General features: G+C 44.7%; 5 protein-coding genes across 5 annotated transcripts; 2 read left to right on the plus strand and 3 right to left on the minus strand.

The window, feature by feature from the left end:
- Positions 1-10,484: 10,484 nt before the first annotated feature.
- Positions 10,485-11,483, plus strand: LOC141997158 (olfactory receptor 52E4-like). The gene has a single exon (XM_074969452.1). The coding sequence runs from the start codon at positions 10,485-10,487 to the stop codon at positions 11,481-11,483; it is 999 nt and encodes a 332-aa protein (XP_074825553.1).
- A 13,169-nt stretch (positions 11,484-24,652) lies between these two features.
- Positions 24,653-25,585, minus strand: LOC141997243 (olfactory receptor 52R1-like). The gene has a single exon (XM_074969559.1). It carries the CDS (start codon positions 25,583-25,585, stop codon positions 24,653-24,655), a length of 933 nt encoding a protein of 310 aa, XP_074825660.1.
- Positions 25,586-41,391: 15,806 nt separating this feature from the next.
- LOC141980742 (olfactory receptor 52M1-like) lies at positions 41,392-42,213 on the plus strand. The gene has a single exon (XM_074942297.1). The coding sequence runs from the start codon at positions 41,392-41,394 to the stop codon at positions 42,211-42,213; it is 822 nt and encodes a 273-aa protein (XP_074798398.1).
- Positions 42,214-47,984: 5,771 nt separating this feature from the next.
- LOC141980770 (olfactory receptor 52R1-like) lies at positions 47,985-49,064 on the minus strand. The gene has a single exon (XM_074942356.1). It carries the CDS (start codon positions 49,062-49,064, stop codon positions 47,985-47,987), a length of 1,080 nt encoding a protein of 359 aa, XP_074798457.1.
- Positions 49,065-64,434: 15,370 nt separating this feature from the next.
- LOC141988151 (olfactory receptor 52M1-like) lies at positions 64,435-65,433 on the minus strand. Its single transcript, XM_074953987.1, has one exon. The coding sequence runs from the start codon at positions 65,431-65,433 to the stop codon at positions 64,435-64,437; it is 999 nt and encodes a 332-aa protein (XP_074810088.1).
- Positions 65,434-72,089: the final 6,656 nt, after the last annotated feature.

Genomic DNA, 72,089 nt, shown 5'->3' on the forward strand with positions numbered 1-72,089 from the left:
GCCACCATTCTTCCACAAGTATCAGGGCTGAGCCATCCAAAATCCGTTATCCATATGAATGGTCCTCCTCACATCACATTCCCGCCCTCCCCCTAGGGTACAGTGCACAGTGAGTAAGAACGGTTCCACGTAGGTCTCTCTTTCAGCTGGCTGCAATGCGCCAGATCTCAGGCTGCATTAAATGGGTGCAACTCGAATAGCTCCCTGCCCATTTATACCAGTTCAGGGCTGGGTCTGACAGCTAACAAAGCAGGAGAGTCTATTTTCAGGCAGGTATTTTGTGGACTGTTCTTACTACATCTAATGAGAAGAGTGCAGAGAAAAAGGAACAAAAAGTGCTTTGAGCCCTCATTCACCGCTAAAAGCCTCTGTAATGAGTGTTAATTGGCTGCAGTGCAGGAGCCAAGAATAGGACATTTGTGACTCACTCTTCGTGTGGCATTAGCACAGGACATGTGAAGAACTAATGCTGAGAAAATGCCACCTTGTCATGGCATTTTATTGCTGCGTCGTTTATTGTAACCCACCTCTCATTTTAACCACTCTGCCAATCTTTGGGTCGTCTGCAAACTTTATCTGCAGTGATTTTCTATTTGCTTCCAAATCACTGATGAAAATATTGAATAGCACGCCAAGAACTGATCCTTGCAGAACCCCACTAGAAATTCCCCCATTCACTGGCAATGGCCCATTGACAACAGCTTTCTGAGATCTGTCAGTTAGCCAGTTTTTAGTCCATTTTACATGTACTCTACTGATATCAGGAGTACTTGTGGCACATTAGAAACAAACAAATTTATTAGAGCATAAGCTCTCATGAGCTACAGTCCACTTCATTGGATGCATAGAATGGAACATACAGTAAGAAGATATACATATACATACAGAGAAGGTGGAAGTTGCCATACAAACTCTGAGAGGCTAATTAATTAAGATGAGCTATTATCAGCAGGAAAAAAAAGGTGTGAGGATACTTAACATGTGGAAATAGATTCAATATGTGTAATGACCCATCCACTCTCAGTCTCTATTCAAACCCAAGTTACTGGTATCTAGTTTGCATATTAATTCAAGCTCAGCAGTTTCTCGCTGGAGTCTGGTTTTGAAGCTTTTCTGTTGCAGAATTGCCACCCTCACATCTTTTACTGAGAGAACACTTCAACCTCTCTGGCCACTCAGTAACAGACTTAAGGATGGCAATTCTGCAACAGAAAAGCTTCAAAAACAGACTCCAACGAGAAACTGCTGAGCTTGAATTCTTCTCTTCTGCAGACTAAACAATCCCAGTTCCCTCAGCCTCTCCTCATAAGTCATGTGTTCCAGTCCCCTAATCATTTTTGTTGCCCTCCACTGGACTCTTTCCAATTTGTCCACATCCTTCCTGTAGTGTGGGGCCTAGGACAGAATGGCTGATTAAGCATCTGTGCACCCAGGCACCCTTCCTGTGGCTCAGGCTATGAGACGGAACAGGGAAGCAGTCACGCAGCTGACCTCTCGGGATAGACAGAGGGGTGAAGGAGTGTAACCCGATCCAGGTCCCGATTTTTCAGGACTTTGTCCCTCACGTGCTTGTGAAAACTAACTCTTTCTCTTTAAGACAGGATGTGGATGTCTGTTAAAATGCTAATGATCCACCTGAAAGAAGGGAGGAGGAGCAGCTATGAAAGAACTACTGGGAGAAAACACACTTCTCAGCTCAGATCACAACTCTCTAGGTCCCAGTGCTGGGAGTGGGGATCACAAGGAAAGCATGAGATGGGGATGGGTGGATTTTTTGCATGGGCATAACCCTGGGGCTGGGAAGCTGCTCCACGGTGGGCTAGCCAACATGCAAAGTCCCCTTAGATCCTTACCTCACCAGACACTGGAATACCAAGACATCAAAAATGACCTTAGACTGAGATCCCACACTGAAGAGAACACTGAGGGAAAAGGAAAATCAGTAATTAAACACATGTTAATGTTCAGGGAGGACTGAAAGACACAAAGGGTTTTGAACAAAGGAAACAGTCCAAGCAAACAGTGTCTCATAATAAAAATACTTGGAAATGCCTACCTGTGATAAAAGATTTGGTGTTATTGTTAAATCTCATGATGCAAAGTTTGTTGCTAATGCTAAACATTATAACAGAGAATTTGGTACTGATTGTAAATCATACAAAAAGGTGTAACATGCATGCTTTTTGGGAAAAGGTCTTGGACATGCTTGGAGTAGTAAACAAGAAGCCCTATGGGAGGTGGGATAGCTCAGTGGTTTGAGCAGTGGCCTGCTAAAGCTAGGGTTGTGAGTTCAATCCTTGAGGGGGCCATTTAGGGATCTGGGGCAAAAATTGGGGATTGGTCTTGCTTTGAGCAGGGGGTTGGACTAGATGACCTCCTGAGGTCCCTTCCAACCCTGATATTCTATGATTCTATGGGGACACTGCTTTTCAGCTAATACCTGTAAAGGGGCTCAAAGCTTCTCACAGCAGGGAAAACAAAATAAACCTAGTCTGCTCTGTGGAAGGGGAGACAGGGGCACACCAGCTGATTCCATTGGTGGATATCTTTATTGCATTATCACCAGTTGGAAAAGCACAATGTTTTGCAATGCTGCACAGATTCAAAGCGATGTTTTCTAAAGACCTACAGATGACATACTTTCTGACTTTTGACATCACTAGGCTGATCTACAAAGTGTTCAAGGGTATATAAAATTTGCAAGTACACCTGTGGGTACAACAATGTTTTGCATCTCTTCCTAGCTGTCTGTTAAAAACATAAAGAGTGCCTTACTCCATGTTAGTCAATGACCAACACTCCTGAAGTAAACTAAGGGTGAAAGTATGACATTCTGCATCCCAAAGCAACATCATGGTACCCCATACTTAACAGATCTATCATAGAATCACAGGACTGGAAGGGATCTCAAGAGGTTATCTAGGCCAGCCCCCTGCACTCATGGCAGGACTAAGTATTACCAACCCTGACAGGTGTTTGGAGATTTTTAAGAGCAGGTTAGCCAATAATGGAGATTCCACAACCTCCCTAGGGAATGTAGTCCAGTGCTTAACAACCTTGACAGTTAGGAAATTTTTCCTAATGTCGAACCTAAATAACCCTTGCTGCAATTTAAGCCCTTTGCTTCTTGTCCTATCCTCATAGGTTAAGAACTATTCTTCTCCCTGCTCCTTGTAACAACCTTTTATGTACTTGAAAACTGTTGTCACGTCCCCTCTCAGTCTCCTATTTTCCAGACAAAACAAAACCATTTTTTTTAATCTTCCTTCATAGGTCATGTTTTTTAGACCTTTAAACATTTTTTGTTGCTCTTCTCTGGACTTTCACCAATTTATCCACATCTTTTCTAAAATGTTGTGTCCAGAACTGGAGACAATATTTCAGTTGAGGCCTAATCAACATGAAGAAGAGTGGAATAATTACTTCTCATGTCTTGCTTACAACAGTCCTGCTAATACATCCCAGAATGATGTTCGCCTTTTTTTAAATTTGTTTTGTTTTGTTTTGCAACAGTATTACACCGTTGACTCATATTTAGCTTGTGGTCCACCATGACCTCCAGATCCCTTTCCACAGTACTCCTTCCTGGGCAATGATCTTCCATTTTGTATGTGTGCAACTGATTGTTCCTTTCTAAGTGGAGTACTTTACATTTGTCCTGGTTGAATTTCATCCCATTTACTTCAGAACATGTCTCCAGTTTGTCCAAATAATTTTGAATTATAATCCTATCCTCCAAAGCACTTGCAACCCCTCCCAGTGTGGTGTCATCCACAAACTTTATAAACTCTCTGTGCCATTATCTAAATTATTGATGAAGATATTGAACAGAACCAGACCCAGAACTGATTCCTGTGGGACCCCACTCATTATAACCTTCCAGCATAACTACTCTCTGGGAACAGTTTTCCAACCAGTTATGCAGCCATCTTATATTAGTTCCATCTAGGTTGCATTTCCCTAGTTTGTTTACGAGAAGGTCATGCAAGACTGCATCAAAAGCTTTATGAAAGTCAAGATATACGTCTACCGCTTCCTCCCATCCACAAGACTTGATACCCTGTCAAAGAAAGCTATCATGTTGGTTTGACATGATTTGTTCTTGACAAATCCATGCTGACTATCACTTATTACCTTATTATCTTCCAGGTGTTTGCAAACTGATTGCTTAATTATTTGCTCTGTTATCTTTCCAGGTACATAAGTTAAGATGACTGGTCTATAATTCCCCATATAATTCCCTATAATTCCCCAGGTTGTTAATTCCCCAGGTTGTTATTTCCCCAGGTTACTTATTTCCCTTTTTATAGATTGGCATTATAATTGCCCTTTTCTAGTCTTCTGGAATCTCTCCTGTCTTCCATAACTTTTCAATGATAGTAGCTAATTGGCTCAGATATCTCCCCAGTCAGCTCCTTGAGTACTCTAGGATCCATTTCATGGCACAATTATACTGTGTTTTAATAAAATATATAATGTAAGGTATAAATGTGTATTGTATGCATGTTTTTCCACCTAAAGTTATGACAATTGACTATGTACCAGGATATCAAATGTGTTTCCTCTTGGGTAACGCCCACAAGGTCACTTACATCCAGCTGGATGAACCATTCAAGGTAGTGGACCATGAAAAAAACATAATAGCCCTTAGAAGAAGCTTAACCCCACTGCACTGACTTCCCTGTGAATGTTCTAGCCAGGATAAGGGTAATGGCACCTACTATGACTCATAGAAGCATGCAAGGTCATGTGACCAGCTCATCTGACAGTGGACTTCATTTTGTGCCTGTTCATTCCCACTAACTATGCTGGGAGCTTTTACTTGGAAAAATGAAGTTCCCTGCACATGGCAGAAGCTATAACAGGGGGAAGTGGCAACATCACTTCACACACCCCACAACTCGACACCTGGAAACACCTTAGGTACAAGGAATTAACTGGGTCTGTAGTGCCAGCTTGAAGAGATTTCTATTATGTGTATGGAATATTGGCGGACTGTCTGTATCATCAGGGTGTGACTCTGCTTTTGATTCAAATACTGTTTAGTGTATAGAACTTACATTGCAGTTTTGTTTGTTTGTTCTTCTACCAACTGTGATCTATATACTATTACTTATAGTCACTTAAAATCTATTTTTATGTACTTAATAAATCTGTTTTATATATATATTTTTTAACCTAAAAGAGTATGTTGTTTGAAATCCAAAAGGGAATCCTGATCTGGAACAGGGGCTGGTGCATTGTCCTTTCCACATTGAAGGTGGGCCAGACTGGGTAATAATCTTACACTAGTCAGGCTATTGACCAAGACAAGATGGTAAATCTCTGGGGTCTTAACTTGGGGGGCTGGGTGGAACTGGCTGGAGCCTCTGTATTATTGGTTCATGAGTGGCTACTGAAAGCATTCATTAAACTGGGTGTGTACCTGCCTGTGCATGGCTGTGTGAGTGCAAGACCTGAGAGGGTTGCAGATTGTCACAGCCTTGCAGCGTAAGAGGGGGCCCAGATGGGTATGTCATGAGGCTCAGTGGTACCTGACTTCCAGGTTGCAAACTGAGAAAGTCCATCACACCCATCCAATGAACAGGCCCTGTTAGACCATGAACCCATTTCCCTCTTGTCATTCACTCAGTTACTGAGGGAGAGACTGTGGTTACAGCAGGGAATTCAGAGTGATTAATTCTGTCCGTCATTTTCTGTGTGACTTTGGCTAAATCACATCTCCCTGTTCCTCCGTTTACCTATCTGTATAATGGGGTTATGTTCATAGTGACTTTCCTTTGCTTGGTGTTTTGAAGATCCTTCAATTAAAGGTACTGCACAGTATGATGATAGTTACTGATGAGAATTACTGATCTCTGATCCCTTAATGACAGCACGGGTGCCTCCAGAAAGTGTTCGTGTTTCCTCTCAGTCGTCTCCCTCCAGATCTGTCTATCTACTATCTACCCAGTCATCCTGGGCATTTACAGGGTGTTAGATCAAATGGAGATCTAGACGTTATCCCTAGTTTTCTTGCTAATCAACTGTAATTTTTAAATATGCACAAATACACACAACAGCCAATTCCTTGCTATCTCAGCACAGAGCCCAAGAGTTCTCACCTCCCTTTGGAAAGGTATCTTAGTTACTGTTTACTCCTAATGCTGGATAATTAGCACAGAAGCAGAGACAGGCTTGTCTCCAGCCTGTTTTCATTCAGATGCTGCTTCTCCCCTAGAGGCTGAGAAAATCCCACTGGGACTGCACAGAGCTCTATTATATACAGTGAACATCCCTGTGTGGGATCTCCGTGTGGGATGTTTCTACAGATGCTGCAGTGAGAGAGGTGTGAGACACGGCTACCTGAGACCGATTCCCAGGGAAGACGCTTCCGTCTCCGAATTCACAGGTACACATCTTTTGCTGAGAAGCTCACCTGTACGACAAACCCAGGACAACATGGGAACGATGGGCTAGAGAGCAAGTCTGGGGTCCTTTCCAATCTGCACAGCAGTTGAACATCCAAGGGTCCTGCCACAAATGATGAATTTGCTCCAGTATCACTGGCCAAAATATCACTTTTCTCTATGCACCCCTGCCCATCCCTGCTCATGGCCTGCAGCTCCTAAGTGGTTGCATTTCAGTGGCAGAGGGGATCCTTCAGGATGAAAGCTTTTAAGAGATATACAATACAAGGCCAAATTCTGAGGCTGGGACACATACTTTGCTCAGACCCCACTAAGGCAAAACTCCCCGTGGAATATGAACTCAGTAAAGAGTTCAGGAGCCATCTGTGTGTTAATGCACAGACACTGTCAACACCTCTTCCACTTAAGGGTCTGACTGTGAATTGGGGGCTGTTACCTGAATTTTATCAGCTGGAATGCATGGAGATGCTAGGGCTCCTCACTGAACAATTATACAGAATTTTTCAACATGGGTAAGACATATTTTCTCCAAGCTTCATTGAAGAAATTGGCTGAACTGTTATGCCAAAAACTTTCAAAAGACAATTCAGCCGGAAGCAGACCCCCAGCATGGGAAATTTCAGTCCAAACACCTACAATTTGGCAAACTTCCAAGCAACTGAAAATGAGGTCTTCCTATTAAAGTGTGTTTGAGTCATTGAAGACTAAGGGATATCCACAGTTCCACAGTCCTCCTCTTCTTACCGTTGGGAAGTTTTTCCTGATATTTAATTTAATTCTGTTATGCTGGAAGTTTGAACCCACTGCCTCTTTTCCTGTCCTCTCTGGTAAGACAGAACAGCTTTCCTCCACCTCTTAATGGCAGCCTTTCAAGTATTTGAAGAACGCTATCATGTCCCCCCTTAATATCCTCTTTTCCAAACTGAACATACCCCGTTCCTTCAGCCTTTGGTCGCATGGCTTGTGTTCTATCCCTTTAGTCATCTTTGTCACTCACCTCTGGATCCTTTCCATCCATTGGTGACCATAATTGGAGACAGTACTCCAGCTAAGGCCAGACCAGTGCTTTGTAGAGGAATACTATCACATACCGTGACTTGAATGCTATGCCTCTGCTAATACAACCTGATGTTGCATTTGCCTATTTTGAAACAAACAAACAAAAAATAGACTAGCAGGGTTGGAAGGGACCTCTGGAGGTCATCTAGTCCAACCTGCTGCTCAAAGCAGGACCAATCCCCAATTTTTTCCCCAGATCCCTAAATGGCCCCCTCAAGGATTGAACTCACAACCCTGGGTTTAGCAGGCCAAGACTCAAACTACTGAGCTATCCCTCCTCTCAAAAAGTCAAACACCTGAGAGAAACATCAATCTAACCCCGGTGTAGACATGAAAAGGTAGACTTAAGAATTCTTCCGTCCACCTAGCTAGCACTTCTTGGGGAGGTGGATTACCTTTGCTGCTGGAAGGAGTCCTGCCTTTAGTGTAAGTAGTGTCTACACAGAAACACTAAGTCAGCTCTGCTATAGCGTTTTAATTGTAGAAAAGCCTGCAGGCAGATTTTGCAAAAACTTCAGTCTGGATCTGCAGACATGGAGAGTTGGAGAATCTACCACTTCCCTTCGCAGTTTGTTCCAGCAGTTAACCACCCTCAGTGCTGAACATTTGGCCATTATTTCCAGCTGGAATTTGTCTGCATTCTGCTTCTACCCCTTGGGCCTTGCTTTGCCTTTCTCCTCTAGATTACAGAGTGCATCAGTATCCACAGTTATCTCCCCATGAAAGTGTCTGCTTGATCAGTTTTTTTGATAAGTTAAATAGATGAAACCCTTCAAGTTTCTCATGGTCCAGCTTTTTCTTCAGCCTCCAATCATTTTTGTGGCTCTTTTCGGCACCCTGTCCAATTTTTCAACATCCTTTTAAAATGTGGACCTCAGAAATTGATGCATGTGATTTCACCAATGCCATGTACAGAGGTAAAATCCTTCCCCTGCTCCAACTCACCCTCCCCTGTTTATGCATCCAAGGATCGTATCAGCCCTTTTGGCCACAGCATCACACTGGGAGCTCACAATGAGCTGGTTTTACACAATGACGTCTAAATCCTGTTCAGGATCCTGGCATTGCATAATACAGTGTCCAAGACTGTGGGTCAGGCCTGCATTTCCTGTTACGAGAGGATACGTTTGCATCTGACTGTATTAAAACATTTCGTTTGCATGGGACACTCTTACCAATGCTCCAGATCAGTCGGTATGCCTGCCCTGTCCTCCTCATTTTCACCACTCTGCCAATCTTTGGGTCGTCTGAATATTTTATCTGCAGTGATTTTCTGTGTCCTCTCAGATCATTGATGAAAATCTGACTAGCTTTGGTAGTCAGAACTGATCCCTTCAGAACGCCACTAGAAACAGCCCCGTTCACTGACAATGGCCGATTAACAATTGATTTCTGAGATCTGTCAGTTCACCAGTTTTAGTCTATTTTATTTGTGTACGACTGATATTGTAGGGTGTTAATTATTTTATCTCAGAGTTTTCCCTGATATATCAAATGCCTCAGGAAAATCAAAGCTGATTACATCTGCATGGTTCCCTTGCTCAGCCAAATGTGTACTCTATTAAAGGGATGAAATCAGGTTTATTTGACGAGACTGGGTCTGCATAAACCATGTTGTTGAATGGCATTACTTATATTATCAAATTTTTTTCTTGAACTAATTCCATACCAGCTTTTCTATTGCTTCCTAACCTTCGCAAATCTTTTTTTTTAAATAGTACCTTATTTTTTTTTAATACTTTACATGTAACAGAGGAATTTCCCTAAAACTTTTCTAGGATTCCTTTTGTTCTTAATATACTTAATAAACTCCTTTTTGTAATCCTCAGCCTGCCAACTTTGGATTTTCCCCTGATGTCTTCAGTGTCCCTTATCAGTTTTCATAATTTCTGTTATGTGTTGCTGGCTATTTTCCCTTTTTCCCATTGATATACATATATCTTCCCCACCCTAATTACTGCCTTCACTTTGCAACTGGACTGGCTTTTTAGCCAAAGGTTTTCAGCATCTTGATGGAGCAATCATGCCCTTCTTTCTATCTCATGATCTCTTTTTAAAAAACACTCTCAATTTGCATTCCCATTTTTTGTCTAATTATTTCCTTCCAATCAGTTTTGATGAGAGTTTTCCTCAGCTTTGGGGAATTAGCACTTTAAAAGCACTAAGTGTCTATAGAAAGTACTGGTTTGGTGTTCTTCTCTGTTTCTCCATTTGAATGTAATCAGTTCCGTTCTTTATTTTGCTGTCCTCTATTATATGTCCCCCTTGTTTGTCTCTTCTCTAAACAGCCTCAGACTTTTCACTCTGTCCACATATGCCAGCCTCCCCATTTTCAGAGCCTGTCTTGGAAATCCCCTTTTTATTTGCTAGATCATTTATAGAGACCAGGTAACCAAAACTGAGCACATATTCAGAGCAGGTTATAGTTTCCATTCCATTCCGAAGGCATCCAGATATTGTTTTTATTTTGGCCACTGCTGTGAATGAGCAGGTGTTTCTCCGGAGCTGTTATCAGTGATGCCCAGGCCCTTTCTCTGAGGTGTTTTCTAGTTGGGATGTTTCCCCTGGCATGTCTTGGCAAAGGTTTGGGGTTTTCTCTACTCTCATATTTTAAGCAACCAGATGAAAAATGGGAACTCCCTACATGGATTCTCTAGCCTGGCTTTCATTGTGTTAAGGAACAATGATTGATAGCCAGTATTCACACTCGTGTTTCCTGTTGGTGCCTCTTAAGGTTTCCCCCACTAAGACATGTAAGAATTATTGATGAATGGAGCATCATAATATATTGAATTGGCATAAGAAGGGCCAGTTGTTCAAAATTCATTTATTTAAATAATAAGAATGTCATTTCTCAGTGTATGAAGAGCAACCAATCTACTTCACTCACAAGAACAGTCTCCACTAGTGTATGTAGTGTCTCATATTAACTTTGTCTCTCCATCTAGGCATTTGTAAAGCGACCATCACCTTGCACCCTGGGGACATACAAGAATTTACAGGAAACTACAGTGTATGCAGGAGACACTATTCTGCCTCAGAGTTGGATACCTTCTCCCCTACTCCATGTCAGATTCCAACACCACTGACTTCACCAACCCCTCCACCTTCATCCTGATGGGCATTCCTGGCCTGGAGGCTGCTCATGTCTGGATCTCCATCCCCTTCTGCACCGTATACACCATAGCCATCTTGGGAAACGTCAGCATCTTGTTCATCGTGAAGATGGAGCCGAGCCTCCATGGGCCCATGTACTATTTCCTCTGCATGCTGTCTGTCACCGACCTGGTCCTGTCTACGTCCACCATGCCCAAAGTGTTGAACATCTTCTGGTTCAATTTCACTGAGATAGATTTCAGTGCCTGCCTCACCCAGATGTATTTCATTCACTGTTTCTCGGCAATGGAGTCTGGGATCTTAGTGGCCTTGGCTTTGGATCGCTATGTGGCCATTTGCCATCCCCTGAGACATTCCACCATCCTCACAAATTCTGTTGTGGCCAAGATTGGCCTGGCCGCAGTGCTGCGCAGTAGCATACTTGCATTCCCCTATCCCTTCCTGGCGAGGCGGTGGCCATACTGTAGAACCAACATCATCCCCCACTCGTACTGTGAGCACATAGCCGTGGTGAATTTGGCCTGCGCCGACACCCGCCTCAGTAGTTATTATGGCCTCTTTATTCTATTCTCTGTGATCGGTCTGGATGTTTTTTTTATCACCGTGTCATATATCCAGATCCTCAGGGCCATCTTCAGCCTCCCCACAAAGGATGCCCGACTCAAGACTTTTGGGACCTGCGGCTCCCACCTTTGTGCCATCTTGGTTTTTTACATTCCAGATTTTTTCTCTTCCATCACACATCGGTTTGGCCACAATGTGCCCCTGCATTTCCTCATTCTCATGGCCAATGTGTACCTTTTGATGCCCCCCTTGTTACACCCTATCATCTATGGTGTGAGGACCAAACAGATCCAGGAAAGGCTGCTCCAGCTCTTTCCTCATAAAGGGATCTAAAAGTTTTCTCCTGGTGATCGGGGTCTCAGGCTGAGCTCTGTGTAGAGCTGGCTGGTGATATGGTGCTGGGCCCCCTTCCCTGAATCACTTGTGGGAATCACTTGTGGGCCCCCTTCCCTGAATCACTTGTGGGAATCACTTGTGGGCCCCTTCCCTGAATCACTTGTGGGAATCAGTTGTGGGAATCACTTGTGGCAGTGGGAGAATTCTAGTTTCGATATTAGGAAGAAAGTTCAAACATTCCTTCAAAGCTTGTAACATCTTTGCCCCTTGCCCACTTTCCCATTAAATCTTTCTCTTTTTTTACCATATTCCACAGTATTCATATCAGCACCCCTCTTAAGATACCCAAATTTCACTCCTTATGTTTCAGGGGTAATCTGAAATTGTTCCAAAACCATTTCTTTCAATTTACAATAATCTAAAGCATTCTCAATTGGCATTTTATTGAATGTACACAGAACTTTACCAGTTAACTTTGCAACTAAAGTGTTCATCTTCTGGTCATCAAGAATCACACATAGCCTCTCAAAGATAGTGAATTATTCAGCAATATCAATGGCCTCATTGTATGCAGGACACAACTGTTCCAATTTGTGGATTTTTGGAGAGGTGGGAATTTGTGGAGGGTTCTGGTTCTGCTTGTCCAGGAAGTCCAAGTGGTGTTTCTGCTCTCCCTCTTTCTCCTCAATTTCTTGTTATTTTGGTTCCCTAGACCTACTCTTTTCAGCCTCCTCTCTGGCAGTCTGTCTTCTTTAGCTTAAAAATTCACCTATGTGCTTTTTTCTTTTTCTGCTGCCTGCAATTTGAATAGCTCCAGTTTTGAAATTGTTTGCTGCTTTCTCTCATCGTGTTGCTTTTTCTGTCCCTACTTTCCTTTCTGAAATAAGGAAACAGAAAATAAAAACAATGGTGACCTATTTGATCTCCAGCCACCATGCTTAAAAACTCTGCACAAGTGTATGAAGTTCAAATTTCACTCAGAACAACAAGGTGTGCATTTCACACTGCTTGTAAATGCCACTGTGATGGACTTCCTCAGGATGCAGTCTGGAACTGGGGCACTGCTGATCCCTCTAGCATATCAGTGGGGCCGGACGAGTTACATCCGAGAGTGCTGAAGGAATTGGCGGCTGTGATTGCAGAGCCCTTGGCCATTATCTTTGAAAACTCGTGGCGAACGGGGGAAGTCCCGGATGACTGGAAAAAGGCTAATGTAGTGCCAATCTTTAAAAAAGGGAAGAAGGAGGATCCTGGGAACTACAGGCCGGTCAGCCTCACCTCAGTCCCTGGAAAAATCATGGAGCAGGTCCTCAAAGAATCAATCCTGAAGCACTTACATGAGAGGAAAGTGATCAGGAACAGTCAGCATGGATTCACCAAGGGAAGGTCATGCCTGACTAATCTAATCGCCTTTTATGATGAGATTACTGGTTCTGTGGATGAAGGGAAAGCAGTGGATGTATTGTTTCTTGACTTTAGCAAAGCTTTTGACACGGTCTCCCACAGTATTCTTGTCAGCAAGTTAAAGAAGTATGGGCTGGATGAATGCACTATAAGGTGGGTAGAAAGCTGGCTAGATTGTCGGGCTCAACGGGTAGTGATAAATGGCTCCATGTCTAGTTGGCAGCCGGTGTCAAGTGGAGTGCCCCAGGGGTCGGTCCTGGGGCCGGTTTTGTTCAATATCTTCATAAATGATCTGGAGGATGGTGTGGATTGCACTCTCAGCAAATTTGCAGATGATACTAAACTGGGAGGAGTGGTAGATACGCTGGAGGGGAGGGATAGGATACAGAAGGACCTAGACAAATTGGAGGATTGGGCCAAAAGAAATCTGATGAGGTTCAATAAGGATAAGTGCAGGGTCCTGCACTTAGGATGGAAGAATCCAATGCACCGCTACAGACTAGGGACCGAATGGCTAGGCAGCAGTTCTGCGGAAAAGGACCTAGGGGTGACAGTGGACGAGAAGCTGGATATGAGTCAACAGTGTGCCCTTGTTGCCAAGAAGGCCAATGGCATTTTGGGATGTATAAGTAGGGGCATAGCGAGCAGATCGAGGGACGTGATCGTTCCCCTCTATTCGACACTGGTGAGGCCTCATCTGGAGTACTGTGTCCAGTTTTGGGCCCCACACTACAAGAAGGATGTGGATAAATTGGAGAGAGTCCAGCGAAGGGCAACAAAAATGATTAGGGGTCTAGAGCACATGACTTATGAGGAGAGGCTGAGGGAGCTGGGATTGTTTAGTCTGCAGAAGAGAAGAATGAGGGGGGATTTGATAGCTGCTTTCAACTACCTGAAAGGGGGTTCCAAAGAGGATGGCTCTAGACTGTTCTCAATGGTAGCAGATGACAGAACGAGGAGTAATGGTCTCAAGTTGCAATGGGGGAGGTTTAGATTGGATATTAGGAAAAACTTTTTCACTAAGAGGGTGGTGAAACACTGGAATGCGTTACCTAGGGAGGTGGTAGAATCTCCTTCCTTAGAGGTTTTTAAGGTCAGGCTTGACAAAGCCCTGGCTGGGATGATTTAACTGGGAATTGGTCCTGCTTCGAGCAGGGGGTTGGACTAGATGACCTTCTGGGGTCCCTTCCAACCCTGATATTCTATGATTCTATGATCAGTCCGGGCCCCCTCCCCTCTCAGGCTATGAGAAGCTTCAGTCACCTACAGGTCCTGCACTTACAGAAATGTTCACAGGCAGGGACACACCCAGTTGAGTTACATGAATGCTTTCACCAGCAACCCGTGAACCCTGTAGCAAAGCTCCAGCCAAGTACCCCCAGTTCACCAGCCTAGGACACAGAGCTGACTGTCTTGTCCTGCTCATAAGCCTGAACGGTAAGTTTATTACTCATCTGCCCCTTCCTCAATGTGGAGAGGACAATGCACCAGCCCCTGATCCTGGGCAGATTTCCCTTTACACTTCAAACAACACACTGGTTTAGGTTAAAAAAATAAAACAGATTTATTAACTACAAGTCATAAGTGTTCAGATCAAAGAAGATTACCTAAGAAATAAAGCAAAATTGCAAACTGAGTTCTATAAACTAGACAGGATTTGAATCAATGAGTGTCTCACCCTGATGGTAGAAACAGTTCCCCAATCCTCCATACATGGGCCGGGATTTCTTCTTTCCAGCCTGGGACCACCTGCCCGGTCACAGTCTTTTCCCTCTAGCCATGCTTTCAGGTGTTCAGTTGTGGGGGGCAGGGAGTGAGACCAAGTGGTGATGTCACTTTCCCTTTTATAGCTTCTGCCAGGTGGATGGAACCTCATTTTTCAAAATAAAGCCCACAGCAGTTAATGGAAACGTACAGGCACAAGATTGAGTCCAGAATCATCTGAGTTGGTTACATGCCCTTGCATGCTTCAGTGAGTCATAGCAGGGGTTATTATCCATATTCTGGTCCATGGCCCATTGTGCTCATTAATGGGGCATGGATTTGAATAATCCATTCACAATGTGCTGGCTAGACTGAATGTAAACTACATTTTGGGAATGACCACAGGAACAAACACATTTGAAATGTAGGTACATAGGTCATTTCAAATACAAAAATGAGACATGCATACAAATATGATGGTCATATTCAGAAAACCATAACTTTTCCATCGACACCTCATAGGACATATTTAGTACATGAATTGTTGCAATTACGTAACAGTGGTTAATATGGAGGTGCCAGTATGTTGCTTTGGGGTACATAGTGTCACAGCAATATATCTATCAAATGGTATCATCTTGTCCAACTAGTGCTCGAAGCAGGACCAACTCTACCTAAATCATCCCAGCCAGGACTTTCTCAAGCTGTGCCTTATAAATCTCTAATGATAGAGATTCCACCACTACCCTAGGTAACCCATCCCAGTACTTGAACACCCTCCCAGTGAAATAGTTTTTTCCTAATATCCAACGTAGACCTCCCCCACAGCAACTTGACATCATTGCTTCTTCTGTCATCTGCCACCATTGAGAACAGCCGAGCTCCATCCTGTTTGGAACCCCCCCTTCAGGTAGTTGAAGGCTGCTATCAAATCCCCCTCACTCTTCTCTTCTGCAGACCAAATAACCCCAGTTCCCTCAGCTTCTCCTTGTAAATCATGTGCCCCAACCCTCTAATCATTTTTGTTGCCTTCCGATGGACTGTCTCCAATTTGTTCACATCCCTTTTGTAGTGCAGGGACCAAAACTGGATGCAGTACTCCAGATGTGGCCTCACCAGGGCTGAATAGAGGGGAATAATCACTTGCTTCGATCTACTGGCAATGCTTCTACTAATGCAGCTCAATATGCCTTTAGCCTTCTTGGCAACAAGGGCACACTGCTGACTTATGTCCAGCTTCTCATTTACTGTACTCCCCAGATTGGTTTCTGCAGAAGTGCCGCTTACCCAGCTGGTCCACAGCCTGTAGCAATGCATACAGGACTCTGCATTGTCCTTGTTGAACATCATCAGATTTCTTTTGTCCCAATCCTCCAATGTATCTAGGTCACTCTGGACCTATCCCTACCCCCATCCCTACCTCTCCCCACAGATTAGTGTTGTCCACAAACGTGCTGATGGTGAAATCAATCCCATTATCCAGATCATTGGTGAATATGAACAAAACAAGCCCCAGCACTGACCCTGGGACACTCTGCTTGATATAATCATCATCATACTTGACTTTTCTATTTTGGTGGAAACCGAAGGCTGGGTTGTTGCAAGCGAACTGTATTTTGTCTTCTGTGTAATCAGTAAAGCATTGTGAAAGCTGTTTGGTTGCTGGCTCAGTGAAACCAACTGTTAGAATAACCACCCATTTGAGTCAGCTCCATTCTTTGGTGTTTTCCCTAATGTACCGATCTCACTGTGGGCCCACCTGGAACCCCAGTCACAGGCTGCTAAAAAAATTCTTCTATTTTACGGAGAACAAGAGACACCCACATCTAGGTGAGCACAATACAACACCTGCACACTATGTCCTACCTCAGTGACCATGAGAATGATCATACTGGATCATACCAAACATCTATTTACCCCAGTATCCTGTCTTCTGACAGTGGCCAATTCCGGGTGCCATGGAGGGAAGGAACAGAACAGGTAAGATCAAGTGATCCATCTGCCAGCACCCAATCCCACTTTTTGCAAACAGAGGCTAGGGAAAACACCTCTGCCCATCCTGGCTAATAGCCATTAATGGACCATTAATATGTCGAGTTCTTTTTGGAACCTTGTTATAGTCTTGGCCTTCACAACATCCTGTGGCAAAGAGTTCCAGAGATTGACTGTGAGTTGTGTGAAAAAATACTTCCTTTCATTTCTTTTAAACCAGCTACGTATTAATTTCATTGGGTGACACCTAGTTCTTGTATTATGAGGAGGAGTAAATAACACTTCCTTATTCATTTTGTTTAAACCTTTCATGATTTTATAGACCTCTCTCATACCTCCCCTTACTCATCTGTTTTCCAAGCTGACAACTCCCAGTCTTTTTCATCTCTACTCATACAGAAATTGTTTGATAGCCCTAATCATTTCTGCTGTCCTTTTTTGTATCTTTTGAAATTCTAATATATCTTTTTTGAGATGAGGCAACCAGATCTGCAGGCAGTATTCAATATATGGGCATGCCCTGGGTATAGCTAGAGGCAATATATTTTCCCTCTTATTATCGCTCCCTTTCCTAATGATTCCCAGCATTCTGTTCACTTTCATGACGGCCGCTGCACATTGAGTGGATGTTTTTGGCGAACTAGCCACAGTGACTTCAAGATCTTTCTTGAAAGGTAACAGCTAATTTAGACCCCATGATTCTCTATGTATAGTTGGGTGTATGTTTTCCAATATGCATTACTTCGCATTTGTCAACACTGAATTTTACCTGTCATTTTGTTGCCCAGTCACCCAGTTTTGAGAGATCCTTTGGTAGCTCTTCTCAGTCTGCCTGGGACTTAACTGTCTTGAATAGTTTTGTATCATCTGCAGATTTTGCCAGCTCACTGTTTACTAGGGCTGTCAAGCAATTATTTTTTTTTCAACATTGCCCTGCAGCCTACACTGGGATTTGGTCAGAGCCCTTAGTCTAGGGTGTTCAAGGTCCAACTCCTGCACCCCCGACTTCTCCTCCAGGTAGAGTCTGTCTCTCTGCTGCAGCCATTGCCCTGCTACCAGACTCCCCTCTCCTGCCCTTGTGCTTCTGTCCTATCCCAGCTTCCTCTGGCTCATCCAGTCTCAGTGGTTTTAAAGGGCTGGACCAAAACCTGCTCTCTTTGTTCCTTTTCTGGTGAGGTTCCATTCCTTCCGCACCCACCCCTCTGCGGAGAAGCTGCAGAAAACTGTTTTTTATCTAGAATGCAGTTACTCCCTTCTTCTGTCCGGGCGAGATCTCATTAGGGCTGATAGCCTTCAATGACCAATTTATACATAGATAGGTGCCACCTGCCCCTTAGTACAAAGAGGGTGAGCGAAGAGTAGAGGAAAATCCCAACGAAATAAGGATACAGATGGTTGATACAATCAAATGTCAATTAATAGGGTTAAAATATCTGCTCAATGTGCCGTGGCATTCAAAAAAGTGAACACAATGCTGGTAAAGGATAGATAATAAGACATAAACTATCTAATTGCATCTATAGAAATCCATGCAATGCCCACATATTGAATACTGAATGCAGATGTGGTCACCCATCTCAAAAAGGATATGTTGGAATTGAACAAGGTACAGAGAAGGGCAACATAAAGGATTAGGGGTATTAAACATAGGAGGAGAGGTGAAAAAGAATGGGACATTTCAGCTTGGAAAGGAGATGACTCAGGGGGCATGAGAGAGATCTATAAAATCATGACAGGTGTGGAGAAATTGAATAAATAAATGTTATGTACTCCTTCAAATAACACAAGAACTAGGTGTCACCCAATGAAATTAATAGGGAGCAGATATAAAGCAAAGAAAAATAATTATTTATTCACAGTCAACCTGTGGAACTGTTTGCCAGAGGATGCTATTCAGGCCAAAAGAAAAATACAGTTCCAAGACAAATTAGGTAAATTCATGGAGGATAGGTCAATCAATGGCTATTAGCCATGATGGGCAGGGATGGTGCCCCTAGCCTCTGTTTGCCTGAATCTGGGAGTGGGTGACACGGCATGAATCACTTGATGATTACCTGTTCTGCTCATTCCCTCTGAAGCATTGGTGACAGTCAGAAGACAGGGTCTTGGACTGGATGGACTATTGTCTTTACCGAGTATAGCTTCCTTATATAGAGCCCATATGTATTTGACCCCTGCTGTAACTCACTAGACTCCACTCTTCTCCCAACACTGAGATAGAAATCAGGAAGCCTTATGGGGTCTCTCTATCCGCAGAGTTAATAACAAAGTAAGAATATACTGTGACGTTGCACTCCATATGTTTTATGGAAATATGCTTATGAATGTGAATATGATGTAACTGGAATATGCTTTATGAAAAACGTCCCTTGGAAGGTATCATAACAAAGGTTATAACCTACTGAATATTTGCATCCAATTTCTATGTATCATTCTTGTATCTGAAGCTAGAAATATGAATTATAACTCTGAGGTCCTATTGTAATTATTCAAAGTGTGGGCCATTAATAGTGGTTTAGAATCTTGATGGCTCCCATTGACCCAGACAACTGGTTATAAATAATTTATTAACCTGCAAACCTTCCTGTGTACCTGTGGGCCAACCCAGGAAGAATGGAGACTAGGAGTCTTACAGTGACATGTGCCCATGACACATGATACAGAAATCCATCTTAATTCTTGTACTTTTCCATTGATGAGGCGGGGGTGGGGACAAGCAGAGACAGAAGATTCCCAGCTTGAACCAAAGCTGTAAAAGGGGATGGAACAGAACAAAGGAGGGCACCAGTCATGACAAAACTCTTGCTTACCACCTGAGATGTCTGCTGGATCTAACAAAGACTGTACCAAGGAGAGGATTGAGGCCAGACTAGGAAGGAGGCTGGTCTGTGAAAGAAACTGACTGGAACATCTTTGAGGGTGAGATACTTCCTGTAATCAGTTTCTTAACATATTAGTCTTAGACCTGCATGTTTTTGCTTTATTTTGGTTTTGTGACTAACTTTGTTCTGTCTCTAATTATTTGAAACCACTTAAATCTTACTTTTTATACTTAATAAAATCATTTTTGTTTATTAACAAACCCAGAGTAAGTGGTTAAGTTTAGACGCATGAGCAACAAGGGTGCTGTCATGATGGGAGTCTGCTATAGACCACCGGACCAGGGGGGATGAGATGGAAGAGGCTTTCTTCCGGCAACTCACAGAAGTTACTAGATCGCAGGCCCTGGTTCTCATGGGAGACTTCAATCACCCTGATATCTGCTGGGAGAGCAATACAGCGGTGCACAGGCAATCCAGGAAGTTTTCAGAAAGTGTAGGGGACAATTTCCTGGTGCAAGTGCTCAAGGAACCAACTAGGGGAGGAGCTCTTCTTGACCTGCTGTTCACAAACCGGGAAGAATTAGTAGGGGAAGCAAAAGTGGATGGGAACCTGGGAGGCAGTAACCATGAGATGGTCGAGTTGAGGATCCTGACACAAGGAAGAAAGGAAAGCAGCAGAATATGGACCCTGGACTTCAGAAAAGCAGACTTTGACAACCTCAGGGAACTGATGGGCAGGATCCCCTGGGAGAATAACATGAGGGGGAAAGGAGTCCAGGAGAGCTGGCTGTATTTTAAAGAATTCTTATTGAGGTTACAGGGACAAACCATCCCCATGTGTAGAAAGAATAGTAAATATGGCAGGCGACCAGCTTGACTTAACAGTGAAATCCTTGCTGATCTTGAACACAAAAAAGAAGCTTACAAGAAGTGGAAGATTGGACAAATGACCAGGGAAGAGAGTAAAAATATTGCTCGGGCATGGAGGAGTGAAATCTGGAAGGCCAAATCACACCTGGAGTTGCAGGTAGCAAGAGATGTTCAGAGTAAGAAGAAGGGTTTCTTCAGGTATGTTAGCAACAAGAAGAATTTTAAGGAAAGTGTGGGTTCCTTACTGAATGAGGGTGGCAACCGAGTTGTTGGTGACACTGGGCACTACACTAGGTAACTCGGGAGGGTGGAAGACCAAGAGTGTCGATGAAGCCCTCTTGCTCTAGGCCCAGATAAACTGAGGCCCCTCTGCTCCTTGAACTTTCTGTGACCCTGCATAACTATGAGGAAGCTAGCACACAACCAGACAGGTTTGCACACGGCTCGCCAGCCAAGGCCAGCTTCGGCCTGGGAAACAGATAGATAAGGCAGAAATGTTTAGCAAAAACCAGTAACAAATAGACCCAAATAAGGCAAGGTTCGGGCAATGCTACTGAGGAAAAACACATCTGGCTGCTTTAGATGATTGGCTACGGTATTGTACGGGGCAACAGGTAATTGGTTGCATAAGCTTGCGTAGTGAAGTAGGCAAAGGTATAAAATGTATACTGGAATCTGCTGCGCTGCTGCAGGATTTGAGACAGCTCAGTCTCCCTGCGCCCTATTTGAAGCTTCAAATAAATCTCTCTGCTTCTCCACCCCATTGTGTTCATTGGCGCGACACACACCGGACAACGAACCCAGCTGTTGCTTGCCTCGGGCACTCTGTGCTGGCAGCAGAGTGACAGTGGATGTGGAAAAAGCTAATGTACTCAATGCTTTTTTTGCCTCTGTCTTCACAAAAAAGGTCAGCTCCCAGACTGCTGCACTGGGCAGCACAGCATGGGGAGGAGGTGACCAGCCCTCTGTGGAGAAAGAAGTGGTTCGGGACTATTTAGAAAAGCTGGACGAGCACAAGTCCATGGGGCCGGATGCGTTGCATCCGAGAGTGCTAAAGGAGTTGGCGGCTGTGATTGCAGAGCCATTGGCCATTATCTTTGAAAACTCATGGCGATCTGGGGAAGTCCCGGATGACTGGAAAAAAGCTAATGTTGTCCCAATCTTTAAAAAAGGGAAGAAGGAGGATCCTGGGAACTATAGGCCAGTCAGCCTCACCTCAGTCCCTGGAAAAATCATGGAGCAGGTCCTCAAGGAATCAATTCTGAAGCACTTAGAGGAGAGGAAAGTGATCAGGAACAGTCAGCATGGATTCACCAAGGGCAAGTCATGCCTGACTAATCTAATTGCCTTCTATGATGAGAAAACTGGCTCTGTGGATGAGGGGAAAGCAGTGGACGTGTTGTTCCTTGACTTTAGCAAAGCTTTTGACACTGTCTCCCACAGTATTCTTGCCAGCAAGTTAAAAAAGTATGAGCTGGATGAATGGACTATAAGGTGGATAGAAAGCTGGCTAGATTGTCGGGCTCAACGGGTAGTGATCAATGGCTCCATGTCTAGTTGGCAGCCAGTATCAAGTGGAGTGCCCCAAGGGTCGGTCCTGGGGTCAGTTTTGTTCAATATCTTCATTAATGATCTGGAGGATGGTGTGGATTGCACCCTCAGCAAATTTGCAGATGACACTAAACTGGAAGGAGAGGTAGATACACTTGAGGGTAGGGATAGGATACAGAGTGACCTAGACAAATTAGAGGATTGGGCCAAAAGAAATCTGATGAGGTTCAACAATGACAAGTGCAGAGTCCTGCACTTAGGACGGAAGAATCCCATGGACCGCTACAGACTGGGGACCGAATGGCTTGGCAGCAGTTCTGCAGAAAAGGACGTAGGGGCTACAGTGGCCGAGAAGCTGGATATGAGTCAACAGTGTGCCCTTGTTGCCAAGAAGGCCAATGGCATTTTGGGATGTATAAATAGGGGCATTGCCAGCAGATCGAGGGACGTGATCGTTCCCCTCTGTTCGACATTGGTGAGGCCTCATCTGGAGTCCTGTGTCCAGTTTTGGGCCCCACACTACAAGAAGGAGGTGGAAAAATTGGAAAATGTCCAGCGGAGGGCAACAAAAATGATTAGGGGTCTGGAACACATGACTTCTGAGGAGAGGCTGAGGGAACTGGGATTGTTTAGTCTACAGAAGAGAAGAATGAGGGGGGATTTGATAGCTGCTTTCAACTACCTGGAAGAGGGTTCCAAAGAGGATGGATCTAGACTGTTCTCAGTGGTAGTAGATGACAGAATGAGGAGTAATGGTCTCAAGTTGCAATGGGGGAGGTTTAGGTTGGATATTAGAAAAAACTTTTTCGTGAGGAGGGTGGTGAAATACTGGAATGTGTTACCTAGGGAGGTGGTGGAATCTCTTTCCTTAGAAGTTTTTAGTGTCAGGCTTGACAAAGCCCTGGCTGGGATGATTTAATTGGGGATTGGTCCTGCTTTGAGCAGGGGGTTGGACTAGATGACCTCCTGAGGTGCCTTCCAACCCTAATATTCTATGATTCTATGATCCTATGATTCTATAATTAATACCTGGGGGAGCAAACAGCTCTGCATATCTGTTAGGGTTCCCTCCCCACTCTGAGCTCTGGGTTACAGATCTGGGGACCCACATGAAAGACCCCCTAAAATAAATTTTACCAACTTAGGTTAAAAACTTCCCCAAGGTACAAATTTTTTCTTGTCCTTGGACAGAATTGCTGCCACCACCAGATGAGTTAGAGAAAGATTCAGGAAAAGGACCACTTGGAGTTTCTGTTTCCCCAAAATGTCCCCGCAAGTGCCTTCATCCCCTTTCCTGGGGAGGTTTGAGAATAATATACCAACCAAGTAGGTAAACAAGGTGAGCACAGACCAGACCCTGGGGTTTTTAGGACACTAAAAACCAATCAGATGCTTAAAAACAGAAATTTATTATAAAGAAAAAAGTAAAAGAAGCACCTCTGTAAAATCAGGATGGAAGGTAATTTTACAGGGTAATAAGATTTAAAACACAGAGGATTCCCCTCTAGGCAAAACTTTACAGTTACAAACAACAAGGATAAACCTCCCTCCTAGCACAGGGAAAATTCACAAGCTAAAGCAAAAGATAAGCTAACACATTTCCTTGATATTACTTACAGTTTTTGTAATATTGGATATTTATTTCAGGTCGGGTTTTAGGAGACGGTTTTTCCTACCCTTGCCCCTCTCGGTCCAAGAGAGAACAGCAAAGAGAGCACAAAACAAAACCTCCCCCCACAGATTTGAAAGGCTCTTCTTCCCTTATTGGTCCTTTTTGTCAGGTGCCAAGCAGGTTATTTGAGCTTCTTAACCCCTTACAGGTAACGGAGGGATTTTATTGTGTCCTTAGCTGTATGTTTATGACAATATCTCTCTATCAGTGTTATAGAGGGTGAACAATTTATGAATTTACCCTTTATAAGAATTATACAGAATGAAACGTATTTATTTGGGGTTTGGATCCCATTGGAGCTGGATGTCTGGGTGCTGGAGACAGGAGTACCTGATGAGCTGTATTCAATTAAGCCTGCAGCTTTGGGGGCATGGCTCAGACCCGGGGTCTGGGATGCAGCAGGCTAGTGTGTCTGGCTCAACAAGGCAGGGTTCTGGAAATCCCAAGCTGGCAGGGAAGACTGGCTCAGAGGTAATTTCAACAGATCAGGTGACAATCACAGGGGGATTCCTGTGACCGATCCCGTCACATATACATTAAAATTTTAATCCCGAATGGTGTTCCTTAAGTGATTTGCCACAAGATGTCAGAACATGTTTGTATTAGAGCTGAGTGGGTCTAATATTCAATTACTTTTTTTTTCTTTTAAATAGGAATTAGATACTTTTCTTCTACGGCAAAATTAGACGGTTAAAGTGGCAATGCCTACCAAAATCTGAAATGGCTCCCTTACACCTGGGGGTGGGGAGAGTGGAGGTGAAAAGGATCCAGAGACTGACCAGAGGAGGGGAAGAGAGGAGCAATCAACAGAGGTGGGGCCTTTGTGGGGAAGAGGCACAGCAGGGAAGGAGCCTTGGCAGAAGAGCCAGGGCAAGGGGCAGGGTTGCAGCGTTCCAGGATCTGACAATTAAAAAGGTGGCAAACCAGTGAATTCTACAAAGACTGATTCCCCAGTTTGTCATACTGACACAGCACTGTAAGGTCATAAAAGGGTTTAATGTTTCTCTGGCTGTCCAGTAAGTGATTCAGGGAAGATGGCCCAGCACCATGTCACCAGCCATCTTTGCACGGAGCCAGAGTACCAGGAGAACAATGTTAGGTCCCTTAATGAGTGAAGAGCCAGAGCAGCCTGTCCCGGATCTGTTTCGTCCTCACCCCATAGATGATGGGGTGAAGCAAGGGGGCACCAGAAGGTACACATTGGCAATGAGAATAAGGAAATGCAGGGGAACTTCATGGCCAAACCGGTGTGTGAGGGAGGAGAAGAATTCTGGAATGTAGAAAGCTAATATGCAACAAAGGTGGGAGCCGCAGGTTCCAAAAGTCTTGAGCCGGGCATCCTTTGTGGGAAGGCTGAAGATGGCCCTGAGGATCTGGATATAGGACACCATGATAAAAGGCATATCCAGACCTATCACAGAGAATAGCACAAAGAGGCCGTAGTTACTACTGACTCGGGTGTCAACACAGGCCAAATTCACCACAGCTATGTGATCACAGTACGAGTTGGGGATGATGTTGGTTCTACAGTATGGCCACCGCCTCACTAGGAAGGGATAAGGCAATGCAAGTATGCTACTGCGCAGCACCACAGCCAGGCCCATCTTGGCCACAACAGAATTTGTGAGGATGGTGAAATGTCTCAGAGGATCACAGATGGCCACGTAGCGATCCAAATCCAAGGCCACTAAGATCCCAGATTCCATTGCTGAGAAGCAGTGAATGAAGTACATCTGGGTGAGGCAGGCACTGAAATCTATCTCAGTGGAATTGAACCAGAAGATGTTCAACACTTTGGGCATGGTGGACGTAGACAGGACCAGGTCGGTGATGGCCAGCATGCAGAGGAAATAGTACATGGGCCCATGGAGGCTCGGCTCCATCTTCACGATGAACAAGATGCTGACGTTTCCCAAGATGGCTATGGTGTATATGGTGCAGAAGGGGATGGAGATCCAGACATGAGCAGCCTCCAGGCCAGGAATGCCCATCAGGATGAAGGTGGAGGGGTTGGTGAAGTCAGTGGTGTTGGAATGTGACATGGAGTAGGGGAGAAGGTGTCCAATTCTGAGGCACAAGGGCATCACCTGTATGTACCGTACGTTCCCCTGACTTCCTGTACCTGCCCAGGGTCTAGTGTGATGGTCGCAGTACAAATGCCTGGTTGGAGAGACAATGTTAATATGAGACACTACGGGTACTACTGGAGGCTGTTCTCATGGGTGAAGCAGATTGATCACTCTTCACACACTAAGGAATGCTATTTTCATTATTCAGGGAAATGAATTATGAACAACTGACCCTTCTAATGCCAATTCAATATTTTATCGTACTCCATGCTTCAATAATTCCTTCTTGTCAGGTTGGGGGATCCTTAAGAGGCAGCAGCAGGAAACACGAGTGTGGATACTAATTATTCATCATTGTTCCTTAATGCAATAAAACCCAGGCTTGAAAATCGGTGTTGTATGGAGTTACCCATTTATCTGGTTTTTCAAAATCTAAAAGTGGAAAAAAATCCAATCCTTTGTCAAGACATCTGCCAGGGGTAAATATCCATCTAGTACATACCTCAGGGAAAAGACCTGGGCACAATTGATAGCAATTCAACTGAAACACCTGCTCAATCGCAGCAGAGGGGAAATGAAACACAATCTTTGGATGCCTAAGGAATGGGATAGAGAATAACCTGCTCTGGATATGTGCTCAGTTTTGGTCACCTGGTCTCAATAAAGGATATAACAAATATAAAGGGGATTTCCGAGACTGGTATGAGAATGGGGAACAAACTGAAAAATCTGGGACTGTTTAGTTTAGAGAAGAGACAAACAAGGAGGCATATGATGGAGGCGAGGGAAATAGGAAAGGAACTGATTACATTCAAATTGACGAATAGAGAAGAGTTCCAAACTGATACTATCTATAGACACTGAGTGCTTCAAAATCTCTAGTTTCCCAAAGCTGTGATGAAAAATATAGACCAAAAATTGGAATAAGAATTGGGAGTTCTTTAAGAAAGATTATTAGATAGCAAAAAAGTCACAGCTCCACAGTCAAGAAGGTGAAAAACTTTATCTAAAAACCTGGTTCATTTGGAAAGTGAAGGTAGAAATTAGGGGCGAGGGAAAGCAATATATAAGAAATGAGAAAAAGGGGAAATAGCTAGCCTGCAATATAAATCAGAAATTCTGAAAATTGATAAGGGACTTAAAAGGCATCAGTTAAATATCCATGGTTGCAAAGCTAAGGATCACCGAAAACAAGGTTAATAAGTGTAGTAAGACAAAAAGGAATCCTAGAAAAAAATTAGGGCAATTCCTGTGTTTAAAATGTAAACTATTAAAACAATTAAGGTAAAGATTAAAAAAAAATGAAATTAGATCAGTTTAAAAAATGCTAAGAATATACATAATGCCAGTCAATATCAAAGTTTATGCAAAACCGGTCTTGTCGAGTAAACCTGAATTAACTGTTTCATTAGAGTAAACATTTGGTTTATCAAGGGAACTGTGCATATTCAATAAACTTTGATTTTACTATGTCATTTGATTTATTAACAGAAAATAGTGAGGTAAAATAATTAACACTCTACAATATCATTAGAGTACACATAAAACGGACTGAAAACGAGCTAACTGACAGACCTCAGAAAGCACTTGCCATGAATGGGGCTCTTTTTAGTGGGGTTCTTCATGGATCAGTTCGAGGCCTGATGTTATTCAATATTTTCATCCATGACCGGAAAGGAAATAGAAAATTGGTGCAGATACTGGGCAACACAGTATGGCGAGGAGGTGAGCAGCCCTCAGTGGTGAAAGAACAGGTTAAGGACTACTTAGAAAAGCTGGTCATGCACAAGTCCATGGATCCAGATCTAATGCACGTGAAGGTGCTGAGGGAGCTGGATGATGTGATTGCAGAGCCATTGGACATTATCTTTGATTATTTGTGGCAATTGGGGGACATCCCAGACGATTGGAAAAAGGTATATATAGTGCCCATATTTAAAAAAGGGAAGAAAATGTACCCAGGGAACTACAGACCAGTCAGCCTCACTTCAGTCCCCGGCAAAATTATGGAGCAGGTCCTGAAGGAATCCATTTTGAAGAACTTGCAGGAGAGGAAGGTGTTCAGGAACAGTCAATATGGGTTCACCAAGGGCAAATCATGCCTGACCCATCCGATTGCCTTCTATGATGAGATAACTGGCTCTGTGGATATGGGGAAAGCAGTGGATGTGATATATCTTGACCTTAGTGAAGCTTTTGATACGGTCTCCCACAGTATTCTTGCCAGCAAATTAAAGAAGTATGGATTGGATGAATGGACTATAATGCGGCTAGAGAGCTGGCAAAATTGTCGGGCTTAATGGGTAGAGATCAATGGCTAGATGTCTAGTTGGCAGCTGGTATCAAGCAGAGTGCCCCAGGGGTCAATCCTGGGACTGGTTGTGTCCAACATCTTTATCAGTGATCTGGATGATGGGATTAATTGCACCCTCAGCAAGTTCACAGGTGACACCAAGCTGGGGGGAGAGGTAGATATGATGGAGGGTGGGGATAGGGTCCAGCGTGACCTAGACAAATTGGAGGATTGGGCCAAAAGAAACCCAATGAGGTTCAACAAGGACAAGTGCAGAGTCCTTCACACAGGATGGAAGAATCCCATGGACCGCTACAGACTGGGGACCGACTGGCTAAACAGAAGTTCTGCAGAAAGGGACCTGGGGATTACAGTGAACGAGAAGCTGGATATGAGTCTGCAGTGTGCCCTCATTGCCAAGAAGGCCAAAGGAATATTGGGCTGCATTAGTAGGAGCATTGCGAGCAGATCGAGGGACGTGATTATTCCCCACTATTATGCACTCATGAGGCCACATTGGGAGTATTGTGCCCAGTTTTGGGGCCCCCACTACAGAAGTGATGTGGACAAATTGGAGAGAGTCCAGTGGAGGGCAATGAAAATGATCAGGGGGCTGGAACACATAACTTAGGAGGAGAGGCTGTGGGAACTGGGGGTTGTTTAGTCTGCAGAAGAGAAGAGTGAGGGGGGATTTGAAAGCAGCCTTCAACTACTGGAAGGGCTGTTCCAAGGAGGTTGGAGTTCTGTTCTCAGTGGTGAACAGATGACAGAACAAGAAGCAATGGTCTCAAGTTGCACTGCAGAAGTTCTAGGTTGGATATTAAGAAACACTCTTTCACTAGGAGGGTGAAGCGCTGGAATGGGTTCCCTAGGGAGGTGGTGAAATCTCCAACCTCAGAGGTTTTTAAGGCCTGGATTGACAATGCCTTGGCTGGGATGATTTAGTTGGGTTGGACCTACTTTGAGCAGGGGATTGGAGTAGATGACCTCCTGAGGTTTCGGCCAACCCTAATATTCTATGATTCTATGAAAATTTGCGGACAACTGAAAGATTAGCAGAGTGCTGAAAATGAGGAGGACAGGTAGGGTGACCAGATAGAAAGTGTGAAAAATCAAGACTGTGTGGGGAAAAAATAGGCTCCTATACAAGAAGAAGCCCCAAATATTTGGACTGCCCCTAAAAAATTGAGACATCTGGTCACCCAAAGGACAGGGCAGGCATATCAATTGATCTGAAGCATTGGTAAGGGTGTCTAATAAAAACAAAATGTATTAATACAGTCAAATGCAAACTTATCCTCTCAGAAAAGGGAATGCACGCCCAACCCACAGTCTGGGGCACTGTATTATGCAGTGCAATGACCCTGAAAAGAATTTAGAGGTCATTGTATAAAACCTACTCAAAAGGCCAAAAGGACCGATGCAATCCATGGAAGCACAAAAAAGGGAGTGGTTAGATGGAGCAGGGGAAGGATTTTACCTCAATTGGAGATTGGAGAAAAAGCTGGACCATGAGAAATTTGAAGGGTTTCATCTATTTAACTTATCACAATACTGATCTATCGGACACTTTCATGGGGAGAAAACCATGGGTAGTGATGGGCTTTGTAATCTAGAGGCGAAAGGCAAAGCAAGGCCCAATGGGTGGAAGCTGAACAAGGACAAATTTCAGCTGGAAATAATGGTCAAATGTTCAGCACTGATGGTGGTTAACTGCTGGAACAAACTGCGAAGGGAAGTGGTGGATTCTCCACCTCTCCCTGTCGGCAGATCCAGACTGAATGCTTTATTGCAAAATCTGCCTGAAGGCTTCTTTACAGTTAAAACACTATCGCAGCGCTGCCTTAGTGCTTCTGTGTAGACACGACTGACACCGAAGGCAGGGTTTCTTCCATCAGCATAGGTAACTCACTTCCCCAAGAGGTGATCGCTAGGTGGGCGTAAAAACTCTTCCATCTACCTTCTCGTGACAAAGATGACAAAGTGCTGGAATACAAGCCATATGATCAACGACAGAGAGAACTGGTTATGTTTAGTTTGGAAAAGAGGAGATTAAGTGGGGACATGATAGCAGTCTTCAAATACTTCAAAAGGCTGCCATAAAGAGCTGGAAGAAAGTTGTTCTGTCTTACCACAGAGGGCAGGAGAAGAGGGAATGTGTTCCAACTCTATTCGGTTACATTTCAAGTCTGAATATATAACACACGATAAAAGAAACTTGTTAACATAATGCATATTTGACCTGTGGAACTTATTGCCACTGACATTATTGGAGCGAAGAGCTTAGCTGAATGGGATACACAAACGCTTTGGCCATTGTACGTGGTGCTGGTGGCATGACTTTTAGTTAAGACTGTCTAACCCCTTCAATAAGAAGACCTCATTTTCAGTTGCTTATAAGTTTGCCAAATTTTAGGCATTTGGACTGATATTTCCCAAGCTGCATGCGTGCTTCCAGCAGAATTGTTTTTTTTAAGTTTTCAGAATAACCGTCCAGCTGACTTCTCTCAGGAAACTAGGAGAAAATATGTCTTCCCCGTGTTAAATTTTTTTTTTCTGATTATTCCAATGAGTTTCACTGAGGAGCCCTAGCCCTACCCCAAGCCCTAGATCCACCCTGCAACTGAAATGCAGCCACTTTGGAGCTGCAGACCATGAGCAGGGATGGGCAGGGTGCATAGAGATGAGTGACATTTTGGCCAGTGATGCTGGAGCAAGCTCACCACCTATGGCAAGGATCCTGGGATGTTTAATGGCTGCACAGATTGGAAAAGACCACAGACTTAATCTCTATCCCATCACACCCATGTTGCACTCGGTTTGTCAAGCAGGCAAGTTCCTCAGCAAGTGATGGGTACCTGTGAATCCTGAAACAGAAGTGTCTTCCCTCAGAATCCCCCTCAGGTAGCCATCCGAAGTCTCTCTCACCCCAGCATCTGTAGCAACATACCATGCTGAGAGCTGACACAGGGGTGTGCACTGTTTATAATATAGTTCTACACAGTCCCAGTGCGGTTTGCTCTGCCTGTAGGGGAGAAGCGGGCATCTGGATGGAAACAGGCTAGAGACAAGCCTGTCTCTGCTTCTGTGCTAATTATCCAGCTTTAGGAGTAAAGAGTAATTAAGGGACCTTCTTTGGCTCTGTGCTGAGTCAGAGGGGAATTGGCTGTTTTTTGTCTTTGTGTATATTTAAAAGTTATAGATGATTAGGAAAAAAAACTAGGGATAATGCCTAGAGCTCCATAGGGTCTTATACCCTGCAAATGCCCAGGATGGCTGGGTAGATAGTAAACAGACAGATCTGGAGAAAGATGCCTGAGGGGAGACACACACACTTTCTGCAGACACACGGGGCTGTCGCTAAAGGATCAGAGATCAGTAGTTCTCATCAGTAACTATCATCCTATTGTGCAGCACCTTTCATTGAAGAATCTTGAAAACCCCTAGCAAAGGAAAGTCACTTTGAACATATCCCCATTATACAGATAGGTAAACTGAGACACGGGGAGACATGACTTGGTCGAGGTCACACAGAGATTGAGTGGCAGGATGACAGGCAGAACTCAGGAATCCTGACTTTCCTGCCATAACCATGGTCTGTCTGTCACACCAAAAGGGAAACAGACTCCTGCTCTGGCAGGGACTGTTCATTTTGAGGGATGCAGTGGAAAGGCTGGATGAGCAGAGCCTGAGTCTGCACGATCCCCTCATGGTGAATCTGAGGTTTTCAGAACTTACTGGAGTTTGTGAGCTCCCCACTCCTGGGAAGCATCAACTACAGGTGTCCACTTCTGCTCCCATTCAGATACCTGCCAACAAATCACAGTCACTGGGGTTACTTCTGGGGAACGGACTTAGTAAAAGCAACTAATCTAATCAAATGTTCCTGGGGATAGTGGCCTCGTCTTCCCACCAAAGGTGCCATGGGAAAAGGGGGGCCCTGTAGACAGGATGGAGACTGGATTAGTGTTTCCATTGCATTTGTTCTTGCCCTCTCTGTTCGTTTCCTCCCAGTCTCTCCCCAGTGGAATGGAAATTTAATGTTTCAGGCTCAGTCAGACTTTCCAGCATGGCCCCAGAGTCAGGACGCTTGAATTCCCATAACTGAACTCTCTGCCTGCTCATTGGGCTAATCTGGAGTATTTCTCTGTCAAGGTTCCTCCCCCACTCTGAACTCTAGGGTACAGATGTGGGGACCTGCATGAAAACCTCCTAAGCTTACTTTTACCAGCTTAGGTTAAAACTTCCCCAAGGTACAAATTAATTTTACCCTTTGCCCTTGGAATTTCCACTGCCACCACCAAACTTTAACTGGGTTTACTGGGAAAAGTAGTTTGGACATGTCTTTCCCCCCAAAATCCTCCCAACCCTTGCACTCCACTTCCTGGGGAAGGTTTGGTAAAAATCCTCACCAATTTGCATAGGTGACCACAGACCCAAACCCTTGGATCTGAGAACAATGAAAAAGCATTCAGTTTTCTTACAAAAAGACTTTTAATAGAAGTAAAGGAATCACCTCTGTAAAATCAGGATGGTAGATACCTTACAGGGTAATTAGATTCAAAACATAGAGAATCCCTCTAGGCAAAACCTTAAATTACAAAAAAGACACACAGACAGGAATAGTCATTCTATTCAGCACAGTTCTTTTCTCAGCCATTTCAAGAAATCATAATCTAACACATACCTAGCTAGATTACTTACTAAATTCTAAGACTCCATTCCTGTTCTGTCCCCAGCAAAAGCATCACACAGACAGACACAGACCCTTTGTTTTTCTCCCTCCTCCCAGCTTTTAAAAGTATCTTGTCTCCTCATTGGTCATTTTGGTCAGGTGCCAGTGAGGTTACTTTTAGCTTCTTAACCCTTTACAGGTGAGAGGATTTTTCCTCTGGCCAGGAGGGATTTTAAAGGGGTATATCCTTCCCTTTATATTTATGACATTCTCCCATGCAGAGCACTTGAGCTTTTAAGTACTGGAATGAGGCTGAACAAATTTTCCTGTCCGAACTGAACAGAGGCGCTGTGTCCACCTGTATTCAAGTTACTAACACTCTGTAGCTGGCAAGCATGGTTTGACCTTCATCTGTAGCTATGGCAAAGGGGGGCTAGGACCTGATTTACTTTTTTATCAATAGTCTCATAGGGTTCAAGGTCAGAGGGGAGCATTAGATCATCCAGTCTGGCATCCTGTATAACACGCACCATTACATTTCACTCATTTACCCCTGTATTGAGCTCCATAACTAGTGTGTGATTAAGACATGGTCTACACGAATATTTTATATCATCTTCTCGTATGACCCCCTGCCCAGATGCAGGACTTTTTGCATCTAAGCCATCCTAGACAGATGACTGTCCAGCTTTTTTTGGAAAACCTCCAGGTAAGGTGCTTCCACGGCCTCCCGAGGCATCTGTTCCATTTTCCGCCTGTTCTTACACTGAGGAAGTTTTTCCTGAGATTTCATCTCAATCTGCTCTGCTGGAGTTTGAACACATTGACTCTTGTTCCACTGGCTGTGGTAAGACAGAACAACTTTTCTCCATTTTTATGGCAGCCCTTCAAGTATCTGAAGACCATTGTCATGTCCGTCCTCAATCTGCTCTTTTCCAAATTAAACATATCCATTTCCTTCAGGCTTTGCTCGTATGGCTTGCATTCCATCCCTTGGATCATCTTTGTCTCTTAGCTCTAGACCATTTTCAGTTTTTCTACATCCTTCTCCAGCTGAGGCCTAATGAGCACCGAGTAGAGGAATACTATTCCCTCCCATGACCTCCATGCTATGCCTTTGTTAATGCAATCCATAATTGCATTTTCTTTTTTTTCCAGTTGCAAAAAAATCCACCCCCCTGAGAGATGTCACTATATCAACCTAACCCTGGTGTAGACAGCATGAGGTCATTGGAAGAATTCTTCCATCAGCCTTTCAGGGGAGTGGGTTACCTACTCTGATGGGAGAATGCCCTGCCGTTGGTTTAAGTAATGTCTACATTGAAGTGCTATGGTAGCACTGCTGGAGCATTTTATGTGTAGAGAAATCAGATTTTATTTCAACTCCCTTGACCATCCAAATGTGGACTCTCATTGAAGCATGAAATTGGGTTTATTTGACAAAACCAGTTTTCCATAAACCTTATTGTTTCCTGGCATTAATTATATTCCTAGAATTTTTCTGAACTAATTCCATACCAGCTTTTTCATTATTTCCTAACCTTGTCAAATCTTTTTTTTTAATCTTTCCCTTTATTTTTAATACTTCTCATTTAACACAGAAATGTCCTTTATTTGTATTTATTTATTTAGGCTCTGCTGCTGCCTGATTGAGTATTTCTGGTTCTGAGTGAGATGTGTGGTTGATTGGTCAGTTTGTAACTTTGGTGTTCATAACTCCAAGTTTCTACTGTAGATTTTGTTTAGCATCCTCCTTGACAGCTAATGGACTTGAAAGGATTACATAAACTCATGTGATATGAGTACCTCAAACTGCTCCTTTCCAAATGCAGAACAAAACTATTTCTTGAACCTTTTCCATCTTTTCTGCAACATTAACAAGTTTCCTTTCTCTCTCTAGGAATTGGCTTCAAACTTTTGTAGGATTTCTTTTGTTCTTTAGATTCTTAATAACCTCCTTTTTGTGATCCTTAACTCTGGCATGGTCAAGTCAGGTCGGAATTGAAAACCTGCTTTTTCCAGGAACATAAGCGTAACAAGTGCCTGAGGAGAAAAGTGGAACTCTTGATGGAGGAAATGTCATCAAGAGGGCAGGTGAGCAGATTCATTCGATGCTTTGCCAACAACATCCATAAAGGACAGATTGGGTCCTGCAGGTACGGCTGATAACTAATCTAGGAGTGGAGCCCTGAAAGGCAGACAAATGGAAGACTCCTCTGCACTGGCAACTCCTGCAGCACAGCTGGTTCAAAATGTATCAACTCCATCCTTCCTTCGATCCAAACCAGTGAAGTCAAGAGGGGCATGCTCACACATAGGTAAAATAGCACCCTCATATTAACTGCCCAGGCTATTGTGCCACATCGCATGGAGAGGACACTCCATCCTTGCTGGCAGCATGGATACAACACGGAAGGTGGCAGTTAGATTTTATAAGCTCTCACTTGATTGGCATAGAGTAGGGCACCAAGGGTTACCTTCAATGGTGGGAGGAACCACTGCACTCCATTTGTCAGCCATCACCCACCACATACCCGAGCAGCCCCCGGACAGTTAGGTGCTGAACCACCATGCCTCATGGGGTGTGTGGGGCTAAACCAAAAGTTCAATGACAGATGGAAACCTTGCACCTGGCAAAAATAAGAAACCACAAACTTTCCGGCTTGACAGCTGGAATGTCAGGACCATGTGTCCGGCACTGACAGAGAATGATGACATACAATACACAAGCAGCATACGGAAGTTAACTTTGATAGACCGTGAGCTGTACAAACTCAGTGTTAACATTGCAGCACTTCAGGAAATAAGACTTGAATACGCAGAAAAGAATTGAATCATTAGAACAACAGGGAGTGCTGGAAAAGGGGAATCCCACATACAGTAGCCTGATCTGGCCCATATTAAATGCTTCAGGAGATTGAGAGTGGATTTTAGAAAAAATAGTAAAGCTACACTCCCATAGCAACAATAGTGGGAGATCTAGCTCTAGTGATGGCAAGAACACAGGGCCCCCTATATGGTTCTCTATCATAGATTAGGCAAATTGTTTTTTCGCCATCCTATTGCATCCCGATTCTTGGCCTGCTTTGCCTTACTTTTAATGGACAACAGTACTTATTCAAAAGAATTTCCCCAGGGATTGCATTGCGCTCTGACTATTGTGCACCAACATGTGGTACGAATGCTGGATCAATGATCTAAAGAGGATCGGGAGAATGTCACCTCATCTGTAGAAGACAGATTAGCATGGGGGGGGGAATGCTGAAGAGGAGGTGACTAAAGAAGTGTTGAGACTCCTCCAGGAAATGGGTTCAAGGCTAATAAATAGAAAGCCCAACTAGTGCAGAGGAGAGTGAATGATTTGGGGGTGACCCTAGGGGAACAAGGAATTCAGGTAGATCAACAAAAGGTGAAATTGTTAATGAATGGTCAAGGCCAGAAGATTCTCATGTATTGAGGGTGATGTTAGGAGGGCTTAGCTATTTAAGGAAAGACTGCTGGAATTTCGCCATTATAACTGTACTCTTGTGGTGTTTACTAAACGAGAAAGAAGAATGGGAGTGGGGGAGTGAACAAGAAAAAGTTTTCTGTAATTTAAAACAAGCCTTGATGTGAGTCCTGTCACTGAAATTCCCTGAGATAAACAAGCCGTTTGTGATTAAGTTGGCAGCAACCCAACAGGGTCTAGCGGCAGTACTAAGGCAAGCAATTGACAGGAAGTTAAAACCAGTAGCATACAAGTCTAGAAGATGAACCCCTATGGAGCAGCAGTTTGGGACCTGTGAAAGAGAGTGTTTAGCAGCTGTGTGGGCCATTGAATCATAGAAGATTAGGTGGGAAGAGACCTCAGGAGGTCAGCTAGTCCAACCCCTTGCTCAAAGCAGGGCCAATACCCAACTAAATCATATGTTTGCTTTGACTATGGGCACAGCCCCTATTGTATTACAAACATCTCACTCTTCCCTGAAAGTACATTGTATCAGGGAAATTGCAGCAGAAAGGAGTACCAAAACCAGGATCTTTTTTGGGGTGGGTTGAGGAGATTCCCACCAGAAGTCATAATGCAAAGACCACTGCCAAAAACTTGTGGGAAGGTAGTGGTTAGTAGATATAGGACTCCAAAAAAATAATTGATTCAGAAAATGGGCCACATTTTGTAGGAGAAGTTATTAAAAGTTTATTAAAAGCTTTAGGGATAAAACAATGACCACATATCCTTCTGCCCCTCCACCCCCACGAACATGATACAGTTCTGTGGTGATCTAGAATCCTATTTTTGACATCTCCGACTCAAGGAATATTTCCAACACACCTCTGAACAACATACTAACCCACAGAGACCTTCCTACCAAGACTACAAAAAGAAGGATTCTGGGTGGACTCTTCCTGAAGGTCGAAACAACAGACTGGACTTCTACATAGAGTGCTTCCGCTGATGTGCACGGGCTGAAATTGTGGAAAAGCAGCATCACTTGCCCCACAACTTCAGCCGTGCAGAACACAATGCCATCCACAGCCTCAGAAACAACTCTGACATCATAATCAAAAAGGATGACAAAGGAGGTGCTGTCATCATCATGAATAGGTCGGAATATGAACAAGAGGCTGCTAGGCAGCTCTACAACACTACTTTCTACAAGCCATTGCCCTCTGATCCCACTGAGGGCTACCAAAAGAAACTACAGCATTTGCTTAAGAAACTCCCGGAAATAGCACAAGAACAAATCCACACAGAAACGCCCCTGGAACCCCGACCAGGGGTATTCTATCTGCTACCCAAGATCCATAAACCTGGAAATCCTGGACGCCCCATCATCTCAGGCATTGGCACCCTGACAGCAGGATTGTCTGGCTATGTAGACTCGCTCCTCAGGCCCTACGCTACCAGCACTCCCAGCTATCTTCAAGACACCACTGACTTCCTGAGGAAACTACAATCCATCGGTGATCTTCCTGAAAACACCATCCTGGCCTCTATGGATGTAGAAGCCCTCTACAGCAACATTCCACACAAAGATGGACTACAAGCCATCAGGAACACTATCCCCGATAATGTCACGGCAAACCTGGTGGCTGAGCTTTGTGACTTTGTCCTCACCCATAACTATTTCACATTTGGAGACAATGTAGACCTTCAAATCAGCGGCACTGCTATGGGTACCCGCATGGCCCCACAGTATGCCAACATTGTTATGGCTGACTTAGAACAACGCTTCCTCAGCTCTTGTCCCCTAATGCCCCTACTCTACTTGCACTACCTTGATGACATCTTCATCCTCTGGACCCATGGAAAAAGCCCTTGAGGAATTCCACCATGATTTCAACAATTTCCATCCCACCATCAACCTCAGCCTGGACCAATCCACACAAGAGATCCACTTCCTAGACACTACTATGCTAATAAGCAATGGTCACATAAACACCACCCTATACCAGCAACCTACTGATGGCTATTCCTACCTACATGCCTCCAGCTTTCATCCAGACCACACCACACGATCCATTGTCTACAGCCAAGCTCTACGATACAACCACATTTGCTCCAATCCCTCAGTCAGAGACAAACACCTACAAGATCTCTATCAAGCATTCTTACAACTACAATACCCACCTGCTGAAGTGAAGAAACAGATTGAGAGAGCCAGAAGAGTTCCCAGAAGTCACCTACTACAGGACAGGCCCAACAAAGAAAATAACAGAACCCCACTAGCCGTTACCTTTAGCCCCCAACTAAAACCTCTCCAACGCATCATCAAGGATCTACAACTTATCCTGAGGGATGACCCATCACTCTCACAGACCTTGGTAGACAGGCCAGTGCTTGCTTACAGACAGCCCCCCAACCTGAAGCAAATACTCACCGGCAACCACACACCACACAACAAAACCACTAACCCAGGAACCTATCCTTGCAACAAAGCCCGTTGCCAACTGTGTCCACATATCTATTCGGGGACACCATCATAGGGCATAATCACATCAGCCACACTATCAGAGGCTCGTTCACCTGCACATCTACTAATGAGATATATGCTATCATGTGCCAGCACTGCCCCACTGCCGTGTACATTGGCCAAACTGGACAGTCTCTACGTAAAAGAATAAATGGAACAAATCAGACATCAAGAATTATAACATTCAAAAACCAGTTGGAGAACACTTCAATCTCTTTGGTCACTTGATTACAGACCTAAAAGTTGCAATTCTTCAACAAAAAAACTTCAAAAACAGACTCCAACAAGAGACTGTTGAATTGGAATTAATTTGCAGACTGGATACAATTAACTTAGGCTTGAATAGAGACTGGGAGTGGATGGGTCATTACACAAAGTAAAACTATATCCCCATGTTTATTCCACCCCCCACCCCCTACTGTTCCTCAGATGTTCTTGTCAACTGCTGGAAATGGCCCATATTGCTTATCACTACAAAGGGTTTTTTTCCCCCCACCCCGCTCTCCTGCTGTTAATAGCTCACCTTAAGTGATCACTCTCGTTACAGTGTCCATGGTAACACCCATTGTTTCATGTTCTCTATGTATATAAATCTCCCCACTGTATTTTCCACTGAATGCAACCGATGAAGTGAGCTGGAGCTCACGAAAGCTTATGCTCAAATAAATTTGTTAGGCTCTAAAGTGCCACAAGTACTCCTTTTTTTTCACATATCCCCTATCATCCTCAATCATCACGGACAGTAGAAAGGATGAATCGAACTATTAAACAAATAAGATATTGAACAAAACCAGCCCCAGGACCGACCCGTGGGGCACTCTGCTTGATACTGGCTGCCAAATAGACATGGAGCTATTGATTGCTACCCTTTGAGCCCGATGATCTAGCCAGGTTTCTATCCACCTTATAGTCCATTCATCCAGCCCATACTTCTTTAACTTGCTGGCAAGAATACTGTGGGAGACTGTATCAAAAGCTTTGCTAAAGTCAAGGAATAATAATAAGGTCCAGAGTAACCTAGATAAATTGGAGGATTGGGCCGAAAAGAAATCTGATGAGGTTCAAAAAGGACAAGGGCAGAGTCTTGCACTTAGGATGGAAGAATCCCATGCACCACTATGGAAGAATTCCATGCACTGCTACAGGCTGGGGACCAATGGACTAAGCAGCAATTCTGCAGAATAGGACCTAGGGGTTACAGTAAATGAGAAGCTGGATATGAGTGAGCAGTGTGCCCTTGTTGCCAAGAAGGCTAATGACATATTGGGCTGCATTAGTCAAAGCATTGCCAGCAGATCAAGGGAAGTGATTATTCCCTTCTATTCCACACTGGTGAGGCCACATCAGGAGTATTGCATGCAGTTTTGGGCCCCCCACTACAGGAAGGATGTGAACAAATTGGAGAGAGTCCCAGCAGAGGGCAATGAAAATGATTAGGAGTCTGGGGCACATGACTTATGAGGAAAGGCTGAGGGAACTGGGGTTATTTAGTCTGCAGAAGAGAAGAGTGAGGGGGATTTGATAGCAGCCTTCAACTACCTGAATGGGGGAGGATGGGGGGCAGGGGAAAGCTCGGCTGTTCTTAGTTGTGGCAGATGACAGAACAAGGAGCAATGATCTCATGTTGCAGTGGGGGGAGGTCTAGGTTGGATATTACAAAACACTATTTCACTAGGAGGGTGGTGAAGCATTGAAATGGGTTACACAGGGAGGTGGGGGAATCTCCATCCTTTGATGTTTTTAAGGTCAGGCTTGACAAAGCCCTGGCTAGAATGATTTAGTTGGTGTTGGTCCTGCTTTGAGGAGGGGGTTGGTCTAGATGATCTCTTGAGGTCTTTTCCAACCCTAATATTCTATGATTCTATGAATAGATCTGACTACTCATAGGACAGAATGGGAAAAATAGGATCAAACAAAACCAGATGTGAAGAAAAATCGTTTGAGGTAAAGTATGAAATATGGTGCAAAGATGGCAAAAATGTGACTTGGGAATATCTAAAGCCAAATATTTGGAAGAGGAATGGAGGTATTTTTACATACTAAGAGAAGATGACCTGATGTTTGGGTTTAATTATGATCAGAACAATCTTAATATTAGTACTCTGAACTGTGCCTTTTCGAGTTTGGGATTTGATGTAGTCACTCTAGATGTGACTAATGAATAAGAAATGGCTAAGATTCATGTGAGATGGAATGAGTCAATGTCTCTCAAATAATGTTGATATGGTATAATGGATTGTGTTGACTCAGGAAAATAAATTGGGGAATATATTTTCAGGAATGTGATCTTTTTTTTATTTATTAATCAGATATCACTAAACAAAACTGCACCAAGAATCATGGCAGACGAGCATAGGAGGGGAGAAGTAAATGAAGCCCCAACTATTGTGGATCAAACAATCTGTTTGGAAGGAGCGCAAATAAATGTAAGTACACAACATCCGGAGTGTATGCCATATTCCTGGCCTCTATTACAAGCATGGAAACAACAATGGGGAGATGGTACTATAAGAATTAAAAGAGGTCTTACATTAGTGGTGTCAAAGTTTTTCATAATTCGTTTCTCTGAATAATGAAAATGTCATTTTACTGTGTGTGAAGAACGACCAATCTGTTTCACCCATGAGAACAATCTTCAGTAGGGCATCTAGTGTCTCATATTAACATTGTCTCTCCATCTAGGCATCTGTACTTCAACCATCACCCTAGACCCCGGGCACATACAGAAAATGAGGGGAACATACAGGAGACAACGTTCTGCCTCAGAGTTGGACACCTTCTCCCTTACTCCATGTCAGATTCCAACACAACCAACGTCATCAACCCCTCCACCTTCATCCCGCTGGGCATTCCTGGCCTGGAGAAGGCCCATGTCTGGATCTCCATCCCCTTCTGCTCCATGTATGTGATAGCCGTCTGGGGGAACTTCACCATCCTGTTCATTGTGAAGATGGAGCCAAGCCTCCATGGGCCCATGTACTATTTCCTCTGTATGCTGGCTGTCACCGACCTGGTCCTGTGCACTTGCACCCTTTCCAAAACACTGAGCATCCTCTGGTTCAATTCCAGGGAAGTAGATTTCAATGCCCTCCTCACCCAGATGTTCTTCATTCACAGCTTTTTGGACATGGCCATGGCTTTTGACTGCTATGTGGCCATCTGTGATCCTCTGAGACATTCCATCATCCTGAGAAACCCCGTTGTGGCCAAGATCAGCTTGGCTGTGGTGATGCGTGGCTGCATGCTTGTAATGCCCTGTCCCTTGCTGGCAAGGCAGTTGCCATATTGCAGAACCAACATCATCCCCCACTCCTGCTGTGAGCACATAGCTATGGTGAATCTGGCCTGTGCCGACATTCACATCAATAGTTATTATGGCCTCGTTAACGGCAATCTTGGTGATTGGTCTGGATGTGTTTTTTATCGCTGTGTCCTATATCCAGATCCTCAGGCCATCTTCAGCCTCCCCACAAAGGTTGCCCGGCTCAAGACTTTTCAGACCTGTGCCTCCCACCTCTGTGCCTTTTTAGCCTTTTACATCTCAGGTCTGTTCTCCGTCCTCATGTACCAGATTGGCCAGAACATGGACCTGCATTTAAATGTTCTCTTTACCAATGTGTGCCTCCTGGTACCCCCCATGCAAAACCCCATCATTTTTTATGTGAGGACCAAACAGATCCGGGACAGGCTGCTCCAGCTCTTTACTCATAAAGGGACCTAAAGTTTTCTCCTGGAGCTCCATGGACAGCTGGCTTTTGACATGGTGCTGGGCCCTCCTCCTTGAATCCCTGACTTGACAGTCAGAAAGACATTAATCCCCTTCCTGACCTTACTGTGTACAGTCAGGGTGACAAACTGGGGAACCAGTCTATGTACAACTCATTGAGTTGACACCTTTTTAATTGCTTGTATTGGACCCCCAAGCCTCCCCCCTTGCCCCACTTCTTCCAACAAGGCCCCGCCCCTGCTCTGCCTCTTCCCCTCCAAGGCCCTGGCCTGGTTGCTTGCTCCTCTCCTCTCCTCCCCATGTCATGTGCTGGATCATCTCCTTGTCCCTCCTCCCCCCACGCCCATTTAAGGTTTTGGTAGGGGTGACAACTTTAAACATGATTCAAGGGGCTACTTAGGCACTAAAAAACTATTTTTTAGCAGATAACTTACCAATTATCTGACTGGAGAACTGTATCTAATTCCTATGTGAAAGAAAGAAAAATAAACAAATATTAGACCTCCTCAGCTCTGGTACAAAAATGTTCTGGCATCTTGGGGCAAGGAGGGGCAACCAGGGGCCTATGTAGAAGATGTTTTTTTTCATGGAGGGCTCTTATGCCATCCCTGGCTGGACTCCAGCATCAGTGCCCCAGTGAAAGGGGACTGGTGAGCAGTGGGGAAGACTAGAGACCCCTCTACAGGTGACCCAGGAGAGCCAGGAAGGACAATGGGAGATGTATTGGGCCCTGCATGAACAAATGGGGCAGCTGCTCTATGAACAGCAGGCCCTTGTAAGACTCCTGAGGAAGGAATCCAAGAGAAAAGCCCCGCAGCAGGGACAGGAGGCCAGTGGCGGAGTATAGGGCTTGTTACTCCTGCAGGAGGTGTGGACATTTAAGGAGGAATTGTCCCTACTGGGATGGGGGCAAGGAGCCTCACCCAGAGAAGGGGAAGGGATGTGGCCCTGGGAATGCCCGCTGGGTGAGGAAACCCAAGGGACAACAGACATGTTGAGCCTGTGGGCAACACGGACACCTACAGTGGGAGCGCCCAGGCCCAAGATGGAGGGTCCAGTTGAACCCCAGTGAGAAGGGGCCCAAGGCAGCAGAGAGGCAGGGAGTCTGCTTTGGCTGTAACGAGTGGGGCCATATTAAGGGGCAGTGACCCTTCTGGGGAGGGCAGCCGAAGAAGGAGGTGCCTGGGGACCCAGAAGTGGCAAAGATGAGCGAGGTCAACATGGAAGTGAAGGCGGTAGACCTGCCTGAGAGCCACCAGCATGAGGTGGCAGAAAAGGGGACTGAGACGGAGTGGGCCTGGTGAGAGGTTGGGACCCAGGCTGTGAGGGAGCAGGCTACAATGGGAACCAAGACCCTGACATTACAGGGTCAGGAGGATGTTAGCCAATGGACGTGGCTGACGGCTGTGGAACAGGCCCACTAGACAGCAGAGGTGGAGGTGCAGAAATTCCACAAGGAGAAGGAAGTCCTGACCCTGAAGCTGAAGGAAAATGAAGAGACGCGAGGGTGGCTGGTGGGACATCTCTGGATTGCACAGGGTAGAGGACTCCCCTACCCTAGGGCATGGTATTTTGAGTGGGAGGGTGTGGAGCAGGATGGTCACCCTGCTCCAGTTTGGACGGAGTTAAAAACAGCCCTGGGAAAGGGCTGCCCCGAGGAGTCAATCACAGGCGGGCTTGAGGCAGGCTATCAGGGCCCAGCAGGACGAGTATAAGAAGGGCTCCTGGGGAAAAGGAAGTGAGTCTTGCTCCAGCAGTGGAGCAAGAAAGACCTAGCTGCCTGGGAGAGACAGGGGTACCTTGGACAGAGCAGTGCTGGGGAAGAGCAGACCGAGCTGGGGAGCTCTGGCCTGGAGACCTCCCAGGCTGAGGCCTTGCAGCAAAGGCCTGAGGAGATACTAGGGAGGCAGCTAGGCCAAGAAAAGGCCTAAATGTGGCTTCCACAACCTCTCTCCTGTGCTTCCCTATGCCTCCCTTCCCTGGTGCCTACATATACCACGACTACCAGCTCCTTCCCAGAACTGCACATAAGTCAATGTCTGAAGAGGTCCACAAACTTTGGACCTGGTTGGTAAGTTACCATGCAGTTCTTCTGGTCATTGCATACCCAGCTATCTATGTCTCTAATATCAGAGGTGTAGCCATGTTAGTCTGGATCTGTAAAAGCAGCAAAGAGTCCTGTGGCACCTTATAGACTAACAGACGTATGGGAGCATAAGTTTTGGTGGGTGAATACCCACTTCGTCGGATGCATGTAGTGGAAATTTCCAGAAGCAGGTATAAATATGCAAGCAAATATTTATACCTGCCTCTGGAAATTTCCACTACATGCATCTGATGAAGTGGTTATTCACCCATGAAAGCTTATGCTCCCATACGTCTGTTAGTCTATAAGGTACCACAGGACTCTTTGCCGCTTTTATGTTTCTAATGATTGAATCCCCCATAACTATAAACTGTTTCTCCCTAATAATTGGAGTTGCCTCCTCCAGAGAGTTATCCTCAGTATAAGAGGGTCCCAAGACACCATCTAGAAGGAGGGTCCCAACTGCTCCAATTTGATGTTTTCCTTCCCTGAGACTTTCATCCTCCCCAGCAGCACAGAGGCTGTCGGACCAGGGGTGGGACCATTCTGCTCTGTCCCAGGAAGTCTCATCTATGTAGCTCTCATCTCCCTTAGCTCCTCCAATTCAGCCATTGTGGTCTCCAAAGTCCATACATGGTCCTTAAGCACCTAACTCCCTCTGATTTGGGCTTCTAGGGGCTTGGCTGATGGGATGGAGACGGGGGCAGTCAAGGCTGATTCCCCGCTCTGGCACTTAGAGTGCAGAAGGTGGGGGCCCGCAAAAGACCTTAAAAATACCTTGCCACTCCAGGCTTGTATTAAACTCCCAAGGTTACAGATTCTCCCTGGCCTTGGGTCGTATTTCTGCCACCACCCAAGTGCAACACCTCCTGAGAACCCAGGAAGTCTCCCTTGGGAATTCCTTCCTGTGAGACAACCTCAGCTCCTTCACCCCTCCTCTAGGGAAGAGTCGAGAAAAGAAATGAGGAAAAGAACCAGCTCTTGCCACCCGCTGAACCTGGTGCCCTTTGTTCCTGCTAGTAGATAACTGAATAATACGCAAACCCTCTTCTTCTTAAGACACAGGAATCAAATCATGTTCTTAAAAAGGTGATTTTTATTGAAAAAAAAAGAAGAAAGAAAACACACCTGGAAAATCAAGGCTGTTGCTAGATGTTAAAAAGCAACTGGAAAAGACTAAACCCCAGGAATTGCTTCTCTGGGGTTCAGCTTAAAGATTACAAAATGGAAAAAGCACCTTTGTTTAGCACAGAGGACTCCACAAGCCCAAAATAAAGAGAGAATCCTGATCACATCTAACAAAACATTTTGTCCTACTTACATATTTGTAGTTTCAAATGAATAATTCTAGGTAGGAATGCTGAGGAATTTTCATGCCTGGCCCAAACTTCTTACAGCATACCTCTGGCATGGTCTCTCCAGCCGAGAGAACAAACCAAAAAAAAGATGACAGAGCAGAAGTTTTTTTTTTTTCCAATTTGAAAGTTTCTACCCTTCCCATTGACTCTTTTGGCCAGGTGCCCACTCACTTCCTCTTACCTAAGCATTTCAGTGAGACTTCTTAACCTTTACAGGTAAGGCAATAGTGTACAGCTACTAAGAAGGATTTTTATTGCTAACTGACTAGCTGGGTGTCCATAAAAGGGTGCTGCCCTCCCCCCACATTTACCACAGAGGCATATTTTCATGTGGGATTGTCATCTGTGAGCCCTCTCCTGGAGCGGGATGCCTAGGACAGATCAACATTGTTTCATAAGAGACCCGAGAGACATGGGAGACCCAGATCCAAAATCTCTGCTCTATCTGATTTCAAGCAGGGACTTAAACACAGGTCTCCCACATCCCCCAGGAGTGCCCTGAGCACCAGGCAAATGGCTGTTCTGTGTGGAGCTCTCAGTCTGTCCGTCTGGAGCTCTTCTACTTTATAGAAATAAACCTTAAGTGGCACAGGGCTTTGAATCTGGGTCTCCCACACTCCAGGTGAGGGTGCTAAACCACCGGGCTATGGGACATTGTGGGTGTGCACATGCAGGGACACACATCCACACACATACATGGATGCAAGTGAAAAACACACAGACACATGAACGCACGTGCACACACACATGGACGCACGTGCATGTAGACACATGTATTTCCAGCCTGCAAGGCTGCATCCAGAAGTCATAATGGATTTGGCCTCTGGTGGAACCTTAGGCTCCTGCAGGGTCAGGCAACAGGTGAGCCGGGGCTGAGAAACGAAGTGGCGCCTAAGTTCAGTATTTACCCAAGTGCCTTTGTGGATCTAGCCCCTGGAAGCATTTCTGGAAGATGCTTTAGTCAAACACAAGTTGAGGTTGTTCAGTTCCAAGGGGGCTGGCTGGCGACACTTGGAGGAAACAGCTGCATTCCCGGACGTCCACCTCTCACTTTCAAAGAACTCTTTCCTCTTTTCTTTGTACAAGGAGAAGGTTCCTGCAGCAAAACACATTTTTATAGGCTCTTCCCATCCTCCAGTGGCTCTCGTGTCCCAGCTGCTTGCCCTGATAGGACCTTGGCAATGCCCCTGTATCATCTTTGTGTCTGAAGATTGTTGGTTATGTACTGGTATCAGTGGAGCAGTGCCAGTGAGTGTCCAGAGCAATGGTGCTCAGGGGTCAGGGCTCCTGGTTTCTATTCCCAGCTCTGCCACCAACCCATTGTGAGGCCTTGGGTAAATCACTTTACCTCTGCATGTCTCAGTCCGTCCTTGACATGGGGATGACGCTGTCTAGCAGCCTAGCGAAAGAAATTTGAGATGTGGTGACCAAAAGTGTCATGCAGAGCGTATGTTAGACTCAGCTTCACTGTTCAGCTTCAGCCCCTAGAAATGGGTGCCCTGTAGCTCCAGATAAGGTGCTGTGTACATGTGTAAATACCCAGCTAATGGCAGGTGTGCTGTTTATCTCACTCCCGGTGAGCTATGGAAGCCACCCCGGCATCTGCCCAGCATCCCAGCTTCCCAGCTAATGCAGGGGCTTATCCTTCTGCCTCTTTCTGCTGTTGTTCACCTAGATACCAACCTGATCCCTTGCTATGCCCCCAAGGCCAAGCTCAGGGAAAAGGGCTCCCAGCCCATCCCCATTGCCAGTACCCTGCCTGCTACAGGCTCCCAGCTGGGAGGAACAAAGGGGAACTGAAAGCTAAGGAAATAAGCCACACAATTGTCTCTGGCCTTAGAAATTTGTAGCTGAGCTTTAGGGCCCACAAGCTGTATGACGCAGAACCTCGCCCACCTATAACACAACCTTGCTCCTAACCCTCAGCTGCTTTTATACGGCTTCCTGGCTTCCCTCTCTGCTCCTTGTTGGTTCCAGCGCTGTAACCCCGCTGCACTCACTGAACACTCCTTCTCAGGCTGCAGCAGCTCCTGTCCCAGCCCCGGAGCAGAGGGAGCCCAGCTGTGGGGGAGGGTGAGAGAGAGGTGGAGATGATATAGAGAGTGACAGGGGAGGAGAGAGGGACAGGGGCAGAGCCTTAGGAGAAAAGGCAGAGAAGTGGGTGGGGCCTTGAAGGAAGATGGGGAGCAGAGGCGGGGCATCGGGGGTCTAGTTACCAGAAATAAGAAAGGTGGCAACCTTATGAGTTAAAGGGTTTGTCACGCTGACACAGCACAGTATGGTCAGGAAAGGATTTAATGTCTCTTTGGCCAGCCAACGATTCAGGAAAGAGGGCCCAGCACCCTGTCACCAGCCAGCTCCCCACAAAGCTCAGTCTGAGAACCAGAGGACCAGGAGAAAACTTTAGTGCCTTTCTGAGTAAAGAGTTGGAGGATCCTGCCCCAGATCTCTTTGGTCTTTATCCCATAGATAATGGGGTTTAGCATGGGGGGCACCAGTAGATATACATTGGCGCTGAGAATGTGGAAATACAGGGGCATATTCTGGCCAAACCGGGATGTGAGGGAGGAAAAGAGACGTGGGATGTAAAAGGCTGAGATAGCACACAGGTGAGAGCCGCAGGTCTCAAACGTCTTGAGCCGGGCATCCTTTGTGGGGAGGCTGAAGATGGCCCTGAGGATCTGGGTATAAGACATGGTGATAAAAACCACATCCAGACCAGTTACACAGAATACCACAAACAGGCCGTAGTAACTACTGACGTGGGTGTTGGTGCAGGCCAGCTTCACCACGGCCATGTGTTCGCAATGCGTGTGGGGAATAATGTTGGTTCTGCAATACGGCCACTGCCTGGCCAGGAGGAGATAGGGTAGTACAACTATGCCACCACGCAGCACCACAGCCAGACAGATCTTGGCCACCATGGGGTTTGTCAGGATGGTGGAATGTCTCAGGGGATGGCAGATGGCCACGTAACGATCCAACGCCATGGCCACAAAAATCCCAGATTCAGTCATGAAGAAGCAGTGAATGAAGTACAGTTGGGTGAGGCAGGCACTGAAATCGATCTCCCTGGAATTGAACCAGAAGATGCTCAGTGTTTTGGGCAGGATGGACGTAGACAGGACCAGGTCAGAAACAGCCAGCATGCAGAGGAAATAGTACATGGGCTCATGGAGGCTCAGCTCTATCTTCACAATGAACAGGATGGTGAAGTTCCCCAAGATGACTATGGCGTACATGGCACAGAAGGGGATGGAGATCCAGACATGGGCCTTCTCCAGGCCAGGAATGCCCAGCAGGATGAAGGTGGAGGGGTTGGTGAAGTTGGTTGTGTTGGAATCTGACATGGAGTAGGGGAGAAGGTGTCCAACTCTGAGGCAGAACGGTGTCTCTTGCATGTACCGTACATTCCCCTGACTTCCTGTATGTGCCCAGGCTCTAGGGTGATGGTCGCAGTACAAATACCTGGATGGAGAGACAATGTGAATATGAGACACTACATGCACTACTGGGGGCTGTTCTCACGGGTGAAGCAGATTGGTCGCTCTTCACACACTGAAATTTGACATTTCCATTATTCAGATAAATGAATCATGAACAACTGACCCTTCTAATGCTAATTCCATATTTTATTGTGGTCCATGCATCAAATAATTCCTACACATCATGGTATAGGAACTCTTAATAGACACCAGCAGGAAACACAAGGGTCAATACTGGTTATCCCTAATTGTTTCTTAATGAAATGAAAGCCAGGCTCGGGAGTTCATGCTGTAGGGAGTTCACAATTCACACGGTTACTCAAAATCTGAGAGTGGAAAAAAAACTTTTGCCAAGACATGTGCCAGAAGAAACATCCCAGCTAGAACACATCTCAGGGAAATGACCTGAGCATCATTGATGGCAGCTCCACAGAAACTCCTGCTTATTCGCAGCAGTGAGCAAAGAAAGAACATATCAGGATGCCGAAGAAATGAGATCTGCTCTATTTCGGTCATCCAGACTCTACTCTAAAGGGTATAGCAGTCATAAAGGGGCTTTCCACGACAGGCTGTGAAAATGCTGGAGGTTGCCATGTGCAGACAGATTGAAAAGTCTGGGACTGTTTAGTTGAGGGAAGGACAAACACACGGTCATATGATACAGGAGGGAAAAATAAAAGATGGAATTGATTACATTTAAATGGGCAGACAGAGAACTGTTCCTTACCAGTAATATCTATAGACACTTAGTGTTTGAAAGGGGACTAATCCCCCAAACTTGAGGCAAATTATCAGAAAAAAATGATTTGGGAGGAAAAAGGTAGACAGCAAAATGGGAATGAAACTTGGAAGTTCTTTGAGAATAGTTTATTAGATTGCGAAAAAGCTACAAGTCCATAATCAATGAGGGAGAACAACTTTAACTAAAAATCCCATCCAGTGGTAGAGGGAAGTCAGTAATCAGTGGGGGGAAAGGAATACATAGCAAATGGGGGGAAAGGGATACAGATAACAAGCCATACAAATTGGAAGTTATAAAAATTGATAGCGAATGTTAAAGACATAAGGGAAAGCTCCATGCTTGGAAAGACTAAGGATCAGAATAGGAGGTTATTGAGTTTTTTAAATCCTAGAAAATCCTAGAAAAGAGTTGGCCAATTCCTAGAGGGAGAAAGGCATCTTGTTAATATTGCAAAAAAGGTAGATTTGTTTGATAAATATTTTTGTTCTGCACTGGGAAAGAAGCAGTATGAGACACCCATAGAACACGAGGTGATGAAACACTCTCCAGTCCATTAGGAGTAAAGGAGGATGTTAAACAGCAGCTGTATTAGAACCATAGAGTTACAAACACCCGAGTTGCCACACATCTCATTCGGAACCGGAAGTGTGCAATCAGTCTATGCTGGTGTTAGGCTGATATAGCTACATCTCTCAAGAGTGTGGATTTTTTTTTGCTATAGCAAAAAATGCAAAGGCAATTTCTGGTTGCATTAGGAGAGGCATAGTATGCAAGTCACAGAAGGTGATACTACCTCTCTATTCCTCACTGGTTAGGCTTCAGCTGGAGTACTGTGTACAGTTTTGGTTACAAATATATAGAAAGGATGTTGAGAAACTGCAAAGGATCCAGAGGCGAGAGACAAAGATGATCAAAGGGATGAAATATAAGCTGTACTATCAAAGGCTGATGTTTAATTTAGAAAAGAGGAGACTGATTAGGGATGTGGCAATGGTCTTCAAATACTTGAGAAAAGGTGTTCTATCTTGCCACTGAGCTCAGGACAAGAGGCAGGGGGTTCAAACTCCAGCAGAGCAGATTTAAATCTCAGGGAAATCTTCCCAACTGTAAGAATAGGAGGCCTCAGGAGGTTGTGGAAGCTCCTTCAATGGAGAGTATAAAAAGGAGGCTGGATAGCCATCTGTCTTTGATGGTTCAGAAGCAACAAATACTGCATCTTCACAGGGGGTTATACTAGCTGACGTTTGTCATCCCTTTTCACCCTGTGACTTTATGTTTCTATGATGTAAAATCATAGTGAAGACCAGGTCTTAGTCACACACAAGTCACTGGGCTCAATTCAGGGGTAATGGGGTGAAATTTAATGGCCTGTATATTACAGGAGGTCAGACTGGATGATCTAATAGTCCCTTCTGACCTTGAACCCTATGAATCTATTGAAAAAGAAAGTAGATCAGACCTTTATATTTACTCCTTCTCACAACACATGAACAAAGGAACATTCAATTTTATAACACTCTGAACATATAATACTGATAAAATAAAATAATTTACATAATGCATATTTGGCCACTGGAACTCCTTGCCAAATACATTATTGGAACAAAGAGCTGAGCTGAATGGGATTCACAAATGGATTGGCCATTGTAGGTGTACCTGGTGGCACCGCTTTTAGTTATGGCTGTCTGACACCTTGAATTAGAAAAGCTCATTTTCTGATGCTTGTAAGTTTGCCAAACTTTAAGTGTTGGAACTTAAATTTCCTACACTGGGTGTCTCCTTCTGGCTGAATTGCTTTTTGAACATTTGATACATAACAGTTCAGCTGACTTCTTGAATGAAACTAGGAGAGAAGATGTCTTGTCCATGTTGAAAAAAAAATCATAATTATTCCAGTGAGGAGCCCGAGCACCTCCATGCTTTCCAGCAGATAAAGGTCAGGTAACAGCCCCCCCCCCAGTTAGCAGCCAAAGGTCTGAAATACAAGAGAAGGAGGTGACAGTGTCTGTGCATTAATGCACAGCTGGCTCCTCAGGTCTTTAATCAGTTCTTACTCCAAGGTGAATTTTGCCTTTGTGGGACCTAGGCAAACTATGGGCCACTGAAATGCAGCCACCTTGGGGTTGGAGGCCATCAGCAAGGGAGGACACCAAATGGTGGGAAATTTTGGCCCATAATACTGGAGCAAACTCGTCATCAGCTGGAATTACCCTGGTGTACAGAGTGGAAAGGGTCACAGACCTATTCTCTACCCCATCACGCCCACATAGCTCTGGGTTTGTCGAGCAGGTGAGCTCCCCAGCAAGAGATGGTACCTGTGAATCCTGAGAGGGAAGTGTCCTCCCTGGGAATCCCCCTCAGGTATCTGTATCCCACACTTCACTCACCCCAGCATCTGCAGCAGTATCCCACACTAAGAGCGGACGCAGGGGTGTGCACCGTTTATAATCTAGCTCTATTAAATCCCAGTGGGTTCGCTTTCCCTCTAGAGGAGAAGTGAGCATCTGAATGTAAACAAACTGGAGACAAACCTGTCTGCGCTTCTATGCTATTTGTCCAGCATTAAGAGTAAACAATAATTAAGAGACCTTCCCAAAGGGAAATGAGAACTCTTGGGCTCTCTGCTGAGTCACTGAGGAACTGCCTGCTCTGTGTATTTGTGTATATTTAAAAATGTAGTTGATTAGGAAGAAAATGAGGGATAATGACTAGACCACCTTAGGGTCTGATATCCTGTAAATGCCCAGGATAGTTGGGTAGATAGCAGACAGATCTGCAGACAGATGACTGAGGGGAGACACAAACACTTTCTGCAGGCACACGGAGCTGTCGCTATGGGTTCAGAGATCAGTAATTCTCACCAGTAACTGTTATCATACTTGGCGACACCTTTAATTGAAGGATCTTGAAAACACGTAGCAAAGGAAAGTCAGTTTGAACATATCTCCATTATATAGATAGGTAAACTGAGGTACGGGGTTATGTGATTTAGGCAAGGTCATACAGAGAATGACAGACAGAATCCATGAGTCCTCACTTCCCTGCTGTTATCACTGTTTCTCTGTCAGTAACTGAGAGCATGACAAGAAGGAAATGGACTCACAGTCTAGCAGGGCCTGTTCATTGGGTGGGATCTGGAACTGGGGTACTGTTGAGCCCTCTGGCATACGAGTCTGCGCCCCCTCTCACAGTGTGAGGCTGTGACAAGCTGCAAGCCTCTCCAGGTCATACACTTACACAGCCGCATAGAGACAGGAACAGAGCCAGCTGCAGTTACATGAAAACTTTCACTAGCCACTCATGAACCAACAATAGAGAGCCAGTTCCCTCCAGTTCCCCAGCCTAGGACCCCAAAGTCTTTCCCTGGTCAGAAGACTGACCAGTGTAAGTTTATTACCCAGTCTGCCCCCACTCGGTGCGGAGCAGTGTGTGCACCACCCCCTGCTGCTGAGCATAATTCCCATTTGCGTTTCAAAGAACACACTAGTATAGGTAAAAAAAAATAGAACAGATTCATTAAGTATGAAAGGTAGATAGTGATTATAATGAATAGCATACAGATTAGGGCTGTCCATTGATTGCAGTTAACTCACCTGATTAACTGAAAAAATTAATCGTGATTAATCCCATTTTTTCACACTTTTAAACAGTAGAATATCAATTGAAATTTATTAAATATTTCTGGATGTTTTTCTACATTTGCAAGTCAGAATACAAAGTGTACAGTGCTCACTTTATATTATTATTTTTATTGCACATATTTGCACTGTAAAAATGATAAAAGAAATTGTATTTTTCAATTCACCTCATGCAAGTACTGTAATGCAATCTCTTTATCATGAAAGTGCAAAACTTTAGCGCCTACAGGTCCACTCAGTCCTACTTCTTGTTCAGACAATGGCTAAGACAAACAAGTTTCAGAGTAGCAGCTGTGTTAGTCTGTATTCGCAAAAAGAAAAGGAGGACTTGTGGCACCTTAGAGACTAACCAAAGCTTATGCTCAAATAAATTGGTTAGTCTCTAAGGTGCCACAAGAACTCCTTTTCTTTTTAAGACAAACAAGTTTATTTACATTGTTCAGGGATAATGCTGCCTGCTTCCTATTTACAATGTCACATGAAAGTGAGAACAAGCATTTGCATCGTACTTTTTAAGCCGGCATTGCAAGGTATTTACGTGGCAGATATGCTAAATTCACATGCCCCTTCATGCTTCGGCCACCATTCCAGAGGATATGATTCCATGCTGATGATGTTACAAAAAAAGGGTTAATTAAATTTGTGATTCAAATCCTTGGGGGAGAATTGTATGTCTCCTGCTCTATGGTTTTGCCTGCATTCTGCCATATATTTCATGTTATAGCAGTCTTGGATGATGACCCAGCATGTGTTCCCCGTTTTAAGTACACATTCACCAGAGATTTGACAAAACACAAAGAAGGTGCCAGGATGATGTTTGTGGCAGAGACTGTGACACCTCCCCCCTTCATTTACTGCAGGAGTGTTAGTCACTAAGGTGGTAGTTTCCCTGCTGTGACAAGCTTTGAGCCTTTCTACAGTTATTAGCTGAGGAGCAGTATCCCCATAGGCATATATTTTATCAACGGTAGGCATTTCCAAATATTTTAATTATACCACACCTTCTGCTTGGATAATTTGGTTTGTTCAATACCTATTGTGTCTTTCAACTCCTCCCCGAACCTTAACCTGTGATTATTTACTGTTTTTCCTTCCCCCGTATTGTCTCCTTCAGTATGAGATTTCAGTGTAAAGTCATGTTTGGGATTGTTAGGGGGCTTATTCCTTCATCCACTTACTTCCCTGGTCCTTCTCGCATGAACAGAGAGCAACAATACCCGAAATCCAAAGGTGCAAATTATTCAATGTTAATTGGGTGAATTTCCAGCAAGCACAATTCCAGTTTCCTTCCTTAGTGTCCCCCTTCCCAGCTCTGACACCACAGAGCCTTACCTGTGTCCCTGTTCCCATTTCCCCCCTTCGCCAAATATGATTCCAATTTCCCCATACCCATTCCCTGTTCCCATCCCCCCTTACTTCCTGATTGACTGCAGACTATATAGTAAAACTTGAGATCTGCTTAGCTATACCTTAACCAATCATTTTCCTGAAATTTAACTAACCAATCCTAACATCTTGTAACATGATTATGTAACCAATTATATCCCACCACCTTAATTAGTTTACACCCAGCAAAATTAATTATACAGCAGACAGAAACAATCACAGAACCAGACAGAGATTATGCAGACAAACAGTAGGGAAATGGGGACTACAATGATCGAACAACACATGCGTCTGATGAAGTGAACTGTAGCTCATGAAAGCTTATGTTCAGATAAATTTGTTAGTCTCTAAGGTGCCACAAGTCCTCCTTTTCTTTTTACAGAAATGAGGATTTCACATCCCAGCTATTGATAAGTGAGTTCTTGCCAGACAGGATGCTATTAAAACTAAGTTTCCTTTTACATCCTCTAGGCACTTCCCTTTCTCTGGAGACGATAGGCATTATCAGGACAGGATTGTATCCTAACAGCCCCATAGCACCTTCTTTCAATGTGACTAGTTTGGGATGTGAGGAGGTGACCGGTCGCTTCCCAGTTTATGGCTGCCTCTGCTGCGTAGCCAAAGGCCTTAGCCTAATCACAGGGCCTCAGACTGCCACAGTGAGAGAAGGCCCTTACACCGGCAGACAGTGATTTTGATTCTTTCTTGTATACCTCTATAACTAGCCAAGTGATAAGAATACACCTAAATTCTTATAGTCTAGGCCTTTACAGACAGGCCTGAAATCTATATCCTAACGGGTCTTGGTATGCCAGGCTCTAGTGAGTTAAGGATCTAAGGGACTTTGCATGCTGGCTATCCCTCTGTGGAGCTGCTTCCCAATCCCAGGGTTATGACCTTCCAAAAAATTCACTCCTCCACCCTGTCTAGTGGTTTCCCTGAGATCCCCACTGCCAGCATTGTGACGTTCTCCATCCCCCTTTTCTCAAGGGTTGTGATCTGTGCTCTCACGGCTAAGAGTATGTCCTTTCTCAGCAACCCTTTCATGGCTGCTATCTGTGTCTTCCCAAGCCAGACCATTTCCTCCTCCCCTCTGTCAGGTGGGTCATTCACATTTTCACAACCAACCATTTCTTCAGCAGGATCTACATCCTCTCTCGAAGAGACAGAGTTAGTTTTCACAATCACATCAGAAACAAAATCCTGAAAATTTGGGACCTGGATTGGTGTACCCTCTGTCACTCCTCTCTCTACCCCGAGAAGTCAATTGTGTGACTGCTCCCCTCCAGGAGGTCAGTTACACCTTTGTCTTTGAAAGTCTGAACCATGGGTTGGGTGCCTAGTACACATATGCTGAACCAGCCATTCTGTCCTGAACATTCTCCCCCATGTGGCCAGTGAGGATATATTCTTGTACCCCATCTATTCCTACCCCAGTTTCCTTATCTGGGCATCCTTCTGGGACACATACCTCTATGCTCTCGAGGCTGGGATCTATCCTCTGCTCAGTTGCGAAGGACTGACAGCTAACAGCTTCGATAGTTGTCTCACTTACATTTGCTACAACCCCTGCCTTTCCTCAGTGGTGTTCCCTCCTGCTTCAGTGTTATAGTAAACCTCACCCACCTCCTCAGTGGTTTCTATGATTCCATCCCCCTTCTCTGGGCTCCGCTCTGGGACACATCTCCCTATGCTCTCTGGCACTGGGTTTGTCTCTTGCTAAGCTGCAATCTGGACATTTTTGTCCCTGACAGGTAATACAAACTCCTTCCTCACTGAGGAGACTCTGTCTTCACCTGTAGGGCAGGAGTTGGTCTCAACCACCCCCACCCCTGGAAGCATCAAAGTTTCCTCCCTGCTGCAGACAAATCAAGGAGACTTTCTCCCATTCCCTGAGCACTTCCTAGGACTTTTCCCTTTCGCTCTGAGGTCCCTGCAGAATGCTCCTTCTTCCTGCAGGCGGACACTTTAACAGCCTGAGCTACATGGAAGAAATCATTACCAATTATTCTATCAACAGGGTTATGGTCTATGTCAGAGTTCCTTCCCCATTCTGAACTCTAGGGTACAGATGTGGGGACCTGCATGAAAGACCCCCTAAGCTTATTCTTACCAGCTTAGGTTAAAAACTTCCCCAAGGTACAAATTTGCCTTGGCCTTGAACACTATGCTGCCACCACCAAGCACTTTTTTTTTCATAGATTCATAGATATTTAGATCAGAAGGGACCATTATGATCATCTAGTCTGACATCCTGCACAATGCAGGCCACAGAATTTCACCCACCACTCCTGTGAAAAACCTCTCAGCTATGTCTGAGCTATTGAAGTCCTCAAATCTTGGTTTAAAGACTTCAAGGAGAATAGAATCCTCCAGCAAGTGACCCGTGCCCCATGCTACAGAGGAAGGCGAAAAACCTCCAGGGACTCTTCCAATCTGTCCTGGAGGAAAATTCCTTCCCGACCCCAAATATGGCGATCAGCTAAACCCTGAGCATATGGGCAAGATTCACCAGCCAAATACTACGGAAAATTCTTTCCTGGGTAACTCAGATCCCACCCCATCTAACAAAGAACAAGGAAAGAGCCCACTTGGAGACATCTTCCCCCAAAATATCCCCCCAAGCCCTACACACACCCCTTCCTGGGGAGGCTTGAGAATAATATCCTCACGAATTTGTTACAAAATCATCAAAGACCCAAACCCCTGGATCTTGGAACAATGGAAATATCAGTCAGGTTCTTAAAAGAAGGATTTTATTTTAAAAAAAGAAAGATAAAAATCATCTCTGTAAAATCAGGATGGAAAATACTTTACAGGGTATTCAGATTCAAAACACAGAGGATCCCCCTCTGGGCAAAACCTTAAAGTTACAGAAAACAGGAATAAACCTCTCTCTTAACACAGGGAAAATTCACATAAAACAAAAGATGAACTAATCCGCCTTGCCTGGCTTACCTACACTGGTTGCAATATTGGAAACTTGGATTAGGGTGGGTTGGAGAAGATGGATTTCTGTCTGGCCTCTCTGAGTCCCAAGAGAGAACAAGCACGTAAACAAAGAGCACAAACAAAAGCCTTCGCCCCCTCCCCAAGATTTGAAAGTATTTTGTCCTCTTATTGGTCCTTTGGGTCAGGTGCCAGCCAGGTTAGCTGAGCTTCTTAACCCTTTACAGGGAACAGGATGTTGCCTCTGGCCAGGAGGGATTTTATAGCACTGTACACAGAAAGGTGGTTACCCTTCCCTTTATATTTATGACAGTCTACTACCCCCACTGATAATACAGCTTCCAAACCCTCCGTTTGTATGTGCACTTTCGCCAAAGGCACAAGGATTCAGTAACCTGCTACTAAAAAAGCTCTGCCATCTGTCCTGACAGTATGTCATCTTCCTACACTATACTCCACCTAACTACAGAAATTTCTGCCTCTGTATCTTCAAACCTAAGGCATTCCCTGCCATTAATTCTGACAGACTTGATCTGCTTCAGGCTTACTTGTAGAAAGGCTAATTTTTCTCACCCAGTATGATAAGAGTCAGCTGCCAGAGGGGCTTCTTTGCTCAGTATCATAGCATTCACATGGAGAACCTGATACCAATTTCCATACAGAGGCTGGGATTTCTCCTTTCCAGCCTAGGGCCACCTCCCCAGGAAAACTCTTTTTTCCTGTAGTCGTGTTTTCAGATATTCTGTTGTGTGGGGAGTGAGACCAATGGTGATGATATTTCTCCTTTTATTAGTTTCTACCATTTGGGGGGAAACTTCATTTTTCCAAGCAAAATCCCCCAGCACAGATAGTGGAAAAGTACAGGCACAAGATGGAGTCCAGTGTCACATGAGCTGGTCACATGCCCTTAAATGACTCTATGAGTCATAGCAGGGGCTATCGCCCTTATTCTGGTGACAACATCCCCAGGAAAGTCCATCAGGTGAGGATAAATTTCTTCCATGGCCCATTGTGCTCATTGATGAGCCATGACATTGAATAGTCCATTCACAATTTGCTGGCTAGACTGGATGTAAACTACCTTGTGATAGTTGTCAGAGGAGCAAACACATTTGAAACACAGGTACATAGTCAATATTTATAACTTCAGATAAAAAAATGTGACATGCATACAAACAGGATAATCATATTCAGCAAACCAGGATTTCTCTACAGACACCTCACATGACATATTTTGTACAAGATTTGTTGCAATTATATAACTGGTAAATATGGGGGTTCCAGGATGTTGCTTTGGGGCACAGAATGTCACAGAAATATATCTATAGAACTAGAGCTTTCTGAGATCTAATTTTGTATTTTTATATAAGTCATACATCCATGTCCTGAAAAAGACTACATTCTGGTATGTATCACAAGAGGAAAACAGAGAAAAGGAAAATGAAAGACTGTTTCCCCCACTACATATCACACATGCAATACGTGAGCCTCTGAAAATGTCCTTCTCACTTTCCTTGTTCAGCGAGTGTCACCTGCACTTTCTGTTTGTCGGATCTCAGCCCCACACACATTACTGGATCAACAGACCGTTTGCCACAGTATCTGGGGAGCCTTTCGTCCCGTCAGTCATCATCAGCATCTTCATGGCAAATCCCAAAGGAACGTAGCCTCCTTGAAAACCATGCGCTGCCCGGATCGATCTCTGGAAAGGTGATTAAGGGGATAAGGTTGTATATTTGCGCAGTGGCAGTCTTGTCGTGCCACCAAAACTTTCTTAACTACCTTTCTGCATTCAGAACTGTAAAATTCCTCCTGGCTAGAGGCAAAACCCTTTCACCTGTAAAGGGTTAAGAAGCTAAGATAACCTCTCTGGCACCTGACCAAAATGACCAATGAGGAGACAAGTTACTTTCAAAGCTGGGGGGGGACAAAGGTTCTGTCTGTCTGTGTGATGCTTTTGTGGGGAACAGAACAGGAATGGAGTATTAGAACTTGTTAGTAAGTAATCTAGCTAGAAATGTGTTAGATTTCCTTTTGTTTAAATGGCTGGTAAATAAGCTGTGCTGAATGGAATGGATATTCCTGTTTTTGTGTCATTTGATAACTTAAGGTTTTGCCTAGAGGGATTCTCTATGTTTTGAATCTGACTACTCTGTAAGGTATTTACCATCCTGATTTTACAGAGGTGATTCTTTTACTTTTTCTTTAATTAAAATTGTTCTTTTAAGATCCTGATTGCTTTTTCATTGTACTTAAGATCCAAGCGTTTGGGTCTGTGTTCACCTATGCAAATTGGTGAGGATTTTTATCAAACCTTCCCCAGGAAAGGGGGTGTAGGGCTTGGGGGGATATTTTGGGGGGAAGACATCTCCAAGTGGGCTCTTTCCCTGTTCTTTGTTTAACACGCTTGGTGGTGGCAGCATAGGGTTCAAGGACAAGACAATGTTTGTACCTTGAGGAAGTTTTTAACCTAAGCTGGTAAGACCCTAGACTTCAGAGTGGGGAAGGAACCTCAACATGGTGGCAGAGTGGTGGGATCATTTTAAGATTTTTTTTAGATAATTTTGAGATTTTTTTTAGATCATTTTGATGCAGAAGCACAGTGGGATTTTAAAAGGACATTTCTTTTCCTTTGGGCTGCTTGGAAACAGGTTTTAAGCGAAAGCCATTAGAGGTTTTTTTGTCTCTGCCTGGGGGCCAGAGCAGAGACAAAAGGGATTTGTCTTTTTTGAGCTGGAGTTTTCTCTACCTGGAGGCAGGGTAGTTAACCTCCTGCAGGGAAATTCACAAGTTTTTCACAGACCTGAAGAAGGTTTTTTGTTTGTTTGTTTTTGGTTTTTTTTAACCTAAGAGCAACTAGAAGGTTTTCTGTCTATTTGCCTGGAGACAAAGGATTTTTCTGTAGGCTGAGAATAGCTATCAGAGAACATAGATATCATATTACAGCACAGCAAAATTTTACAAGACAAGGTTTTTTTTTGTTTTTTTTTAACTCTCGGGTGCAAAGTTAGTTAAAAACAGAGAGGCTAAGATGACAGAATCCAAGGTGGAAAAACCAAAGAGGCTGCCCACAGGAGAGAAATTGAGGTAAAGGAAAAAGAAATGGAGGCAAAGGCTAAAGAAATGGAGGAGAAGGAAAAAAAGAGGAAGCATACACTGGAGATGGAGAAAGCAAAGGCTCAGCAGAATGTAGCGGATAACCCTAACAATCCTTACCCAACAATCCACAAATGGGAGCGACTATGTCCACAGTATGATGAATCCAGTGATATTGCTGAATATTTTCTCACCTTTGAGAGGCTGTGCACACTTCATCAAATTCCTGAAGCTCACAAGATGACCACATTGGTCGCAAAATTGACTGGAAGAGCTCTGGGGATATTCAATAAGATGCCTATTGATGAGGCTTCTAACTATAATAAATTCAAGGATTTGGTTTTCAGGCAATTTCAAGTTACACCTGAAACTTACTGAATAAAATTTAGAGCCCTTAAGAGAGGACCTGGACTAAGTAATGTGGCTTATCTAAACCAGATAAAGGATCTGTGAGATTAAATGGGTCAAAGGAACGGGTGTCTCTAGCTTTGAAGGAATGTGTGATTTGATGGCTCAGGAGCAATTCCTGAATATGTACAAGGAGGAAATAAAACAGAGTTTATGGGATAAGAAAATAGACTCAGCAGGAAGTCTTGCTTCTTATAGCTGATCAAAATGAGCAGTCCCAGAGCGCCAGAGAGGTGGGAAAAACCGGAACAAAACGGGTGGAGGGAGGAGAGAGAAACAACCCTGGTCGCAGTTGGAGCGGATACCAGAAGGGACAACCTCAGACCACACCCTACTACCGCGGGCAGCCCAAGGCCCCAACTACACACCAAGGAACACTCCAGACACCTTATCGTCCCACCACACTGTTCTCCAGCAACCCACCTTGCCCCAATGACCCGTCAGCTGGACAATGTTTTAAATGTAACAAGCCGGGGCATGTAAAGGCCAACTGCCCCAAGAACCCCAACAGATTACAGTTCATTGCACCGGAATCACACCAGAGGTCCTCAGGCCCAGATACCTCCCAGATACCCTCGGAGAGGAGGGAAACTGTGAGTATGGGTAGGAAGAAGGTCACCGCGTGGAGGGACACCGGAGCACAAGTGTCAGCTATCCATGCTTCCTTAGTGGACCCCAATTTAATCAACCCAGAGATCCAAGTAACAATTCAACCCTTCAAGTCCAACTCTTTCAATTTGCCTACAGCCAAGTTGCCTGTCCAGTACCAGGGCTGGTCAGGAACGTGGACTTTTGCAGTCTATGATGATTATCCCATCCACATGCTGTTGGGGGAAGACTTGTCCAATCATGTGAAGCTAGCCAAGAGGGTGGGAATGGTCACCCACAGACAGGCTAAGCAAGCTGTCACGCCGAGCTCTGTTCTGGAAACTTCTACCAGGACCCAGTCAGAGGTGATGGATCCAGTCCCAGAGACCTAGACAGAGCCAGTCCCAGAACCGGAACTGGCAGAACAACTAGCACCAGAACCAGTGCCAGGTGATTCTTTTACTTTTTCTTTAATTAAAATTCTTCTTTTAAGATCCTGATTGCTTTTTCATTGTTCTTAAGATCCAAGGGTTTGGGTCTGTGTTCACCTATGCAAATTGGTGAGGATTTTTATCAAGCCTTCCCCAGGAAAGGGGGTGTAGGGCTTGGGGGGATCTTTTGGGGGGAAGACATCTCCAAGTGGGCTCTTTCCCTGTTCTTTGTTTAACACGCTTGGTGGTGGCAGCATAGGGTTCAAGGACAAGACAATGTTTGTACCTTGAGGAAGTTTTTAAACTAAGCTGGTAAGAATAATCTTAGGGGGTCTTTCATGCAGGTCCCCACATCTGTACCCTAGAGTTCAGAGTGGGGAAGGAAACTTGAGATGCCCACTTCAGAATTTGCTAGTCTTTTATTCTAATAATGTGTCCCCAGTAAGAAATCTGCCAAAACCTATACCGCACTGAAGGGGGCATTTGCTGGCTTTATCTTCGAATATCCTCAATCCTGATCTTGTGCTTCCCCTTTGTACGGAGCAGCTACTAGGGGACCTTGAGCATTGAAAATATCAGTCTGGAGTTCCTCAGCATTCCTCATCTCCCACCCCCCATTCACTCCCATCCGCTGGAGCTGGGGTACCCGCTGTTCTATAGAGCTACTGCTTTTTAGCAAGCCTGCTGCCACGATATCCCCACAAAGGCTGCGGAATGGAGCAGGGCAGACAATAGAACAAGGATACAGAAGATTCATAGACTCAAACGTGAGTTATTAGTTATGACACAGCATCAGAAAGGTTTATGCAACTAGGAGGCTAATAGACCCAAATTGATATTCCGTATGAGGAGAGATAACAGTGACTGGGACTTTTTGGTTTTGAAAAGAGACGAATAAGGGGCGACATGAGAGTGTAAATAAAACCATGAATGGTTTGGAAAAGTTCAGTCAGGAAGTGTTATTTACTCCTTCAAATAACACAAGAACTAGGGGTCAGCCAAATGAATTAATAGGCAGCAGAGGTAAAGCAAACAAAGGAAGTATTTCTTCACAGTTGACCTGTGGAATTCTTTTCCAGGAGATGTTGTGAAGGTCAAAACTATAACAGGGTTCCAATAAGAATTAGAGAAGTGAATGAAAGGTAGGTCCATCAATAGTTATTAGCCAGGAAGCCAACGCCATGTTCTGTGTGCCCCTGGCCTCTTTTTGCCAGAAGCTGAGACAGTACAATAGGGGACGGATCACTCAGAATTTTCCAGTTCTGTTCATTCCCTCTGAAGCACCTGGTATTGTGCACTGTTGTGAGGTAGGATACAGGGCTAGATAGACCATTCATCTTACCCAGTATGGCCAATCTGATGTTATATGGACCCCAGGTGTATCTGCCCCCCTGCCTTAGCCCACTGTACCCCACTCCCCTCCAAGAGCCCCACTCCCCTCCCAGAAGGCCTGATGGGGTCTCTCTCTCTCTCTGCAGAGTTAGTAAGAAAGTAAGAAGATACATGAAATGTTTAAACCTAACCAGTGTCCTTAAGTGACCGGCCAAAAGATGTCAGAACATGTTAGTATGAGACCTGAGTGAGTGGATTATTAATTTAATTGCATTACTTGTATATAGGAATGTGATACAGTATTTCTGTCAGCTAATTGCTAAGTTATCTGTTAAAAACGTAAGATTTCAAGAGCCTAACTAGCCCCTGGAAGTGCACATGCATCAAGGTGGGTGGGAGGCGGTAGTGATCCAGTGAGTGATAGGTGGAGGGGAAGAGAGGAGTAAGCAACAGGGGTGGGACCTTGGTGAAAGAAGTGGGCAGGGCCACAGGGGTCCTGTTACCTAAAATTAGAAAGGAGGAAACCCCATGAGTTAATGAGTTCTATGTAAACCAATGCCCCAGTTTGTCCCACTGAAACAGCACAGTAAGGCCAGGAAAGGATTAATGTCACTTTGACTGTGCAGTCAGTGATTCAGGGAAGAGGGCCCAGCACCATGTCAGCAGCCAGCTCTGCTCGGAGCTTAGTGAGAGAGCCAGAGCACCAGGAGAATACTTTAGGCCCCTTTATGAGTAATGACCCGGAGCAGCCTGTCCCGGATCTGTTTAGTCCTCACCCCGTAGATGATGGGGTTTAGCATGGGGGGCAAAAGGAGATACATGTTGGCAATGAGAATGTGTAAATGCTGGGGCACATTGTGGCCATACCGGTGCATGAGGGAGGAGAAGAGAGTTGGGATGTAAAAGGCTAAGATGACACAGAGGTGTGAGCCGCAGGTCCCAAAAGTCTTGAGCCGGGCATCCTTTGTGGGGAGGCTGAAGATGGCCCTGAGGATCTGGGTATAGGACATGATGATAAAAAAGACATCCAGACCAATCACAAAGAATGCCACAGAGAGGCTGTAGTAACTGCTGATGCGGATGTCTGCGCAGGCCAATTTCACCACGGCTATGTGCTCACAGTACGAGTGGGGGATGATGTTAGTTTTGCAGTATGGCCACTGCCTCGCGAGTAAGGGATAGGGCAGTATGAGCATGCCACCACGCAGCACCACGGCCAGGCCAATCTTGGCCACCACAGGGTTTGTCAGGATAGTGGAATGTCTCAGGGGATGGCAGATGGCCACATAGCGATCGAAAGCCATGGCCACAAAGATCCCGGACTCCATTCCAGAGAAGCAGAAAATGAAGTACAGCTGGGTGAGGCAGGCATTGAAATCTATTTCCCTCGAATTGAACCAGAAGATGCTCAGCGTTTTGGGCAGGATGGATGTAGACAGGACCAGGTCGGTGACAGCTAGCATGCAGAGGAAATAGTACATGGGCCCATGCAGGCTCGGCTCCCTCTTCACAATGAATAGAATGGTGAAGTTCCCCAAGATGGCTATGGCATACATGGTACAGAAGGGGATGGAGATCCAGACGTGGGCCGCCTCCAGGCCAGGAATGCCCAACAGGAGGAAGGTGGAAGGGTTGTTGAAGTGAGTTGTGTTGGAATCTGGCATGGAATAGGGGAGAAGATGTCCAACTCTGAGGCAGACCGATATCTTCTGCATATATCATATGTTCCCCCAACTTCCTGTATGTGTCCAGGCCTAGGGCGATGGTCTCATTACAAATGCCTGGATGGAGAGACAGTGTTAATATGAGACACTACATGCATTACTGGGGGACATTCTGATGGATGAAGCAAACTGACTGATCTTCACACATTGAAAAATGACATTTTCCTTATTCAGAGATAAGAATTATGAAGAACTAACCCCACTAATGCCAATTGCATATTTTATGGTGTGCTGTGCTTCAATATACACTATATATATGTACTGTACACTTATATATGCACTATAAGGTGGGTAGAAAGCTGGCTAGATTGTCGGGCTCAACGGGTAGTGATCAATGGCTCCATGTCTAGTTGGCAGCCGGTGTCAAGTGGAGTGCCCCAGGGGTCGGTCCTGGGGCCGGTTTTGTTCAATATCTTCATAAATGATCTGGAGGATGGTGTGGATTGCACTCTCAGCAAATTTGCGGATGATACTAAACTGGGAGGAGTGGTAGATACGCTGGAGGGGAGGGATAGGATACAGAAGGACCTAGACAAATTGGAGGATTGGGCCAAAAGAAATCTGATGAGGTTCAATAAGGATAAGTGCAGGGTCCTGCACTTAGGATGGAAGAATCCAATGCACCGCTACAGACTAGGGACCGAATGGCTAGGCAGCAGTTCTGCGGAAAAGGACCTAGGGGTGACAGTGGACGAGAAGCTGGATATGAATCAGCAGTGTGCCCTGGTTGCCAAGAAGGCCAATGGCATTTTGGGATGTATAAGTAGGGGCATAGCGAGCAGATCGAGGGACGTGATCGTTCCCCTCTATTCGACACTGGTGAGGCCTCATCTGGAGTACTGTGTCCAATTTTGGGCCCCACACTACAAGAAGGATGTGGATAAATTGGAGAGAGTCCAGCGAAGGGCAACAAAAATGATTAGGGGTCTAGAGCACATGACTTATGAGGAGAGGCTGAGGGAGCTGGGATTGTTTAGTCTGCAGAAGAGAAGAATGAGGGGGGATTTGATAGCTGCTTTCAACTACCTGAAAGGGGGTTCCAAAGAGGATGGCTCTAGACTGTTCTCAATGGTAGCAGATGACAGAACGAGGAGTAATGGTCTCAAGTTGCAATGGGGGAGGTTTAGATTGGATATTAGGAAAAACTTTTTCACTAAGAGGGTGGTGAAACACTGGAATGCGTTACCTAGGGAGGTGGTAGAATCTCCTTCCTTAGAGGTTTTTAAGGTCAGGCTTGACAAAGCCCTGGCTGGGATGATTTAACTGGGAATTGGTCCTGCTTCGAGCAGGGGGTTGGACTAGATGACCTTCTGGGGTCCCTTCCAACCCTGATATTCTATGATTATATGATTCTATGAATAATTCCCACACATCATGGTGTGGGAAACCTTAATAGACACCAGCAGGAAACATGAGTGTGGATACTGGTTATCAATCCTTGTTCCTTAGGCCTTTTCTACACTGCCAAGTTTTTTCACCAAAAGGCAGCAACAGTGGAGGAGGACACTCTGCAAAGCCACTTTTGATGGCGGAACTCGGCAGTTTCAGTGACACAATAAAACTACCTTGAGAAGAGTTGTAAGGCTTTTTACACAAAAGTTTTGTCACTAACGTGCCAGTGTAGACACTTGCAATTGATTTTATCAGAGGAATAGGCCTTTGGAAGGTGTCCCACAATGCCCATCCTGACCACTCTTGTCAGAAGTTTGAACTCCTCTGTCCACCCATCCCCCTTTGAAGGCCCGGGAATTTGGAAATTCCCCTTCCTGTTTGCTCGGCATGGAGAGTTTACATCACGTTTTCCCAGGTGGCCATGGCTGCTCCACCCAGGAAACGCTCTCCCACTTGGACCACTGCAGAGCTGCTGGATCTCCTAAGTATTTTGGGAGAGGAGGTTGTGCAGTGCCAGCTGCACAAAAGCTGCAGGAAGTTTTATACCTATGGGCAGATTTCACACAGCTTGTGGGAAAAGAGCTGTGATCAGGACACACTGCAGTGCACAGCAAAGGGGAAGGAGCTGAGGCACATGTGCCAGAAGGCAGGGGAGGCAAATAGTTCCTCTGATGCTGATCCCCAGACCTGCCATTTTTATAAGAAGTTGAATGCTATCATAGAATCATAGAATAATAGGCTTGGAAGGGACCTCAGGAGGTTATCTAGTCCAACCCCCTGCTCAAAGAAGGACCAATCCCCAACTAAATCATCCCCAACTATCCTCAGTGGCGACCCCTCAACAATGGCCAAGACCCATGTGGATACTTCCACGGGCTGGAGCTGACAGAAACTGGAGCTAACCCAGAGGAGGAAGTCATTGATAAAGAGGTGGAGGCAGAAGGAGAAATGGAGGCCATGCCAAGGTCGCCTGTTGCTCTGTCCAGTCAGGAGCCAACTCTTCTGCCTCTCCATTCTGAACATTTACCATTTATTTCTACCCTTTGTTTCCTGACTTTTAACCAGTTCTCAATCCATGAAAGGATCTTCCCTCTTAGCAGCCAACTCTTCTGCCTCAGCAAGCCACCCCTGAGAACACTTGTCATCCTCTCCTTCACAGTTATTATGCAATGTGCAACACATGGCTTCGACCATGGGGATATCTTCCTCATTGAGGTCTAACCTACAATAAAGGCATCACCATGTGCCTTTATTCTGCCAAATGCACATTCCACAGTCGTCCTGCACCTACTCACTCTATTGCTGAAACTCTCCTGACTGCTATCCAGGTTTCCCACGTATGGCTTCATGAGCCATGACATTAAGAGATATGCTGGGTCTCTCAGGATCAGTATGGGCATTTTGACATCCCCTATGGGGATCGTCTGGTCTGGAAAGAAAGTCCCACTTGCACATTTTAGTAAAGGATGGTGTTCCTAAAGATTCGTGCATCATGCACTTTTCTAGATAGCCCTGCATTGTTGTCAGTGAAACACCTATGATGATCCACGAGCTCCTGCAACACCACGGAGAAGAATGAATCTGAAGATGGCCCAGTGCCAAAATTGGAATATGTGTGACCAGAACTTCATGAACATTCCACTAAACTTTCAGCAGAAAATCTCGGTCAGTCTAGACATAGCCTTAATGCAAACAAAGCCAGGCGAGAGATTCCATGCTCTGGGGAGTTTCCCATTTACCTGTTTACTCAAAATATGAGTGGAAAAAAATCAAACCTTTGCCAAGACACATGACAGGGGAAACACCCCAACTAGAACACACCTCAGGGAAAAGATCTGTCTGTTATTGGTAGCAGATCCATGGAAACACCAAATTATCAGCACAGAAATCTAGAAATGAATTACCCAGAAAAATAGGAATGAATATTGGCAGTGCTTGAAGAAGAGGGAAATAGAAAGGGGAAATAGAAAAATGCATGCTTCACAGGGCTAAGGGTCACAAAGAGAAGGTTTCAGAGTAGCAGCCATGTTAGTCTGTATTCACAAAAAGAAAAGGAGGACTTGTGGCACCTTAGAGACTAACTAATTTATTTGAGCATAAGCTTTCGTGAGCTACAGCTCACTTCATCGGATGCAAATCTTATGCTCAAATAAATTGGTTAGTCTCTAAGGTGCCACAAGTACTCCTTTTCTTAAAGAGAAGGTTATTTATTATATTAAGAACAAAAGAAATCCTAGAAAAGGTTTAGGCCAATTTCTAGAGGGAGAAAGGAGACTACTTAATGTTGCAGAAAAGATACCTGTGTACAACAAATATTTTTGTTCCACATTTCTAAAGAAGCAGTATGAGGTACTCGTATCACATGAGGTGATGAAATGCTCTCCAGTCCATTATCACTCAAGGATGATGTTATACAGCATCTACAGTAGAACCTTAGAGTTACGAAAACCACAGTTACAAATTGACCGATCAACCACTCATCTCATCTGGAACCAGAAGTACGCAATCAGGCAGCAGAGCAAGAAAGAAAGAAAGAAAGAAAAAAAGAAAGAAAGAAAGAAAGAAAGAAATACATGACAATACTGAGTTGAAAGTAAACAATTAAAAATAAATGGAAAGTTTTTAAAAAAGATTTGATAAAGTTAGGAAACACTGGAAAAGCTGATACAGTGTTAGTTGAAAAAAAGTCTAGGAATATAATTAATGCCAGTCAACAACAGGGTTTATGGAAACAGGGCTTGTTAAATAAACCCAGTGTCATCCTTTAATGAGAGTACACATTTGGTTGATCAAGGGAATCACACAGATGAAATGGACTTTGATTTCTCTGAAGCATTTGATTTAGTGGGGGACAATATTCAGATAAAAATGAACACTATCCAATCTCAGTAGAGCACACATAAAATGGACTAAAAACTGTCAGTGGGCCATTGTTAGCGAGCAGGGCTGTTTCTAGTGGGGTTCTGCAGGGATCAGTTCTAGGCCTGATGCGATTCAATATTTTCATCAATGATCTGGAAGCAAATAGAAAAGCATTGCAGATAAAATTTGTGGATGACCCAAATATTGGCAGAGTGGTTACAATGAGGAGGCCAGGGCAGCTCACTGATACATTTAGAGCATTTGGTGAGATGGGCCCATTCAAACAAAAGGTTCTCACAAAGTCAAATGTAAAGTTATCCTCTCGGAACAAGGAATGCAGGCCCGACTCACGACTAGGGTACTATGTTATTGAAAGATGTGATCCTGAAAAGGATGTAGGGGTCATTGTGGACAACCACCTCATCGTGTGTTCCCAGTGTGATACCGTGGCCAAAAGGGATGATGCGACCCTTAGATGCATAAACAGGGGAGTGGTGAGTTGGAGCAGAGGAAGGATTTTACTTCTGCACATGGCATTGGTGAAACCAACTGTGTCCAGTCCTGGGATCCACACTTCAAAAAGGTTTCAGAGTAACAGCCGTGTTAGTCTGTATTTGCAAAAAGAAAAGGAGTACTTGTGGCACCTTAGAGACTAACCAATTTATTTGAGCATAAGCTTTCGTGAGCTACAGCTCACTTCATCGGATGCATACTGTGGAAAATACAGAAGATGTTTTTATACACACAAACCATGAAAAAATGGGTGATTATCACTACAAAAGCTTTTCTCTCCCCCCACCCCACTCTCCTGCTGGTAATAGCTTATGTAAAGTGATCACTCGCCTTACAATGTGTATGATAATCAAGGTGGGCCATTTCCAGCACAAATCCAGGTTTTCTCCCCTCCCCCCCCCCAAACACACACACACCCACTCTCCTGTTGGTAATAGCTTACCAGGAAGTGCCAACATTTTTATGGCTGACTTAGAACAATGCTTCCTCAGCTCTCGTCCCCTAACCCCCCTACTCTACTTGCGCTATATTGATGACATCTTCATCATCTGGACCCATGGAAAAGAAGCCCTTGAGGAATTCCACCATGATTTCAACAATTTCCATCCCACCATCAACCTCAGCCTGGTCCAGTCCACACAAGAGATCCACTTCCTGGACACTACAGTGCTAATAAACGATGGTCACATAAACACCACCCTATACCAGAAACCTACTGACCGCTATTCCTATTTTTACATCTACAATAACCACCTGCAAAAGTGAAGAAACAGATTGATAGAGCCAGAAGAGTTCCCAGAAGTCACCTACTACAGGACAGGCCTAACAAAGAAAATAACAGAACACCACTAGCCGTCACCTTCAGCCCCCAACTAAAACCCCTCCAACGCATTATCAAGGATCTACAACCTATCCTGAAGGCTGACCCATCACTCTCACAAATCTTGGGAGACAGGCCAGTCCTTGCCTACAAACAGCCCCCCAACCTGAAATGAATACTCACCAGTAACCACATACCACACAACAGAATCACTAACCCAGGAACCTATCCTTGCAACAAAGCCCGTTGCCAACTGTGCCCACATATCTATTCAGGGGACACCATCACAGGGCCTAATCACATCAGCCACACTATCAGAGGCTCGTTCACCTGCAGATCTCCCAATGTGATATATGCCATCATGTGCCAGCAATGCCCAATCTGCCATGTACATTGGTCAAACTGGACAGTCTCTACGTAAAAGAATAAATGGACACAAATCAGATGTCAAGAATTATAACATTCATAAACCAGTCGGAGAACACTTCAATCTCTCTGGTCACGCGATTACAGACATGAAAGTTGAGATATTGTAATAGAAAAACTTCAAATCTAGACTCCAGCAAGAGACTGCTGAATTGGAATTCATTTGCAAATTGGATACAATTAACTTAGGCTTGAATAGAGACTGGGAGTGGCTAAGTCATTATGCAAGGTAACCTATTTCCCCTTGTTTTTTCCTACCTCCCCCCTTCCTCAGACGTTCTTGTTAAACCCTGAATTTGTGCTGGAAATGGCCCACCTTGATTATCATACACATTGTAAGGAGAGTCATCACTTTAGATAAGCTATTACCAAGAGGAAAGTGGGTTTGTGTGTGTGTTGGGGGGCGGGGGGCGTTGGAGGGGGGAGAAAACCTGGATTTGTGCTGGAAATGGCCCACCTTGATTATCATACACATTGTAAGGAGAGTGATCACTTTACATAAGCTATTACCAGCAGGAGAGTGGGGTGGGGGGAGAGAAAACCTTTTGTAGTGATAATCACCCATTTTTTCATGGTTTGTGTGTATAAAAACGTCTTCTGTATTTTCTACAGTATGCATCCGATGAAGTGAGCT

The sequence above is a fragment of the Natator depressus genome, chromosome 1, assembly GCF_965152275.1.
Source record: "Natator depressus isolate rNatDep1 chromosome 1, rNatDep2.hap1, whole genome shotgun sequence".
In the NCBI taxonomy this organism is placed as follows: Eukaryota; Metazoa; Chordata; order Testudines; family Cheloniidae; genus Natator; species Natator depressus.

What these genes read in the sequence shown, in the direction of transcription:
- LOC141997158 (XM_074969452.1), top strand. Translation starts at nt 10,485, where the DNA reads ATGCAGGAGACACTATTCTGCCTCAGAGTTGGATACCTTCTCCCCTAC.
- LOC141997243 (XM_074969559.1), bottom strand. Translation starts at nt 25,585, where the DNA reads ATGCCCTTGTGCCTCAGAATTGGACACCTTCTCCCCTACTCCATGTCA.
- LOC141980742 (XM_074942297.1), top strand. Translation starts at nt 41,392, where the DNA reads ATGTATGTGATAGCCGTCTGGGGGAACTTCACCATCCTGTTCATTGTG.
- LOC141980770 (XM_074942356.1), bottom strand. Translation starts at nt 49,064, where the DNA reads ATGCAAGAGACACCGTTCTGCCTCAGAGTTGGACACCTTCTCCCCTAC.
- LOC141988151 (XM_074953987.1), bottom strand. Translation starts at nt 65,433, where the DNA reads ATGCAGAAGATATCGGTCTGCCTCAGAGTTGGACATCTTCTCCCCTAT.